Raw genomic sequence first — 72,089 nt, 5'->3', positions numbered from 1 at the left:
TCTGGCCTTGCCTTCATCCAGTCAGCAAAACTTGTATTACCAGAGGAACTAGAACGGAGAGCTGCCCTCTCTGAGTGGATGTATACAGCAAAGCATATTAGAAAGTAATATCTCTCCAAGTACTCCACAAAAAACGAAAGTGCTGCTTCCCTCTTCATCTCATCTGGCTGACGAAGGATACTATTGCGATAAGTGGCAATTGCTTCTCTTAAGTTCTGTATTAGCATTTAAAGCGACACATCAGTGGGTAGTATCCAGTATTCACCGATGATAAAACTTAATAGGCCTTGTAGATAAAGACAATAAAATATCAACAAGGAATTATGGCAATTGTCTGCTCAGCAGCATTTTTATTTCAAACCAGACTTTAAGCTTAGAGCAAGCCTGAATAAATATGGATACTTAGAAAGCCATACCTGCATGGACGCGCACTTGTCAATGACCTTGTCCACTTGTCTTTTCCCTTCGACACCACCCTAAAGGAATGCCACTATTTTATAAGAAAAATGACCAAAGCAGATGTCAAAGAATCAACCAAGTAATAGTACAATACCTCTAGGACCCGAATCAGGCTTCTTATGACCGCATATTCTCCTCTACGAATTGCATCCTCAGAATTGGGAAGATTGTCAGTGACATTAGAAGCATAGTCAGAAACTCTCCCTATTGAGTCATTCCTTGGAATGCCTAAATCATTAGATATAATAATTTAGAAATCATAATAAGTTACATTACATGCAGTTATACATTTATTTTATATGTATGAAGTAGATATAAATTAAATAATATTGAAGGCAATCTAAAAACAGTTTAATGAATATAACAAATAACAAATTTGATGCAAACCAAGTTTTGAACTTAAAAGGAGGTTCCTAGTATATTTTTTATAATCTGGAGGATCATCACCATGCATGTTTTTTTTTCTCCACAAATTTAATTTGAAGGATTCTGTGTCCCACTGTTACTGCTTCATTCTAGACTCTTTAATTTAAGATGCAACTTGATTCATGCTAGACAATTCTACAGAGGAGAAGATAGCTATAGTTCATAAAGTTTTTCTTCTTTTCAAAGACAACCATTACCAAAGTAATCCATGACAAGCTTCTCTCTCTATGTTACTATAGTTCCTAAATGGCTCCTACACACTCAGCCTCGCCCTTAACTCCTAATAATGGTAACCTTTCAAAGAAGAAAATCCCAGAGAGCTTAAAAGCAGTAGTAGAAATCATCATCCTTGAAATAAAACAAACAAGTTTTACTTCATAATAGATAATATATAATGTCCACAAGGTACTTAGGAGAAAAATGATAAGAGGACACATAGCCATATAACAAGTCCATTCAAGTTCATAAATTGTCAGAGGTCCTTTACTCTATCTCGGCAATTTTTATACCTTTTCAAATGCATGAGGATTCTCTTGCATGCAGCAACTATTCAGCTCAGTACTACTAAGGATCAAATATATCTACTAGTGATAAACTGTTAAAAAGCATGCAATCTAATACAGGATGAGAGTGAATCTTGTTCTGAGGAGAGGACTCAACAACTGTTCTCAAGGAAGCATGCTACCATTGACTAAATTAGGGAGTTAACATATCTTATACAAGAAAAAGGGGGAATCAGATAACTCTCTTGTAAAACTCTCTTGAAAGCTGTACTGTCTCTGTACAAATTCAAGGCCAAATTACACTATGGTTTGATTTGATTCATTGCAAAATGAGAAAGATGAGGAATCCCCTTCATTGTTCCAATGCCTAAACAATTTCAATCATAAAAGTTACAAGAACTGGCATAAATAGAAGGAAAATGTGTAGTTTGTTTGAGCTAAAATTACATAAATAAAGAGACAACACTACCAGACGCTCCAATTCTGTTGAGATAAGCCAAAGTAGCAATCACCATGCCAGTAGTTGTTCTTCCTCGTCCCATTTGACAATTAAAAACAACCTCTGTGCTTATGTCAGCTTGAGAAATTTTATTAACCTGGACTCAGAAAGGAAGAAAGAGATAATGTAATATATTATTAGCACAGTGCAATTTTCAGATGTCAATTGATAAGCTTCTCCTTTTATTATACTTACTTAAAAACCAAAATTTTGAATCACCGTGACATCATGTAAAAACACATAAATTAGTAAGCTTCTACCTTTTATTATACTCTTTTAGCTAAAAATTTATTTAGCTATACGAATCCTTTTTCAGCAGTTCAACATGATTTCATTTAAGTCACTAAGCTAAAAAGAGATAAATAGCATCCATTGATTTCCACATCCACTGATTTCAAATCAGTCAACCCAAGAGCAAAACAGAAAGAAAATTCAATCTCTCAAGAGCCCTCCAATATTGCTAATAAAGAAAATTTGCAGTCAAGCCGTATTACCAGAACAAAACTAAGTTATACTAGGGCATAATGTACAGTAAAAAGTTCAACTGGTCAGAAAATATGTGCTTATTACCCTAAGTTATATATGAAGAAAAACTATGGTGTTGATATTTAGTTGTCCAAGTATTAGCAGAAATTTAGTAGGATGTAACAAAGTGGGAGGGTGTCTCAAGAAAAAAAAGACATTAATTATTCAAATAAATAAGCAGAATAAGACTAATAACATGGAACTCACCACAATATCAAAATCCAGCTCCTTTGGTGACTTTTCATCTGTTATAGGCACACGCTCATAGTCAACCGAGTACCCTTCGACTTGCAATTCTTCATAAACCTAAACCAATGAAACACCCAAAAATGAGTTTGAGATAATAAGTCAAAACTTTGGCAGATCAGTCACATTTTCTTATTTTCCAAAACTTATACCTCCAAAGGTGTCTTCACAGAATCACAGGATACTCGTTCCCACTGGTCCACCATCTGACCATCTGGCAGTTCATCAGTGACAAGGATCTTATTTCCATATCTGCTATGTCATAATTCCAAATAAAATTTGCTATCATGCAAGGTAGGGCAATCATTTGTAAAGACAGCAAAAAAACATTTACAAATGATAAAGAAATTGTGCAACCAAAGGACATACCTAGCAGCTTCCAACAGGATATCTTCCTTTAATCGAGCTTCCATTTGCTCAACTCTGTCCCTATTGATTCCCTATACAATATAAGGCTATAATCAAGTTAACAATAAACAAAAAGGCCCTTATCTTGCACATGCGCAATTAATAATATGAGTAGCTACTGTAATTTGAAGTCACAATTTCTAACAAATACTCAGACATAAGTAAACTAAAAACTCTTCACAAAGCTAACATACCGTATATTCAAGGTTGGAGAAGGGCCTTTCCACATCACGTAAAACAAAGGGACGTCCATTAATATACACAACCTATTAAGCATAAAGAATATATATGTAAATATTAGAATAAGCAAATTAGGAAAGAAAAAGAACTCATTAAAAGTCTTACGTAAAACAACATGCACACCACAATCAAGTTCATCATCATAGGGTTTCTAATGAATAATGAATGCACGTATTACATTTCTATTTTATCATCACCAACAACATAACAAATAAGCATCAATATATGTTTTTCTCCTGGCAAAGAAAAAATTTTCCTTTTGTATTTTAAGGATGGGAGCATGGAGTAGATACCTTACGGTTCCAAGTTGATTTACCAAATATATGTAAAAAGAAAATCATTTTTGGTAGGGACTGAAGGCAATTGTTTTGAGATTACATAACCGATGGCTTAAAACTTTGAATTTACCAGTTGACCTAGCATCTATGACAATTTGTGTCAAAAAAATGCGTAAAGAGAATGATTGTTTATTAGACGAAGCAGATTTCCACCATTTCTCTTTCTTTCTCTTTACTTTTATGGTTACTACGTGTGCAATGATTTTCTGTTTTCTACTCATTCCATGTGATTGATTTGATATTATGCTTCATGTTATCTTATCTTCAGTATCATAAGTAGTCCTAGAAATCGAACTTCTACTTTTGTCCCAATTCTTAAAATATTTTCATAAAATAAGTCAAGCAAAGTATCCCAAATGTCAATTATATTTCACAGTCCATACACTTATCCACAAACAGTAATCAACGGATGAGACATCATTTACCGGTTCCTCCCGAAGATTAATCCAAAGAACATGTGCTTTCCCACCCTTTTGGGCTCCAATATGCTTAAGAACATTGTGTATTCCAACAATTGTAGGAATTGCAACACCATGAACACGCAATGAATCCGCCTGTTATTAGCAGATCAAAATATAAAGGCAAAGAAAAAGGGTTAAAAAAGAACATGAATTTTAACAAAATAGATCGTACCATATAATAAGAGTTATCAATTCAAAGTGATAATCACGTAACCAAACCATCATCTGCATCATAAGCGATAATTTAAAGACACATATCACCAATAACAGTTAAAGAACTAAGGGCACAGTATACGGTAAACCATGAAATTTAATAGCACCTATTAGATTACTAAACGAGGTGAAACATAACTCATAATTTATTAGATTACTAAACGAGGTGAAGCATATATCTTGCAGCCCCTCATTTTTATAGATAGGATATCCAAGAAAGCAGTAAATAAACAGATAATAGCAAAGGGCAATGAAAGAAATCCAGCAGAAAAGGCAAGAATTCCAATTAGATGCCAATTCCTAGTAAGCCCCTATACACATATATACATATGTATGTATGTATATGAATATATATCTGTAGCATAAGAACTCTCTAGAAGGGGAAAACAAATAACAGAAGAATTAAGGTAAAGAACCTGACGGTAATTAGGAGCACCATCGATCTGGGGAGATAATCGCTTGTTTTGGCATCCAGGGAAATGGTCGCTCTTGAGAATGGTCTTTTTACCCAACACCGAACCCCCTCTCAGTTTCATCACTTGTTCTAACTCCTTTGGTATCGACATCTTCTCATGCAAACACACTTCAATTCTCCTCAAGATTCAAACTAAACCTTTGTTTTTCCCTCAAAATTCTAAGGAACCCAATCCCAGAAAATAAAGGAAAAATACACTTTTTTTCCCTTGAAAATTCAACGCAAAGAGAATATAATTCAAGATTCTAAAGAACCCAATGCCAGAAAATAAAGGAACATACAGATTTTTACCTTGAGAAGTCAATGCAAAAGGAATGAATTTCACATTAATCCCTCCCAAGATTCCAACTAAACCCTTGTTCTAGACAATTCTAAGGAAACCAATGCCGGAAAACAAATAGTGGAGACAATGCCATGAAAAGGGATTGAGGGAAAGTGGAACAAACAAAACTCACCTCCAATTTCAATCCTTTAGAGGATTGGAACTTGACCCTTTTCCTAAGGAACCAATGACAGAAAAAGAAAAGACAAAAAATAAAAATAAAGGGTCTTTAACTTTGTGAAATGAGATTGAGAGAAGGGAAAATGGAAGGAAAGGAAAGGATTGAAGCTAAAGAGATATTGAAGAGAAAAAATGGAAAATTTCATTGGTCCACTCAAGTTAACAACACCACAAAAATAAGACAGACAAAGGGCAGACCTTTTTTTTTATATATAATTACTATGGCAGATGGTATGCTTTTAGATCTAATTACCACAATATAATATAATAATGGGTTGACATTAAAAAAATTAAAATAATTTCATAACCTTAATAGAAAACAAAATTCAATTAAATTTTAAATCCAAAATAAATTATCAATTAAGCCTCAAATCTCCTACTTTATCAGTGTCACAAACAAAAATAGTCACAAATAATCTAATATTTGTGACGAAACAACATAACCGTCACTAAAAATCTTAATTGTATATATCATTTTCATTTAATCAAACTAATTACTATAAAAATCATTAGTGAATCATCAAGATATTTTTTTTAGCATTTAATTATTACATGTGATGTATAATAAATAATTATTTTTTATTAAATCTAAATAATATATATGTATAAATTCATTGTTAAACTTAAATGTACGAAATTATCTATTGGGTACATTTATCGTTATTGTTGTTTTCTTTTGTTTTATTGCATGTATAGTACAGAATATAACAGCCTGATTTTCAGTGATATCGAAAACAATGGTCTCAAAGTCTCATTTTCAATAGTGAGTCATTAAATACTATTTATTAATATTTACGAATCTATTATAGGGTTTTATTAAATTTTGGTCTGATAATTTTATTGAACGGTTAGTAATTAAGGTATAAGAATTAAATCATAAAAATCGTAAAATTTGCTGACTATTGATTTTTATTAGTTAAAAAGCTTGTTTAGTAATCATTCAAGGATCTGGATGGCAACTAGGCCATTTTTAATTAAGGTTCGACGGTTTGTGCTTATTTTTGTTATAATTTATATGTTAAATTAATGTTAAAATAATAATAATAGTTAAAAGGTAATAAACATAAAAATAAAGGGGGTCATCATCTTTTTCATTGTTAACAAAAAGAACCAAGGGAAGCCAGTTTTTATCTTCAATCATTCATCCATTTCATGTAAGTGATTTCTAGGTTGGTTTTTTTTATAATTTTAATGTTTTTGATATCGTTTTAGCTTAATTTAGTTAATTTTATCATTAAATTGTAAAATTGTTAGAGCTTTGAGATGTTGTCATTGATGGTTTTTTATGCTTTTGATGTTAAATAGCTTAGTTGTAAGCTTAGATTTGATTATAAAAGGATGAAATTGAAAATGGGTTGAAAAATAAAGCTTAAATGTGAAAGATATGCTTATTTCAGTTTTAGGGACTAAATTGAATAACATGCAAAACTTTAGGGAAATTTTGTAAAAAATTAAGTTGTCATGTGCCTTTAATTAGAGGTTTTAAGGTAATTTGAATTGATAATTTGAAATGAATTAATGTATAGATCAATATTTGAACCAACTGATAGATGATAAAGGAAAAAGGAAAATTACATATTAGTCCCTGACAATTTAATCGTTGTTGTTATTACTTGGTAAGTTCATAGGGTATACTTATGTAATTATATGTATTTATTGTGGTTAAATTGTGAATTTATAGTGTTTGAATGTATTTTGCAATGTTTACAAGTTACTACAAAAGGTGAGAAATGCACTAATTTGTAGAGATAAATGTTTTGTTATGTTTATTGAGCTTGAATGAACGTACGATATGATACAATTGGCATTTCAATAGGGTTAGTCGTGTGCTTGTACGAGTTTGTACTTCGGTGCCTCTATACAATACTATGTTGCTCTCTATTATGGTGTAGATACCCGAGTATTTGACCCTTTGTTATTGTTCATCGAGCTATTTTGATTAATTAAAAGAAATGAATGATTCAATTATATGCTTTAGACTTAAATAGATGGACTGAATTGAATGAAATGATAAATTATATTTTGTTATATAATATTATGATAGACTCACCTACCACTTGTGAAATGTAATGTTAAGTTTTGAAAATATTGTGTAAATTGATTGTATTTATGTATTTCTTTTATTCCAAGGTAAGTTATGGTACGTTTTAAACTATGAACTTACTAAGCTTATTTTGTTCTGTTTTCTATTTTTTATAGTTGGCATTTTATGGAATGTGTCTATCGAATCATCCCTAAGGCTCACACTATCCAGCTTCAATCTCGGTAGATTTTCGAATCATTCTTGTAACAGCTCGTTTTCAGTGAAATTGGAACAGTGGTTTCAGGACCATAAATATGAAGTTAAAAAATTTATTTTAATATTATTTTAATATATACAACATGATAATATGATAGTATAAAAATTTTGTTAAGAAATTTTACCGTTTGTATGCTCAATTTGTGAAAAAGAACTAAATCGCGTAAAGTGCGAAAGTGGTGTTCTATTAGCTAAAAGTGTTAAATAGATATAGAACATTAAAGTGGAGGTCCTTAAATGGTAATTTGACCATTAAAGGTGATAGTGGATGTGCGTGGCTTGGCAATTATGAAAATTTTAAAGTTAGGAAAGGGTAATTTGGTAAATAGGTAATTAAAGGTTAAAATTAAATAAAACAAAAAGGGGTCATCTTTTTCATTCATGCATGAGCTGATCTTTCTAGCAAAGAAGAGCTTTGAAAAAGCTTGAAAATTTTTCAAAGAAAGTCCCTTGCATGTAAATGTTATCTTGTCCCATTTTTGTTAATTTTTATGTTTTCGGGATCGTTGTAACTTAACCTAGCTAACTAGAGGACTAATTTGCAAAAATATTGAATATTTTGAGATTTTCCATTGATTAATATGATAATTTTTTGAAGTTTAATGGAAGAAAATGAATCCTTATTGTTAATTAAACAACTTTTGTTAAGTGATTTTTAATGAAATTTTCAATTAGGGGTTAAATTGAGAAATGTGTAAATTGTGTGGTAAATGTGTGAAATTATAAGATATTTGGGCTGCTATATGCATGTATAGAAATCAGCTAGGCTTGGGTATGGATGAAATTGCATGAATTTCATTTTACGAGCCTAGGGACTAAATTGTAAAAAGGTTAAAAGTATAGGGGCAAAATAATATTTTTTTTCAAAACATAAATTTTGGATTGAATTAAATAGAGTGAGGTTTAAATTGGTTAAATTTGATTATATATATCAAGAAAAGCAACATCCGGAATTAAATTGGGGAAAAGACAAAGTAGTGGACTAACCAATCGTTTTATCTTCGTACGAGTTTGAGGTAAGTTCGTGTAATTAAATTGCGTATTTATATGCCTTAATTGAAACATATGTATGTGAATGGTTTAATTATTATGTATAATTATCGAGCACATAACTGATGACATACGAAGAATACCGAGCCCCGTTTGAACCTTAGGAATTCGTAGGATACAAATGACATGTCATTAGGGTTACCGATTTGGTTGTGGTCCTGCATGTGTTGTGGACACACCACAGCTCGTATGAGCTTACCGATTCCAGCTCGTGATAGCTTACCGATATTCAGCTTGGAAGAGCTTACCGTTTATCGCTCGTATAAGCATACAGGTACAAGAATTGAAAGATTTACAGTTTAGTACATCTCGCATGTACTACCCGCGTATCTAACGATATTCTAAGTGGTTCAACGGGCATAGTGTTATTACAAGATTACACAAGTTCAATACAAACTAGTACAGGTATTTACATAGAAATGGTTTATATATGATATACGGATACACGGTATAGAAGGTACATGTACATGGAATTTAATAATTGTTGAATTCATACGTGACTCTCGATTTTATATGAATACATAGCTAACTTGGTTAATGGTTATGTGATAGGCTTTGGCCAAATTGAATTATGTTATGCTTTGAGTTACTTACCTAAATTTGTTGTTAAATGGTAAGTTTAATTTTGTATTATACGAACATACTAAGCTTAATTACTTACTCTGTTTATTTTCCCGTGTTTTATAGTGATTTAGAAGCTCGTTCAGATTGGAAGTTTTCAGAGACCACATCACACTATCAAACTTTATTTTTGTACTTTTGACTTTATATTTTGGGTTAAACGGCATGTATAGGTCATTTTGGCTAACGGTAGCCTATATATCTTGTTGTGTTTTGGCCATTTGTGTTGGCTTGTTTTGTGAATATATTTTGGTTATGCAAATATGTAAATAGCCTTTGTATATGGTGTATATTTTCCATGTGAATACCTTGTTTGTGAATTAGTATTTTGGGTACCAAATGGTTGAAATGGATAAGTGACATATATGTTATGTTTCAGGCACAATGATGCATGTAGGTATTTTGACCATTTAGGTATGTTTGAGATATATAGATCATATGAATATATGTAGTCAATTGAAGTGCTTATGGATATCATGATGGTGTATGATATTTTAACATGTTACAAACTTCATATTGGTTGGTTTTGAATGTCTATTTATGCCATGGTTGTATGCACATTGTTGAGCTTAGGTTGGTACCACTTTGGGTGAGAAATATGACTTGGAAAATGGCCTATTTCTGTCCATACGGGTAGAGACACGGGCGTGTGTCTCTGCTGTGTGTGACACACGGCTAGGTGGCACGGCCGTGTGTCCCCTGATACTTCTATAGAAATCAAGTTGGTAGCTTCACACGGCTTAGCACACGGGCATGTGGATTTTATTTGTGGCACAAGTTAGTATTCCCTCTAGTTTTCACACGGCCTAGCACACTAGTGTGTGAGGCCATTTCAAATAATACACGGTCTGGCATACGTACGTGTGGTCTGGTCGTGTGACCCAAGTTAGTGAGTTACACGGGCTAAGACACGGCTGTGTGGCCCATTTTGAATGCCAACACGACCTGAGACACGAGCGTGTCTCTTGGCCGTGTGAGACACACGATCTGGCCACACGGGTGTATGTCCCCTACACTTTGAAAATTTTCAATGTTTTCCTAAGAATTTCTTGAGTACTCGGTTTAGTCTCGAACCATTTTTAATGTCTATTTGGGGCCTCAAGGGCTCGTATTAGGGACAATATGATTGATTATGAATGGTTTTTTATTTGAATAAGAAATGTATATGAAATGTTTGATTGATTGAGCTATAAGTTCGGTAATGCTCTGTAACCCTGTTTCGGCGTCAGATACGGGTTAAGGGTGTTATATTTATTGGTATCAAAGCTAAGGTTTAGTCGATTCTCGGACTAACGTAGCATATGTGAGTCTAGCTATGCATGCCCTTTTATAACATGTGATAGTGTGATGTCTCCTGACAGTTTAAATCATGTTTTTATATTGTAATGGATTCCAATCAAGCAGACTCCGATAATGTTGAAAGTAACGCGCCGACCTCCATTCATGGAGCAGCATTGTCTGAATCGAGACTCGTATTTGAGGGTCACGGAGGAGTTGCTAAGGAAGCCTTCTTCTATATGATGAACAAGTGGTTCACTGAGTTTGTCTGAACTAATCTAGTTGCTCAGCAACCTCCACCCCCACCTTTTCCCTAACCAATCCCCGTAGCTCCTCAAGTTTTAGAACCCGTACACTTGAGTAAACCACCCATTAATAAAATTCACAGATATGGGGCTGAAGAGTTTAAAGCTGCTGTTAATCACGATCCGGAGAGAGTCGAGTTTTGGCTATATAATATGATTAAAGTTTTTTTATTATCTGCCTTGTACGCCAATAGAATGTGTTAAATGTGTCGTGCCTCTTTTGAAAGATGCTACATACCAATGATGGAGTACATTAATTTCTATAGTACCGAGGGAACGGGTTACATGGGAATTCTTTCAGACAAAATTCAGAAATAAATATATAAGTCAACAGTTCCTCGATCAAAAGCATAAAGAATTTCTAGAGCTGAAACAAGGTCGTATGACCATATCTAAATATGAAATAGAGTTTGTCAGACTGAGCAAGTATGCTCGTGAGTGCATTCCAACCGAAGTGGTTATGTGTAAAAGGTTTGAAGAGGGGTTGAATAAAGACGTTAAGGTTTTATTTGGAATACTTGAACTGAAAGAATTTGTTGTGTTAGTCGACAAAACACACAAAGCTGAGGAGCTTAGTAAAGAAAAGAGAAAAGTTGAATTTAAAGCTATAGATTCAAAAAAGAGATTTACGGGAAAGTCTCAACAGTCAACATCAAAGAAATCTAAAGAACATCACTATCGTCCAAATGTGATAGGCTTTGGCCAAATTGAATTATGTTATGCTTTAAGTTACTTACCTAAATTTGTGGTTCAATGGTAAGTTTAATTCTGTATTATGCGAACTGACTAAGCTTAATTACTTACTCTGTTTATTTTCCCGTATTTTATAGTGATTCGGAAACTCGTTTGGATTGGAAGTTGTCGGAGACTGCATCACACTATCAAACTTTATTTTGGTACTTTTGACTTTATATTTTGGGTTAAACGACATGTATAGGTCATTTTGGCTAATGGTAGCCTACATGTCTTGTTGTGTTTTGGCCATTTGTGTTGGCTTGTTTTGTGAACATATTTTGGTTATGCAAATATGTAAATAGCCTTTGTATATGGTGTATAGTTTCCATATGAATGCCTTGTTTGTGAATTGGTATTTTGGGTACCAAATGGTTGAAATGGATAAGTGACATATGTGTTATGTTTTAAGGACAACGATGCATGTAGGTATTTTGACCATTTAGGTATATTTGAGATACATAGATCGCATGAATATATGTGGTCAATTGAAGTGCTTATGGATATCATGATGGTGTGTGATTTTTTAACATGTTACAAACTTCATATTGGTATGTTTTGAATGCCTATTTTTGCCATGGTTGTATATACATTGTTGAGCTTAGGTTGGTACCACTTTGGGTGAGATATATGGCTTGAAAAATGGCCTATTTTCATCCACACGGGCGTGTGTCTTAAGAGTGTGTCACACATAGCTAGGTTGCACGGTCATGTGTCTTGTGATACTTCTATAGAAATCAAGTCAGTAGCTTCACACGGCCTAGCACACGGGCATGTGGATTTTCTTTGTGGCACAAGTTAGTATACCCTCTAGTTTTCACACGGCCTAACACACGGCATGGCACACGGGTGGGTGAGGCCATTTCGAATAGTACACGGCCTAGCACACGTACGTGTGGTATGGCCGTGTGACCCAAGTCAGTGAGTTACACAGGCTAGGCCACGGGTGTGTGGCCCATTTCGAATGCCAACACGACCTGAGACACGAGAGTGTCTCTTAGCCGTGTGAGACACACGGGCGTGTGTCCCCTATATTTTAAAAAATTTTAATGTTTTCTTAAAAATTTCGTGAGTACTCAGTTTAGTCCCGAACCATTTTTAATGTCTATTTGGGGCCTCGAGGGCTCGTATTAGGGATAATATGATTGATTATGAATGGTTTTTTATTTGAATAAGAAATGTATATGAAATGTTTGATTGATTGATCTATAAGTCTGATAATGCTCCGTAACCTTGTTCTAGCGTCGGATACGGGTTAGGGGTGTTACAATTCTAATTTCGATTATGTGGCATGTTTATAGGCTTGGTTGTGAATAAAAGTTTATGTGTTTCAGTGACGATTTTGGAAATATGATGAAATGGTTCTTTGTAATGTTTGTTTTGAAAGTATATATGGTATTTCTATAAGACTTGAATGGTATGTGTATGTTTAGTTGAAGTGTTCATGTTTTTTAATTAAGAAAGATGATAGTTTTTGGGATGCTTGGATATAATGGTTAAGATATGTATGTTAGTAGGTAGTTACTACGTTTGAAGCCTATATGGTCAAGTTTTGGTATGAGATAAGGTGAAATTAACGAAGTGAGAATTGGTAAGTTATTTTTACATAATTTGTGAATTTGTAACATAGGTTTATATGCATGTCTGAATTGGATGAATGGTGTTGATTGAAATAAGTTTATATAAATGGTTTGAATGTTCCTAAGATCTTTTTGTGATGGTGCCATTGAGGCATATTGGTTAAATGATCATGGGGTTTATATAGTATGTTTTTGGATTTTTTTTGAATAGGTTTATCATTTGGCCAAATTGTGTTTTAAAGTTGTCTTTTTAGGTTGAAATTGAAACATATACCAAATGGCATATTTTTGCATCATACGGCCTGTCCATACGGCCGTGTGTCAACTGGATAATATGAAGATTTAGAAGCACACGGTTCTCGATTGTCGTACGGGCTAGCCACACGCCCGTGTGAGTACTGTAGATTTGTTCATCTAGTTTTCACACGGTCTCAGTTTGTTACATGGTCCAACCACACGGCCATGTGCCTTTTGATGAAATGTTGCAATTTGATCCTTGTTTGTTCTCGGGTCAACTCTAGAGCTCACGTAAACTTATATAAGACTCGGGAAAAGTTTTAAATGGTATTTTATGATTGAATTGATTAAGGTAGTTGATTTTTTTAATATTAATTATTTATTTTTTCGTTTTGTACTGTAGCATCTCGTAACTCGATTCCAGTGATGGGGACGAGTGAGGGGTGTTACCGAGAAATCTCAAAATTTCAACATTACAACTATCTAGGAGGTATTTGTACTATAGGGACTGGATCAAATTAGTCCATTTATTATTAAATGAATCAATTTGGTCCCTATACCATTAAAAAGAATCAAATAAGTCCAAATTGTAATAGAATTAACCTTTACTGTATAAAAAATGTCTAAAATGTAAGTCCCTAAAATTGTTATGTTATAAAAGTAATATTAAGTGAGAATCGTGCATAATGGATTCCTCAGTAAAGTAAAATAGGAATATAAATGATAAAAGAGAAAGTTGATGGATGCTAAAGAAAGTTAACTAAGAAGTATGTTGTGATATATTAATTTAAGAACTAAATCATAAAAAGTGAAAAGTTCTAGGGGCCAAGTATAATTGTTCAAAACATTAAGGTTAAAATGTGTAACGCCCTAGAATTTTTATTTTTGTTCTTGCAAAGGTGTGACACAGTTATGTATCTACTTCAGTGGTTAAGTATTCTGGGTGTGTGAGAGGTCTCAAGTTCAAGTTAGGACTTGGGCAAATTTTAATATTTTTATGAATAAGCCCTATCTTTGATCAGTAGGCTTTTAAGTAAAAGTTGGCAAATAATTAATAGAATGGGTCTGTTGGTTTGGTGGATAAGTGGAGTGTTAATGTGAAGGAGGTCCTGTGTTCAATTTTTTTGTGATGGCGTGGAGATAGTATTTTTGCTCCAATTTCGGCTAAGAGTTGTGTTGGGTAAAAATTCTGAGTAGTTGTGTTTTAGTGGGTTAATAGTGAGTGATTTTAGGAGATAGTAGGGGAGAGGTTATCAGAAAATAATTTGATTATCTTTTTGTTGCAGAAAAAAAGTAGAGTTTCAGTTTTCTCTCCAATTACCTAAACTTTTTCTGACGTTTTTTTCTTCTTTTTCCCTTCTTTGCCCCTTCTTTCCCTACTTGCTGTCGAAATTTCTATTATTTATTCCCCTTCCGTTTCTTTCTTTTTTTCCAATTGATTTAGTTGTTCATCGTTGGTTACGTGTGTTCGGTAAGTAACGGTTTTGTCTATTGTTAATCGTTCTTGGTTAATCTCTGAAAGGGAGATTCCTTTTTGGTGTTTAGAAGTTAATCAAGGGGCTGATGGTTTTGAATCGACGCTGTAATTGTACGAAGTCGTGGTTACTCAAGAGAGGTAAGGGTTTTGTTAGGTTTTTAGTCGAGTTCCTTCCAAAATTGGTTGATTAAAAACAAATTAAGTGATTAATCTAGAGATTTGTTCACCGATTTTTAGGTTTTGGAGGCTTAGAGTGCTTACGCATCAGAAACGATACTAGGTATGTACTCGAAACGCAGAAAATGGGATTTGGCGAAAAGCCGAAATTGCTTGCTGTCGGGAAATAAGAGAAATAAGAGAAAATGATGCAAAAAATTGTAGAGAAATGAAATAAGGGTGTTATAAACTTGGAAATCAACATTCTACACTAAAATAGTTTTGGACAACAGCAGTAGTCTAACTTTGAAAAATCATCAAAAATAGTGGAAATTGAGTTAGAGATTAAATAAAATACGAAATTAAATTTTATTGAGTCTAGTTTTTCATGGAAGAAACAGTGTAAGCAATGAAATTGTAAGTTATGAGATATAATGAATTTTGTGAGACAATGTCAGAATGGGTTTGGGTTCCTCTGTTCTGACTTTGGAAAAATATCGAAAATTATAAAAAATGATTAGGGGCTTAAATTTATATGTTCAAATCCTTAACAAGTCTATCTTCAAGAGAAACAAACGGAAACATCATCCGAATTCTGTACTAAGAGATAAATAATTTTTGGTAAGGAAAGATTGAAGCTGTCAAACAATAGAATCGGGATACATTTGAAGATTTTACTGTACTTATTTGATAAACTATAAAATCTGAAAATTTTATGGTAGCAAGGTATTTGAGTCTAGTTTCGAAAACATCACGCGGATCTTAATTTGGAATTCTGCAGCTCAAGATATAAATAATTTAGTGAAAATGAATCAAGTGGACAGTTTTGAATGAGCATATAAGTAAATAGTGAAAACATATATGAATATTTAGCTAGCATGGGTTACATTAAAAATGGGTCACACGACCAATGCCAATTTGGGCCGAGTAGGCTACACGGGCACACACGGACATGTGGGCCCATTTTTACCGGAATGTTTCTATGGTTGCACGGTTCACCCAAGTCGACTGTGAACCTACTGTAAGGTCAATAACCGCTACTTAAACCCCTAAATGTTTGAAATTAACTGAATGATATTTGTACTGAGCATGTTAATATCTGAACCGAATATATGTACTGAAATTGCATAATTGCATATCATCCATTGTATGTTGCATTGCATTGGGTTGGGGGTTGTTATTCGGAGGAAGTGTACTGAAAGACTTTAAGCCTAATCTACTTGCAGCTCATCTGCAAACTACTATTTTGTACCGCATTTGGTACTACTTGGAATGTAGGGATGGGTGGGTTGATTATATCCCCACATGGAGTGTAGGGTTGGACGAAGATGGTATGTAAAGGCTGGATGGATAGGATTTTGCTACTGCATAACTGTTACTGCTACTAATACTGTGATGGGCTAAGGTCCTACTGCATTTTTGACACTGTACTGAGATGTGCTAAGGCCAAACTGTCACTAATACTGAAAATGACTTAAGCCCAAGACTGTTCAACTGTGCACTGTGAATACTGATTGTTTGTTTGCTTCTGCAAGATTACACACTGAGTTTACGTAAACTCACCCTTTTTGTTTAATGTGCACAGGTAATCCCCAGGCTTAGACAGATCGGTGCGACAGAGGACTCAGCGGTGACCACAGAAATTTTTTGGACTTCATGGTTTCAATTTACGTTTTATGATTTAATTATTATTGATTATTTGGGTTGTAATTTAAGGACCCTCTAGGACTTTGGTTTTAAATTTTGGGTTTTTATTTATTTATTTTACTTTATGGATTTATACTTGCTGATCGTAGGAAATTCAGCTTTCAAAAAGTTAAAGTAGTTTCTAAACGCATGGCCACTTAGACTGTTTTATTAAAGCTTCCGCAATGAGGGATGTTTCAAAACAAATGTTTTAAATGATTAAAGATGACTTCCTAAGTTCTAACAAAGGTTTACTAAAGATAATAACATGGAATATTTTCAACGTAACAACGAGGTTTCAAAAACACTATCGTGTGACATTGCCAGATACGACCGTAACGTCTAGGCTGGGTTTGGGGTGTTACAAAATGTAAATATGGGGAAATTGGAGGACCAAAAGTGTAAATAACCTAAAATTTCTTATAACACAAAATTAGTAATTAGGGGTCGAATTGAATAAGTGGAGAAAGATAAGGGACTAAATTATAATTTTATAAAAAATAAATAGTGATTCAAGGATGGAATTGTAGAGCATGTTGAAGGGAAAAATTTTAATTTCTCAATTTGGATAATTATCAATTATTGAAGTGTAATAATTAAAAAAATTTGGTGTAGAAATCTTACTGGTTAAAATATTTTATTATTAATTTTACTATTATTTTATTTTAAGATATTTTTATATTGATTAATGATTAAGTAAATCTTTCAAGTTCACGCCACCACCGTCCATGGAGAAAATGAGTTTTATTTTCTTTTCAATTTGGCCCTTTCCTTGAAATTAAGAGAGAAATTCTTGAAATTGCATTAATTTTTTTAGTAAAATCAAGCCTCCAACAATCTCAAGAAGGAAGATTGTATGTTCATGTTAGAGTAGAAAGAAAATCAAGCTAAGGCTTGAAATCAAGAGAACAAGGTAAGAATTTCAAGGTTCCATCATGTTTTTAAGTTTAATGTTAAAGTAGAGAATTCTCATGAAAAGTAGAAGAAGTGATTCAAGTGTCAAAGAAAAGAGAAAAACAAGTGATTTAAGGCTAAAGGCTAAAATGTAAACTTTGTGAATGTTATGGTAAATTAGTAAAATAAAATGTCAAAAATTTTATATGTGAAATATAATATTTTAAAAGAAGGTTTAATTGAAGTGAAATATTATAATGAGATAGACATAAAGTGATGTTGAAGTGAGGTTATAATAAATATTGTATGTTCATGAAGCCAAGGACTAAATCGTGAACTTTTTGAAATTTATGATTGAAATAATAAAAGTGAAGAGCCTATAAAATAGACATCTCAATTTGGCCTTTATTCTTTTTTAGCTAAATTTAGCTCTCAACCTTTTAAAAATAGTTGAATTTGACCATCAATTTTTCAAAAAGAGTCAAATTGTTGTTTTTTTAACGAAAATATTAACTAAAACGTACAATTTTTAAACATGATAGCTCGCATGTCAATCCATGTATACTTCATGTTAATTTTTATGAACTTTTGTATATTTTTTAATGAATTTAAAAGTTATTATTTGGTGAGAGCTGGCATTACACGAGGAATAAAAATAACCAAATAATTACAGGGATTAAATCCATAACTTTTTTGCAAAGTATAAAGACTAATAGTATAATTTAACTATTATTCTATATATATTTTAAGATATGAGTGTGGTTTTCTTATAATTATTTATAATCAAAATTAAATAAATATTTTTATTATTGAAATATTAATCTGGGCCTAGTTGGCCCAATTTGTAAATAACCTTATCCAAGGCCCAGCTTTTGGATAGGTTTATATTTTTTTAAGCAAGTCCAATTAATCAAAATTAATTGATACAATCGGATCAATGATCGAACCGATTAGATTATTAATTTTCGATTGATCAATTGGTCTGATTTAATTAAATAAATTATTTACATATTCATTATAAATAAATAAATAAATAATTTCGATTCAATCAGTTCGTATCAATTTGCATATCAACTTGTTCAACCTTTTTTCTCCGTATTCGTGTTTTGAATGATCTAGTCTAGTTCCAACAATCTTGATCATTAGGTGCATTCGCATTATATATAATTAGATTTTATCACACCTACGATGTGGGTTAAAAGAAAATGTTTTCTTTTAAAATTTATTCAATAGTGAATATAAGTAGGGTGCAATCGAGCCAAGTCAAGTCAAGCCAAGCCCGAATACTACCAAGCTCGAGCTCAATCAAACATCTATTTTTAAACTTGAGCTCAGCTTGAGATATAATCAAGCTCCTCGAATTTGAGGTCGATTAAGATCGTTTACCAATTTTTACTCAAGTTTGAACTCAAGCTTGGCTTGATAATTAAGCTTAGGGTTAATAATATAAACTAAGGGTAATAACATGATTTAATAATATAAAAATATGAAAAGCTCGATAAAACTCGCAAGTCATTCAAGTCAAGTATTACTAGCTCTAATCCGACTCAATCATCACCCAATCGAGTTTGAATTTTTTTCAAGTCGAATCTGAGTAGCTTGCAAGCACCAATTTCTCATTTACATCCCTAGTTGGAGTGTAAAGGTGTCCATAGACCTAGCCGAACAGAGAAAAAGCCTAGTTTCAAAAAATTTAAGCCTAAGTCCATTTTCAGGTCAGGCAGGCTTAGTTCACCCAAAAGGCCCATTTCACCTTTCAAAAAAAATATTAAAACTAAATTTTTAATTGACACTTTATATACATTTATAATTAAATTTAAATTTAAAAATATTTCCATTATTTAAATTGAATTTAGGTCGGGTTGGACTAGCTCAAGGTGTGAAAATCCTTATACAAGCTCAACCCTAGTTGAGCCAAACATACTGGGTCGGGTGGACTACTCGGCCCTTGGATAGGTCTAGCGAAGTGATAACAAACTTGTATTTTAATACTATTTTTGAACAAGTGTTTGATTTTTAAACTTATAATTTGCAATTATTTATTTAAAGATGATATAAAAAGATAAAAACATTAATTCCCCGCTGGGGATTTTCAAATTGTTTAATAATTTATTTATTTAAATAATAATTTTATATAATATCATTTCATTATATATTATTATTTAGTATAAATATAATATAAATCTTTTTAATGATTTAATTTTTAATATAAATATAAGTTTAATAATTTTTAATTATAATTAGCATAAATATAAATATAATTATGACTTTTTAATTAATTTAAATAATTTTTTATAGTTTTTTATATATTAATAAATATGTTTTTATTTAATGTATTTATTGCGTTTAAATTCAAAAACACACCCAATTGTTGATTTTAATCTCACTATTATAGAATTCAATCCTTTGTCATTGTTGTTTTTAACTTCACTGAAGGCAATCTCATCAATAATCCAAATGAAGCCTTAATATATTGACCCTCATTTTATGGGCATGAGTTCGAACCCTGCCAAGGCCAAATGTTTACATTTTCTTGGTGGATAAGGCATTCTCACTCAGTGAACCCGTCGAGTATAATACCTCCATAATTGAGGGATTTGTTGACTCCCCAAACAATATTTTGAATACTTCTCTCAAAGATAGTCTAACCTCCTCTCAACAAATTTAATATTTCTAACTATTTATTTTATATAAAAAAACTTTTAATTTTTTAATAAATATTAATATTGAATCAATTTGAAAATTTACATACATGATAAGTACAATTACATTGACAAATTCAACGGATTGATCGTTAAAACATTAATCGCACAAAAATATACAAAAAGATGTAAACTACTTTAATTTTACACCGATGTAAGGATCTGTTTGGATAGTACAAAGTAATTGATTAAAAATGTAATTTCTAATTACAAAGAATTGTAATTCCCTAGACGTGTTTGGCTGACAGTGTGTGATTCCCATGTCATGTTTGGCAGTACAAATTGTAATTACATAATTACATCATTTATATTTTTAAAAATATTAATTACTATAAAAAATATTAATGAGATAGAAATAAATTTTAAACAACTAACAAAAATTAAATTCAAATCATCGTATGTAAGGTGTTAGTCTAAAAAAAGTTGATAATATGATTACTAATAAAAATAACAAGAAAAATAAACATCATATGCAATTTTATCTAATTGTTCTAGTACATATTTGTTAGGCTATTCCATCTTTAATATTTAACATATGCGTATTACCATCATTTGTTGGTCCTTGATCAAGTTCATCATCATCAGAATTTGAATCTACATCATTAAAATTATCAAGATCTACTTCTTTCATGTACTCTTGAAGTATGAATCATCTCAATTCCACTAATGATTGAAGTTATGAAATATGCAACATGTTAGTACAATCTAACATTGTTTTTTTTACGATATACTAAGGTGATGTTGTTAACATGATAAATATGTTTTTAGAGTTGCGAATGTCTTCTCAACCACATTTCAAAGCCTTAAATGTCTTAAATTAAAGAGTTTGCAAGTTGTTTATGGTGCTTATGTTTGTCGTCATTCTTTCAAATAGAATCACACCCCTATGATATGGTCCATGAAAATATTTGGGTTCACAGTCCAAATAGTATGTAGCTTTTATTATAAATATATATATAAACTTAATTTGGAGAAAAACTTATATTAAGTTATATCCCTTTCTATAATACGTAAATTAAGTCATAAATAATATAAAATTTTAAATATATAACCTTTATAAAAAAAGTATTATAAATTATCTAATAACTTTTATAACACTTTTTATAAATAATATATTTTTTTCATAACTTAATAAAATTATTTTTATAAATAAGTTATGATAAAAAAAACCTATAATATTTTTTTATGAATAAATATATCACTTTATAATATATAGCACAGAGACATAAAAAAATTGCATCCATACTTCTTGGCCATAAATTTTTTATAAATAAATATATTATAATACTTTTATAGCATATAAATTATTTTTTATAATAAATTTTTAGGCCATACCTTTTAGGATTTAAATAATATATATATATATATATTTGTTATAACTTTATAAAAATACAAAATCTTTTTATAATATATATTTTTAGGATTTATAATATAATAAAATTTTGGTCATAACCATACCAAACACTCATACGCGTTCATGCTTATAATATAATTTTTCTAATTTGTACAAAACTATTTTTTAAAAATTAAATTTGGGTGTAATTACTTGCATAATTACTTCATTTCTCATCCTCTCTCCTAAGAATTGGAAAGTGTAATTGAAGCACTCGAATTACACCTAATTGGGTGAGATTCACCAATTACAATGGTTACTCAAATATGCTACTCTTATCTAATTACAAACAATTACACCCAAATTCAATTATTCTAAATCCAATTACTAACTAAAATTAAAACCAATGAATTTCTCCTATTCATTTAAAATCTCAATTATCAACACAAACTATCATCTAGTACTATAAAAATCCAAAGACCCAATAACTTTTTGTGTGGTGTGCCTCACATTTATCGGAAAGTTTGCAAACACTTAAGACAACAATCAACGAATAGTCGAAGAAGGGCCAAAACAGGTTTGGCGTCGTGACGAGCATGTAGGGCTTGTCGGGATGGCACGATGTAAACTCCATGCAAATGTGACATCGATGTCGTGATGAGGAAAGCCGGCACGTCACGACGTGTTCTCCTATTTGGCAACAACATTTTAGACTTCAAGCAAGACTGCTTCTCCCGATTAGATTCTGATTATTCTATGGATATTTTAATATGATTAGAACTCTAATCTAACCCTATTTAAAGGGGTCATTGTATCCTTGCTTTGACATGCTAACCAGTAAGGGTTTTTCTTTGAGAACAACAAGATGTAGTCGCATATGAGTTTTGGCGAGAGTTTTTTGGTAACTAAGGAAAGAAAATTATTCATGAGTTAGGACTTTGTTTTCGAGATTGGGGTAATATACGCTTAGTACATTTAGATTTATTTTCTCCATATTGTACTCTCGTTTGTTTACTCATTTAGTGAAAAGTCAATACATCCTTTGCTCGTGATTTTTCCTTCTTTAAGGGTTTGTTGTGTAAAATATTTGTATTCATTTCTCTCCAATTTTTATCATCTCATTTTTTAATTATATAATACCAAACATTTTTTCTAGTTTCCCAAAGAACAATCATATCTACTTTTCAGCTCACGAACCAACTTTCTTATTAATACACTACACATCTTAATAACTTCATAGCCTATAATGGAACGAAAAGGAATTACCAATTAACAAGCACCTCAAATTAATGTCAACACTGCAATGACACCCTCAAAATCTTGAAGCTGCGCACTCACACATGAACAAAAAATCTCTAGTCCATTCCCACTCATATATACATTAATAATGCTGCTCCCCACCCAACTTGAGAATCTATTTATTTATTTATTAGGTTTAGTATCCACTCATAATGAGATGCAGACTAGTTTTCTTTAGATTCATGTTTGTCGTTAGGAACACATTGTTTTATTTTCGTGGAGAGTGACTGTTTTGTTTTTCATGTTGGTGGGATGCGGTCTATTTTGCAATGACATATTCATATATATATATTTGTTGTTAGTACATGTCAATTGCAACGTCAATAGCAACTTTAACAATAGCTGACAGTATGATCAAATTTATCTTATTTGTTCACATGTTAAAGTAAGATTTCTTGGTTATTTGTTTATATATTTTTTAGGATTTTGTATAACTAATTTTAATATTATAATCGAAGAAGAAATTAGATAGAACAATGTTACTTTTCAAGATTGGACAAACCAAAATATACTGAAGTTTACTTAGTGAAATTGGATTCTAGCTCTCTATATAGAAGCCTTGTTAAAACATCCAACACACCCTGTCAAAACATCTTACTGGCCGGGAGAGATTGTATTGACGCTAGTACCGGCGCAAAGCTCTCCTTTGGCATGCTTACTGTTGTTAGTTGTTTCGTTTATTCATGATGCTTCTTACTTGTTATAATTTGTGTTGTTATTAATGAAACTTCTAACTTATGAAGATGTTCCTCTAGTTGCAACTGCCTTGAGTTACTTTGGATTTTTTACCAAAAAAGGGAAGAATAAGTTGAGCCTGAGGAAGAGCTAGAACATGATGTTGCTTATGCTAGTGTTGCCAAATGGTGAGTTGTAGGACTTAAATAATTTATTCTATGTGCTTGAAGATAGTGGATTAGCTCTTTGGGCAAAGCCCTTAAGATGTAGGTGTCTTTATGTTAGTTTCATTTGTTGTTCTTCACTAGCAGAGGCGAATCTAGGGGGGTTGGCAGGGGCCCGACCCCCCTTAAAATAGAAAATTATTATTTAGGCCCTTTAGAAATTTAAAAAATTTTAAATTAGTAAAGGTAAAATTATAGTTTGGCCCCCTTAATGTTATAAAAATTTGATTTAATCCTTTAAGAATTATAAAGATATCGACTATTAAAAATTAAAATTTCATTTTGACCCCCTAAAAAAATTTCCTAATTTCACCCCTATTCACTAGTCACTTGGTCTAGCTGCAATTATCCCAATATCAAGTCACATATCAGCTCATATTTTCTCATATATCTAGATATAGATATACATGATACGATCCTTTAAATAATTAAATATATAACAATATATTTGTTTTCGATATATAATTATGTTGAGGCAGTTTTTAAGTAGAGATAAGGAGCACTGCCCATTGGCTTAACTAAAAAACTTACCATGTTTGAGTTGACAATTTTGGCAACAAAAAGCTTTGGGTTTTGATTTAGCTGATACTTTGGGCGACTGCAAGCCCAGCTTTGATATCCAAACTGCATATAGTAACATATCTTGGAGATCGTTTAGATTTGGATCAAGGCAATCAACTTCCCAAGTTTGGTGGGATCGAATAGAATTAGGTGAACTTTGGAAATATATCTTGAAGATTAAATATTTACCTAAGCTCATTGGAAATCTTCTTTATTCTTGTTATCTTATTAGTTATATGGGGAGATTCATTGTAATTGATAGATTATGTTAGCAAGTGTCGGTTCCTTATAAATTTAGGAGACTTGTATAAGTGATGCATTGAATAGAGGACACTTACTCTTGTTCTTATGAACATTTTTTTTGAGTGCATTGGGTGAAATATCAAGTGTGTTACTTGACTAATGTCCTAAGTTCACAGGGGTAAATTTAGAGAACAGTTGTCTAGATCTTAAGTACAAAAGTGAGAAGCTTAATCTGGTGAAGGGTAAAGGTTGTAATCACTTGTTATACGGGTTGTTAAGATAGTGGATTATCTCTCTAAGCAATGTCCTGTAGACTTTGGGAAAACAAATTGCATAGACATATCATGTGTTCTTTATTTTCCGATCTTATTTACTCAGTGTCTGAAAGCAGTTGACACTAATCTTCAACACGGACACTACTTGAATTTTACTCACAAATATCATTTTAGAACTTTCAAATTATATTTAATCCTACTATGAATTTAGATAATTTGTGATGATATTTGAATTATTTTTCTTTTAATGTGTGTGTCTAAATTAGACACTATACAGTGATGTCTATAGATCTCCTTGTTCCTAATCTTTCTAATGAATATACTGAAGAAAGAAAGGAAAAAAAAGGTGGATTCGGAAAAGCATTATGTTTAGGGATGCACATAATTTTTCTTTTAATTTCTGATCTTCTCAAAAATATTTCTGAATTTACATAAAATTTCTGACCTTTCCAGAAATATGGAGAGAGAGCATAATTATTCCAAAAATGTAATGGCAATAACAGTATTTAACACAGATAAGCACTCTTCAGCATCCTTGCTCAGTGTTTTATATGTATGACTTGACAACTCTGATAATCCACATTGTTTAATTCCATGGCCATAATGGAAGCTTGGGTCTTGTCTGGCTCTCACCACTCACCACTTTCATGAAGATGCCCTATCATCACCTATGACTTACCTAAAAGAAGCAATAAACAAGCATTTGAATTGGTGACAAAAACAACCAAACAAGTTGGTTGCTAGTGATTATGAATTGGATGATTCATTTAACTTTCCATATTATGAAAAAAAAAAACTCGAATATATTGGTCTCTCTAATAAAATTTAAGTAATTTACTTCCTATTGATTTTGAAAATAAGCAATTAAGAATAATTAATCACGGCGTTAATTGTTTTTTTTCAATTTTACATAAATTTTATAGGTATAATAAAAAATTTAGCCCTCGATATTTATAATTTTACATAAATTCAACAAATTTAGCCTTAAAATTTACACATTTGCAAAAAACATTGCGGGTTAAATTTGTTAAATCATTACCAAATTTATAGAATGTGTAAATTATGAGAACTAAATTTGTTATTACACCATCAAATTTATGGGAAATTGACGAATAATATTAACGCCGTAATTAATTGTCCTTAATTGCTCATTTTTAAAATTGACAATGATTAAATTGCTTCAGTTTTTTGAAAGGGGCTAATTTGTTCAATTTTAAAATTGAGAGTGACTGAAAAGTTTTTACCAAAAAAAAAAGTTGGCAAAGTTGATTGCTTGGATGCCATAATTCCAATAAAATCAGTCATATATATATCTATATATATCCCCCATGGAGGAAGCATAGTAGTAAACAAATCATTCATTTATATATACACAGAGAGAGAGAGAGATAGGCCATATATTGCTGAAGATCATGAACTGCTGTGGACGATGGAGCTTTGTTATTGCAATGGTAGCTGTCAACTTTGCACTTGCTATAACAAATGCCCTTTTCAAAATGATTCTCAATGAAGGAATGAATGGTGTAATCATCTTAATATATCGTCACACGATTTCGGTGATTTGTTTAACACCGATCGCCTTCTTTCGAGAAAGGTAAATACGTTTCATATATTTGAAAGATTATATCTTGTGATGGGAACTTACTATAATAGCTTTCTTGCAGAAGAAGTAGACCAAAGCTCACACCTAGTATCATGTGCCACCTCTTCTTTAATGCTCTTATAGGTTTAGTTTTGACACAGTATTTTTTCCTTCTTGGACTTCAATATACTTCACCAACATTCACATGTGCATTCCTAAATATAGTCCCTGCAATCACCTTGGTTTTGGCTCTACCGTTCGGGTAAGTGTATACATATCGCTCTAACCCGATCGAGTTTAAATTAACCAAACCGAACGTAACTCTGTTTATATTTCAGGCTCGAGAAAGTGAACATCGGAAATAGGGCCGGGAAAGCAAAGGTTGTTGGCACATTGGTTTGTATTAGTGGAGCTATGGTATTGACACTTTACAAAGGAAGAACATTGGTGGGATCATCCAATTCAAGTGACAATAATACAACGGTAGTAGCAACTAAGAAGAAAGACCGATGGGGCATCGGTCCGATATTCCCGATGGCAAGCGCCGTATGTTTTTCGTCGTGGTTCCTACTTCAATCGAGGATCGGAAAAGTGTACCCTTGCAAATATTCAAGCACTGCCTTTATGTCTTTGTTTAGTGCATTTCAATCAACCATATTAGGGTTGATAACAGAGAGGGAGTTTACTAAATGGATTTTGAAGGATGAACTTGAAGTAACAACAGTCATAATTGCAGTAAGTACCCTCCTCACCGAATCCCTTTATATATTATTTGATACCCGAGGTTAACGAAAGTTATATAATTTAATACTTAAAGGTAACAATGTTAAATTTTTAGTGTTTAATTCGGATTTTAGAATTGATTTGATGCAAGTTAATTGCTAATATTAGATTTGAATTTCTCATGATTTTGTTTAATTTTGCGATTAATGTATCAATACAATCCGATTGATATGATTTAATTCGCATTTTAGAGTTAATTCAATGAAAATTAGCTGTTGATATCATTAGCTAATTATGAATTTTCATCAAATCAGCTCTAAAACTCGAAGCAAACACTAAAGAACTAATACTGTTACCTTTAGGTACAAAAATATATAACTTTTGTCAAATACAAATACTAAATTGGATCAAAATGTAACACAAATACCATATTAGAAAAAATATCGAACTCAAATACTAAATTATGTATTAAGTCTTATCAAATTGAATTATATCCGCAATCGCGATAAATTTTTTTTTTAATGTTGTTCAAAATAGGGAATAGTGGCATCAGGATTATGCTATGTTGGAATGTCATGGTGTGTGGAACATAAGGGTCCAGTCTTCACTTCAGCTTTCAGTCCATTGGTGCAAATATTTGTAGCAATGTTTGATTTCTCCTTTTTACATGGAAAAATCTACTTGGGGAGGTTATTTATTTTAGCCCCTCTTGGTGAATTTTCTCAAATATTTATTATGTCATAAATTTTTCTACTTTTCATAAATTTAGAATTTAGTCTTTACATTTTCATTTTTAGGAATTTAGTTTTTTACTTTTTATATTTTAAATTTCAGGTCCAACTGTTGACACTGTTGAAGTTATTTTGTTAAATTCAGCTTCTAACGCCATTTTTTAGTTGTATTGCTACCAAGTGAGTTTTTTTTTTAAAATTTCAAAATGTCACACTAAAATGTTTAGCAGTGTTAACAATTATATCTGAATTTTGAAATCTGAAAAGGACTAAATTTTTAAAAATAAAAGTACATGAATTAAATTCTAAATTTATAAAAAATTGGGAAAACTATAACACATTTTTAACCTCTACTATATTGCATTTTCTAACCATGCTTTATGCAAATGAGCAGTGTCATTGGATCAATCTTAATTGTAATTGGTTTATATATACTGCTATGGGGAAGAAACTCTGAGGCACAAGAAATGAAGCAACCCCAAGAAGGAGAAGAAAAAGACTGTAATGTAAGGTCACAAGTCTAACAAAAATCTCTGGTTTTAGATTAGATGCATAGTAACTTTCTTCTGTTGAGTTCAGTATCTACCAATCAATCGGGCACCAATTTAATTAGGTAATGACTAAAATATTCATATTTTACAAAGTGAGTTATGGGTCAAATTCTATTACTAGACCTTATACTTTGCATAAGTTGCAGTCCTTGTATTTTTAGAATATGAAAATTTTAGTCCTGACCAAATGATAGTTATTAAATTCATTAAGTTAAGTTGTGTTATTTTTAAATTTTGATGTGTCAAACATATTATCGCATGTGTAATGTCTTGTTTATTTTGTTATTTTCACATATTACTTATAAAAAATCAGTTAATAGATTTAACGACTATCGTTTGTATTAAGACTGAAATTTTGAAATTCAAAAAATATAGCTTCACGCATAATACGGGACTAAATGACATAATTTAACCAAATAGATTTAACTGCTACTATTGGGTTAGGACTAAAATTTCAAAATACGAAATATATAGGGACTAAAATTGATCAAATTAAAGTACATGTATTAAATACATAACTTACTCAATGTACAAAGTCTGATAGCAAAATTTGACCTAATTATATTATTTTAAAGCTGTTTTTACCATTTTATATCTTTTATATAGAAAAATAGACATATAAATACACAAAATTTAAACCCAAACCTCTATAATTTTTAACATTTATATTTTACCATTTAACCAAAATCTCATTTATTAATCATATCAGTTTCTTTATAAAAATATTTATTACATATTCTGTTTTTCAAACTTAATCTATGCTTCATAATTTATATAACACATATTATTAATTTATCAAAATTAAAGAATGTGTGGAACAGCCCTACTTTTGGATATGTTGGGGTTTTGCTGATTGTAATGGGTTAATTTTTTAATTTTAATGGTAGGAATTTAATAGAAAAATTTTAGCAGTTAAATTTTAAAAATAAACAGATTAAACTCTTAAAAGTAAAAGTAAAAGAGTTAAATTCCAGATGTACGAAAAGTAGGGGTTAGCAAAACTCGATTCAACTTGAAAAAATCGAATTTTGAGTTAATCAAATCTGAGTTATTTGGTTTTTTCCGAGTCAACTCGAATAAGTAGTTCGAGTTGAGTTAAAATTTTCAATTTGAATAACTTAAATTGGAATAATTTAAATAACAGATTGGTATAAATACCCATTTGGTCCCTTTCAATTTTGAAAATGAACAACTTGGTCTCTCTCTCATCAACAATTACAAAATAAATTCAAAATATTTATAAAAATTCCAAAATTTATATTTTTAAAATTTATAAAATTTAAAAATATTAAAAAATCTAAAGAATATAGAAAAATTAAAAAAATCTAAAATAATAATTTTTGAGACCTAAATAAGCAAATTAATTATTCAAATTTATCATAAAGTCCCTTTTTTTTCTCTTATTTTGTTTTGAAAGAGTTTTCAAAAATATATGATTTCAAATTTACGTACTCCAATATGAAATTAGTTATATTGTAAAAAAAAGAATTAAAATTTGACATATTTACTATTTTTAATTTAATAATTCGACTCAAACTTTATTTTACTGAACTCGATTCAAAAAAATTTCAAATTAAATTAATATGATATATAGGGTACATAATTGTACTTTTTTTCACCTAGCAATATAACACCCTTTCTTCCTTTTCTATAGGGCCCATCCCCAGTTCCTAATATTTCGACTGCTTAGTGGTTTTCGTCTTTTTATTGATAAGTAGATGCCAACGCACCTAACATTATAATTTAATTAAAAGCTAAATTCTACAAACACTCGTTTAATTATAAAAAAAAAGTTTCATTTTAAGCCTCCAAAATAAAAATTTTACAAATTAAGTAGTCACATTACATAATTTGATTATTTTGGTTACTCTGTTAAAATCACAAATGATAGTTAATAAATCAATATAATAACGAAATTAGTCCTAAACTTTTATATATTATTTTAAAAAATTAAGTTTATAAATATTCTCGATTTGATTCTAATTCTAGAAAATTCAAAAAAAATATAAAAAGACGTAAATATTTTTCAAAAATATAACAATAAATTTAAATTTTATATTAAATTTAATATTAAATAAAAACAAATATATTGATATTAAATTTATAAATAAAAAAAACCTCCACCACTCCGCGCATATAATTTGGTCATAATTTCATTAGGTATTATGCCATGAAAATTTCTTAGGATATGTTTGGTTCAGTGTATTACCTAATACAATACAGGCCGAATACGCGCGTATTACATGACGCCTCTAATCCGGCGTTTGGTTCGCTGTAATAGGCATTACGGGCGTAAACCAATCCCGACCTAATCCCCTTTTTCGCTGCTTTTGTAATCCCTTCCCAAATCCCTGTAATACCTATTACGTCCGCCTTCCGTCCCCTGCTCTCTGTTTTACCCTCCCTCCCTACCCGACCCTCTCCTATTCTGTCCTCAAAATTTCTCCTTCCATCTCCCACCGTTTTTGTTTATTATTCTGTCCACATCGTTTCTTCAGTCTCTGTCTCCTCCCATTTCCTCCCAACCCTATCTGCAACTCTCTACTGCTCTTCAATATTTTCACAAAATTGGAAATACCTGATAGCTGAATCCAGTGAATCCTTTGAAAGTGAAGCGTTTTTCGGGTCATCACCTCTAATCCAATATCGGGTGAGTTTTATTTCGGACCGAAATTAATCTGCCAATTCTTTTGTTCGACAATCTTTTATCAAATATTTTTGCATGGTTATGAATCTTTAGTCTTCAGTAGTTTCTGTTGAAATTGCTATTTTATTTTATGAAATTGTTGCTGATTTCATTGGAATTATTGTATAATTGCACTTGTGGCTTTTTATTCTTCAGTAGTTTAATGCTGATTTCATGGTTATGAATCTTTTACTCTTTTGTAGTTTTAGTTAACGAAAGTTTTTCTGGGTTTAATATCCCTTGCCTGGTTCACTCGGTTTCGAAGAACAGGATGCTAAAACCTTTGCTTCCTGGGTATGATTTTCAGTGATCATTTCCCTTGTTTTAATTGAACCTAAAGCTTAATCAAGTTGGTTCGTGCGATAATTGTTTTGTATGCAGGGTATTGATTATTTGAAGTATGATAACTGTCACCATGATGGATCAAAGCCAATTGAAAGGTGGTGTAGTTGTCTTCTTTGTTTTGATTTGCAGCCATATTATATGCTTATATATTGCTTTAATTTTTCGTGTAGATATCTTGTTATGTCTAAAGCTTTGAAGAAGGCTGGCCGCCCCATATTCTTTTCTCTGTGTGAATGGTACTGTCTAAATCACAGTTTGATTTAAGCTTTTAATTTAAGTAACGATTTTCTGATTCTTTTTTTTTTTTTTTACTTTGCCATGTGTTTGATTTTTTGTTTCTTAGGGGAGAAATGCACCCTGCTGAATGGGGTTTCCATGTAGGAAATAGCTGGAGGACAACTTGTGACATAACTGATACATGGGAAAGGTAAAGATTTGTTAACGTATTTGGAGGATGTTAGAGTCGGCCTAGAGTATAACTTACGATATTTTGTTGCCTGGCAGTATGATTTCGAGAGCTGATCAAAATGAATTGTATGCTCAATATGCAAGGCCCGGTGGTTGGAATGGTTAGAGTTTTCTTCTAGTTCTGCAATTTTTTTTGAACCATATTAAATGTTTTGTGATTACAATTCTTGTTATATCGATAGATCCGGACATGCTTGAGATCGGGAATGGAGGGATGACGAAAGATGAATATATAGTACATTTCAGCTTATGGGCTATTTCCAAGGTATTACAATTGATATTCACCTTTTTTATGCTTGTTGATATGCATGATGTTGCATATCTGGTCTGAAAAACATGAATGCTATTGCAGGCTCCTCTTCTTCTCGGCTGCGACATAAGGAATATGACACAAGAGACTATAGAGATCATTTCAAACAAAGAGGTCATTGCTGTTAACCAAGGTACATAATTAGAAGTACAGTTCTTCAAAAACGCTTTAATGCATCAATAGTTATCGAACTTTTTTAACTTAATGCGATCTTCTGCATTAGATTCTTATGGTATTCAAGCTAGGAAGGCTAGGATGCACGGTGATGAAGAGGTGAAACCTATGCAACAACCCCTTTTGCTTAACCATATGATCATATAACATGCTCGGATTGGTCACTTACCTTTTCGGTGCCTTGTAACAGATTTGGGTTGCGCCACTTTCCAGCTATAGGACAGTAGTTGTCATTCTCAATAGGGGTTCAGTTCGCTATTCTGTAACCGCGTTCTGGGAGGATATGGGACTAGACCCCAACACTGTAGTTGAAGCTAGGGACCTTTGGGAGGTACTCAAATTATAGCTACAAGCTTTATAGTATATCCTACTGTCATTTTCCATTGCTTTAGTTCACTTATTCATGCACATATATGAATCTCTTGCAGCATAAAACACTGAAGAACCGATTTGTGGGCAATATTACAACAATGTTGAACCCTCATTCATGCAAAATGTATGTGTTGAAACCAATTTCTTGAACTTAGTGATTCTTGAATTGGGTCACTTTCTTTTCTTTTTTTCTTTTGGATTAGCATTTTGGAATTAGGAATTAGTTCTTTAATAATATTTGATGAAGAAAGCTTTCCTCTTTAATGTAGTTGGATTAGCACTTGTAATTAGTTTCTTAATAATATGAATGAAGTAAGCTTTTTTACTCCAATGTCAGATGTGGTTGCTGTACTCTTGCAGATTTTTTTCATATTTATTCATTAGATTCAAGTCATTGAAGATGATAAAAACAGAAATGAATTGGACTTAATTACTACAAATCCAGGTCTCCAAATTGTATTATATATTATGGTTTGAGTAAATTCATATAAGAATATTAATTATTAAGAATTTTATTAAATTATATATTTTAATTAAAATATATTTAATAATAATTATGTTTAAATATGATTAAATTATTTATTATTGATATTAATCTTATTAAAATTTAAATAAAATAATTTACCAAAACAAATTTCTGCTAATTATTAAGAATTTTATTAAATTATATATTTTAATTAAAATATATTTAATAATAATTATGTTTAAATATGATTAAATTATTTATTATTGATATTAATCTTATTAAAATTTAAATAAAATAATTTACCAAAACAAATTTCTGCTAATTATTAAGAATTTTATTAAATTATATATTTTAATTAAAATATATTAAATAATAATTATGTTTAAATATGATTAAATTATTTATTTTTGATAATAAATAATCTTATTAAAATTTAAATAACAATAACAATAATCATTTACCAAAACAAATTTATGCTAAGGGTATTCTGGTCATTTTAGTTTTCTCCATTATGCTATTACACCTCTATTACATTCAACCAAACACAGTTTTACTATTACGCCTCTTCCATTACATTTAACCAAACAGTTGATTTGCTATTACACCTCTATTCCATTACACCTCTAATCCAATCCAATACACCTCTAATCCAATACAGCGAACCAAACGTGCTCTTATTGTTTTGCAAACTCGGTATGTATGCCCTTTTCAGTTCTGTTGTTTCCAATGAAGAGAAATTGCAAACCAAAGCCTCCAATGGCCAGGGGTTTTTTTATTTATTTGATATTAATATTAATATAAAATTTTATTTTACTATTATATTTTTTGAAAATATTTATGTGTTCTTATATATTTTTTAAATTTTTTAAAATTTAGAAAAAATTGAGAATATTTGTAAATTTTGAGTTTTTTTTTAAATTATGACTGTGTATAATCTACCCTTAACAAAATGTCCTATCTCATTTATAGACTTGCAACAAAGGTCTTTGATTTAAAAAAAAAAAAATAGACATTCTCATCAAATATTTCCAAAGTCTACCTCATATCCTACAATCTTACTCAGAAAGTTATTGTCTTGTTCTTTTGTCCATATTCATTCTAGGAAAGCTTGATCTACATGCTCTTCGATGTTACTTTATTGGGTATTCTTCCACAGAAAAAGGGCACAAATGTTTTCATCCTCGACTCACAAAACATCGAGGAGGATGAAAGACATGGGAGAAACAAGATGATACTCGGATCATTGCAGACATACATTCTCTGAGGAAAATCAGCATCTCTCGACGACTCGACCGGTGCAGATACAATTTCCTATTAGAGCAACTATTCAAAACCTAAAAACACCATATATTGCTAGCCAGCATTGGTTAATACCCAAGAACAACTTCAATGCCTATAAAAGACACTATACCACCAGCTAACATCAATCGACCCATTAATGGTGAACCAGTTCAGCCAAATGTTAATGATCTACACATTGTTCTTAGAAAAAGGAACCAAAACCTACACAAAACATCCACTATACCTTTTAATGACCTACCAAAACTTATTTGCAAGCCATAAAAACTTTATTGGCAATCTCCACCCAATTCCCATACCAATAAATTTAGGCAAGATTAATAGCCAAAGGATCTTGGAAAGATACATCTCAAAGCTGTACAAAAAGTTTGCAGTATTTATAGGATAATCTTGGAAGAAGAATCTTGTTCAAGAAAAGAGGAAGCATGACTCTAAAAGCTTTATACTGATGTAAACTATGATAGAACATTAGTTGACAGGAGGTTAACTTTATTGTACATTCATAGGTGACAATCTAATGGCAAGGTCAAGTGTGGAGCCAAAATTCAGGTCAACGGCACTTAGAATATGTGAATTACTTCGATTGAAAATAATTCTTAATGATTTTGAAGATAAAATGGCAAGGTCCGATGCAATTGTATAGTGACAACACAAATCAACAACCAACATTGTAATGACCTAGTGCAACATGATACAACCATGCATGTTTAAGTAAATAGACATTCATCAAGAAGAAACTCAACAGTGAACTTTTTCGTACCCTATTTGTTTCAACAAAAGATAAAGTAGCAATGTGTTTCAAGACATTATCAACAAGCTTGGAAAAAATTGTACATAAGAGGCCGGATCAATTCTCTAAAGTAATGACACCAATCCATTAGCATAAATAGCCTATGTTATGTAACACTCATGTTGACATATTGAGTATGTATACGAAAGTACAATCCTTCAAATATATGAAGTAAGCATAGCCATACTAGACACTTATATCCAATACTCAGCTATTGATCAAAGCAACAAACTAAACACAAAATCATGCATTACAATGGAATTAACCAAAAATCAATTCAACGCGCATAACAATTGGCAAAAATTGGTCTAGAAAACTTTTATATATAGAAGATTCAAACATACAACTCAAAGAAAGTTTTTACTCAAAAGCAGATAAATAATAATAATACCAAGAAACCTCAACAACTACTGTCACAGCTTTAATGCATTAAAACAGTAATCAACCAAATCAAGCACTGAAAGGAACTTCTAATCAAACAAACTGAATCCCATATCGTCATCACTCTCTTCCTCTGGTTCTTCCTGCAAAATTACACAAAAAAATAGTATAAGAGAACAAATGGCAACAAAAGAAATTCATCAATTTATCATTTGTAGTTTTCAGTCCAGACCTTCTTCTTTTCCTCAGCAGGAGGTGGAGCAGCGGCACCACCACCACCGCCAGCAGCAACAGGTGCAGCTGCGGCAACTGGAGCACCAGCACCAGCAGCACCAACATTGGTTATAAGATCCTCAATGTTGCACTTTTCGAAAAGCTTTGCAAACAAGCTTGGCCAATAAGATTCAACCGAAACATTTGCAGCTTTAACAATTGTTGCAATTTTCTCAGCCTATTAACAAAGTTAAAGAAAACTAACAAAAACCCATCTTCCCCAAAACTACGGCTAATTCATTCAATAACAAATAATCAAAATCACCAGATTTCCCCCCTCTTTTCTTTGTTCATACAAAAAGCATAAAGGATACGGTGATGGGAATTCCATCATCATAGAGAATCAAAGCAGCGTAAGAACAAGCAGCTTCACCAGCCGTAGACATCGTTTCAAACTGTTAACATTAAAATAAATACATAAAAGAGACTAAAACACAATCCATATAAAGATTAATATTAACATCGATACAATGACAGATTGTTACCTGAGAGAAAAATCTGGGAAATAGGCAAAATCTGAGCAGCCGCTCTTCAAAGTTCTGAACAGACTGTTGCTAGGGTTTCATATTCGGCATTGAAAAAGGGATTTTAAAGAAATAAAATAGAGTGAATTGGGCTTTAACGGCCTTATGAACCAAAGAGTCCTATATCTAAAATGAGGCCTCCAAACCATTTTTCTTCTTGCTATTAGATTTTTATGGTAAAAAGAGCATTTTAGTCCTTCTCAATTTTTAAATTTAGAAAATTAATCCCTGACAATTTTGAAAGTGAGCAATCAAGGATAATTAATTATCATGGGCCGCAGTTCAAATCCCATGACCAAAGCACAAAGGGCGTCTCATGGAGGTGTACATATTTAATAAGGCTCATTTGACCCACTTGAACTTGTCTGATTCGAAAAACAAGTGACAAAGCCATCTACTTGAAGTCTTGGTGGCTCAGCGAAGCACTTATGGAAAATTAGAGCTACATTGATAAATAGGGAAAGAAATCTTAGAAGATTTGTAATCTGTTAATATTTGATTTTGTAATCTTAAGGATTGTGTAAATCCCTTAATTGTAAATATGCTTCGATCTCGTTCATTGATATAAAGCTAGTTGTACCGTTGGATTTGGGAGAGCTCAACTATAAATAGAGGGTTCCCCTCATTTGTAATCATCTATTGTATTCTATTCTTTAGTAGTGAATACTAATTAAGAGCATCTACTTAAACACTTGGCGTGTTTTGCTTTTTCTGTGGCTATTCTGTTCTTTCAAGCTTTCTTTTGTCTTTGCGTTGCTTCCACTTTATAATTTGGTGCCTTAGATAATTTCTAAAAGAATTCTCACTTTGCAAGAGTTAGGCTAACTTATGTTCATTTGAAGCAAAAAAATCGTCTAAGGCCGCAAAGATTACGAGACAAAATGCCTAGCCCTGTGACATAATCACAGTGTTAATATGTTTTGTCAATTGAAAATAATTTTGATTGGTTTAATAACAAATTTAGCCTTCAATGTTTATATATTTTGTTAATTTGGTCTTGATTCTAAAAAATTCAACAAATTTAGTCTCAACAGTTACACATTTACAAAAATATTCAAGGCTAAATTTGTTAAATTATGATCAAATTGATAGAATGTATAAATTATAAGAGCTAAATTTGTTATTATAAATAGTCAAATTTATGTGAATTTGACGAAAAACATTAATGTTGTGACTAATTGTCTTTATTTGCTTACTTTTAAAATTGACAAAGATTAAATTGCTTTGATTTTTTAAAAGGACAAATTTGCCCAATATTAAAATTCAGAGAGACTGGAGAATTTTTTTTTATCAATTTTTGACATACCAAAAGAATTTTTTTCATTATTATTAAAAAAGTAATAGATATGTTGTGAGTGGTTTTCTTATATGCAAGTAATTTTTTTAAGAGAATAACTGCAATTATTATTATTTTATTATTTTATCTTAGTTTATCCTAAAAATTCAAAACCAACTAATAAGAATATGAAATGTGGCTTGTTCATCATTTTGATATTTTCTTAAGGTAAATTAAGATAAAGATAATAATTTAAATATGAAAGTGAACTAAATAAAATTAGATGGTAAATTAGAAAAACACATATAATTTAAATATTTTGAACATGTTTGATCATCTATAATAAAAAGTAAATAGTAGAATTTTTTTCATGAAAAAAATGTTGAAAATTATATAATTTTTCGACCTTTTTTATTATTTTAACATTATCTTTTAAACAGTTTACATTTAAATTGTAACAGTTTGTCCAATGAAGTCTCTGTATTAGGTTACTGTTTATTGTGTTATGGTGTTAAGCGTAGCTCTGAGAAAGTAAGGTGTTAGTTTTGTCTAAGTATAGTATTTTGTGTATGTGCCAATTGGTAAATAATGTGTTTAGCGAATAGTGCAATTTGCTGAGATCTTTGGGTTGGCAGATTATTCTGTTGAGTTATGCCAAAGTTTAGGTGAATTCGTTAAGTTTGTAATTAATAGGTTAGTTTATTATTTTTATAAGACTATTTAGTTAGCCAAGTAAGAACTGGTTAGAATGGAATTAAGATAGTGTAGTTGATAAGACTTAAATGATGATAAGTGCACTTAATCACGAAAATCAAGCGTGTTAGTGAAATAATCTAATCCTTCCACTAAACCTTGTCTTTGTGCTTAGGTATATAAGAATATCAGTGTCTTCACTGAAAAATTTTGTGTTTTTTTTTTTTGCATCCATCTTCTTCTTGAATTTCTCTACATTCTCTGAAAAGCTTAAGTCTAGAAACCTGTCTGAATTTGGGTTTGCTGTATTCAACCAACTTTTACGTTTGCTTTAGTTCTCTGGTAAATATTGATGAACCTTAGGTTATTCTCATAGTTATTTACGTATTTTTAACTCTGCATGCATAAATATCATATTAGTATGTAAGGAAGAAAAGCTTCTTGATTCTGGGTTAAATGTTAATGTTTCTTACATGCATGTTTGGGTTCAATGGTGTAATGATTTGATAAGCTTAATTATTTGTATTTTAACTCAAGACACTGTAGAAAGTTTGAGGGATAAAGGAAAAGGTTTTGCTATATAGACTTTGTTATATTTCTAGTGAGTTTCTTCATACTTCCATGTGTGTGGTATTCATGTTTTATATTGGTGTAAGGTAAATACTTATGCTCTATAAAGGTGAAGTGTGTATATGAAAAATGGTTGTTCAGAGTTGTCAGTCTAGGTTTGTAATATATGTGTTAAAGAGTAAGAATCATTCTTCATACTTAAACCACTACCCTATGCTTCTAACAAGAATGATATGGATTGAAACATGGAAATGATGTTAAGGAAATACTCATGGCGATGCCTTCAATGGAATGTACATTGAACTGGCAGATCGTGATACATGAAAATGGTTGTGTAGCCTCTAGTAAGATAAATGTATGTTGCAAATCAAATTGGAAAATCATTACGAATAATACAAACAAAAGAATATGAATGAAAAATATGATATGAATATAACTAAAGGCTTGGGTACGTGGTTGGTATGAAGAAGGTTTATATGTATGGTCATATGGGCGTAATGTATGAACCAAATGGATAGTAAATTGACGAATAGACTGTCTATGTATGGTACTCGCCATCTTGCGAACTATGTGATTGTGTTCAACTCTTTGATGTGATTTCCTTGAAGTATTAATGGTTATTGATAAGACTTATTTGTTTGAACTTACCTTGTTTTCCTTTTCCTTCTCAAGCTTACTGTTGTAAGAAGACATTCGTTAAACTACGCTAAAGGACATCTGTTGCTGTGAGACTTCTATTATGTTGTACTTTGTATAACTTAAGAGAGGTAATGTCTGATTGTAATTTGAGAAGAAATTGTACTTGAAACCTATGTTGATAAACTATGTTTTAATGAAACTTCATTTGAGATATGAAATGATTTTCGAGTGTTATATTTCATACGATGAAAATTATGTTATTAAAACTTATATGTCACATGACTTATACTATGTTTTATTATTTATTTAAATGTTTAATACAAAACCCCCAATTTTATAGAGTACACGACAAAAACAATTTTAAAAATAAATGATTTCTCTGAAGTGACATGTCATACTTGGACCCTCCTAAAAGGTTAAGTTTGGTGTGTTACATAAATTTTTAAAAATTATATTTATCAAAAAATTTAATTATATTTCGTACTTAATTTAAGACTATACCAATCATATTTTATAACTTAAATTGAATACTTAATTTTTTTCAATATTTAAATTTTCCAATTTATCAAACAACAACTTACTAAAATAATAATATATTTATTTTGATGAATTAGTTTTTTTAGGCTTAATAACAAATTTGGCCACTAACGTTTACATGTTGTCAAAATGACCCAAATTGTATTTTTGAGCCTTTTTTTGCCACCAACTTTTTTATTCTAACAGCTTTTTCTAACAAAATTAATAAAAGTACCATTAAAAAAATTACTAGAGATTATGTGGAATATTTTTAATGAGATGTAATTTATTTCTTAGGTAACCTAATAAGATAGATACGTTTATTTTCTTTAATTTAAGGGTTCTTTTTTTAACTTCATGAATTATTTATTTTATTATTTTCCACACATAATTATTTTATTGGATTATCTAAGTAATAAATTACATCTCACTAAAAATATTCCACATATGAAATTTCACATTATCCCGTTAACCTTTTTAACTATATTCTTATTGTCGAAACCATCTTTTTGAAAAACAAAATTTTTAGGTGTCGTCTTAAAAAATGAAAATTGGGAGTCGCCACCAATCTTTTATTGAGGTGTGATTGGATCACCTAAAAAAACGGTTTTGGTCTACGAGTTTTAGAAAAACGGATCCGGGAGTCGGTTACGTATGAGGAAGGATTAGCACCCTCATTACGCCCAAAAATTGGTACCTAGTTAATTAATTAATGTCTTAAGGTCGAAAATTTTAAAAATATAATCTTTAAAAACTTAAAACGTTGCATATTAAGACCCTTTTCAATTCAGAGAAGCAAAAATGCCACACTCAATACGTTAGGGCACAACATTCTAATTTCCCCCAAAATGAATTAGGTCAGAATATTTATACAATAAAACTTTAAAAGAACATCCACTCATCCAAGATTTAAGAAATCACACCCAATACGTTAGGGCACGATCCCTTTAGAATCCCAAACTCGGAATATTTCCTTTACTTTAAAAGAAAATCCACTTATCCAAGATTTAAGAAATCACACCCAATACGTTAGGGCACAATTCCTTTAGAATCTCAAACTCGGAATATTTCCTTCATGATTTTTTTTAAAAAAAATCTTCATTTCGAGAAATCAATGCGTCACATCCAATACGTTAGGACACAACGTGTTGAATTCCCAATAATGAGTTTATTTTGATTTAAAGAATATCCATTTTGAAAGAGTTTGATTTTTTTTTTAAATCGAGAAAAAAATGTAATGTTATGCTACATTAAATATATAATGCAATAATAAATACTACGATAGCATAGAAATGAGGCAAGTATATGAACAAATGAATAGCTAATGACATATAATATATCAAATAAATGTGCAATATAAATATAATAAATGAAATTACAAAGAATTGAAGACATACATATGAATTTTCATGTAAAACTTTAATTTATAAAATTTATAATGTACTTATGAAAACATAAAAAATATTAAATGATGTCATCATTATTAAAATCCAAAAATATTTATATATATATGTGAATAAAACTTTAGTTTTAAAAATATAAATGCGAATAAAAATAAGCATATACATATATATTTTTAAAATGATTACAAAAAAAAGAAAATAATAATAATAATAACAATTAAATTGTTAAAATTAATTAAGTAAATAATAAGAAAAACCAAATTGAATAGCAATTGAAAATTTTTGGGACAAATTTGCAAATAAATGAAACCCTAGGGACTTATTCGAACACGCGAATTACATAAAAGGGCTGGAAGGGAAATTTTCCCTTCTCCTCTAAAACGACGTCATTCACCCTAGGACGAAATTGAAAACAATAATAAATTAATGGGTAAATTAATAAAATAAAAATTTAATTGCAGAAAACCTTAAAAAGTGGAGGGGCTAAAAGCGCAATTTTCCCCTCCGCTAAAAAACACGCGGATCCTAGGCCGGGTCGGGTCAGAGTCGGGTCGGCCTCCCCAAAACGACGCCGTTTTGGGCGTCTGGGGGCTTTCCAAAACGACACCATTTTGGTGCCCTATAAATATCCCTAATTCTAAAAAAAAATCATTTTGAAACCCTTTCTAAAAAAAAACAACAAAAAAAACTTTTAAATACTCTCAGCCCCTCTGTCCTCTGACCTAGATCCGGTCATCGGCCGGTGAATGGCCACCGATCCGGCCGCTGATCACCGGCGCCAGCACCGCCGTCTGCGGTGGCCGGAAATATGAAAATCTCCCTTTCGGCCCTTCAAACCTCTCCAAACGCAAATCGGGGCTCAAAATTCCCAAAATCCAGCGGAATATGCGGCGAAATCACGATAACCTTTTGGTTTCCGGCCACCGATCATCGGCGTGGCTCCCTCGACGCTTTGGCGCCGCTTCGAAGTTAAAGAAAGGTGATTTCTTTCATTTTTATTTTTTTTCACAAATAAAGAATAAAATAAAACACAGAAGATCGAAAGAAAACGAATTAAAAAAATAATAATAAATGTAAACCTTTGGACTGATTTTGCTCTGTATTGTATTCTTTGTAAAATTGTTCTTTCTTATTGATTTCCGATTTCTGACCGGGATCCCTATTACAGTGTTACAATGGCTATTTTATAGCCGAATGAAAAAATAAAAAAGGAGAAACAATATCTGTTTCCTTTTGATTTGATTTTCAAATCTTTGATTTCCTTTTCCATATATTGTTTGTTTCTATTTTTGTGCAGGTGAAAATCGGGGAAGATCCGGAGGATTCGGCTTGGATCGGTTGCGGCGCTGTTGAAGATCAGAAACCCTAGGGTTTCATCCATTTTGGGCCATTGAAATTTGGGCCTCCATTGTTTTAAATTGGGCCATGTATTCTGGGCTCTCTTTTTTTGTTCCGGACATGTAAAAATAATGGACTTTTTATAATTTTGGGCCGGGTAAAATTTAGGTATCACAGCTGTCCCTCTTTGCTCGTTATTGTGTAACAGTGACGAAGCAAAGACTTTACAGATGCCTAATTTTGCCCGGTCATGCTGGTCTTTAGTACTCTTCTTCTTCGGGTAGCCTCATTCCTTCCTACTGCATCTTCAGAAGTATAGGAAATCGTGCTTCAATCTACTCCACTGTAACTTCAGGGAGATAAGATTGGATGCGACCTGCTCCACTACTGCTTAGGGAGACAAGGCTTGGTGGCTAAATCTGCTTCCCACTATCTTGGAAAGATAAGATTTGCCGTCTTCGATCTGCTCCACTACTGCTTAGGGAGATAAGATCTATAATCTTCAACTTACTCCGCTGCTGCTCAGGGAGACAAGGCTTGGTGGCTTAAATCTGCTTCCCACTATCTTGGAAAGATAAAATTCGCCGTCTTCGATCTACTCCACTACTGCTTAGGGAGATAAGATCTATAATCTTCAACCTACTCCGCTGCTGCTCAGGGAGACAAGGCTTGGTGGCTTAAATATGCTTTCCACTATCTTGGAAAGATAAGATTCGCCGTCTTCGATCTGCTCCACTACTGTTTAGGGAGATAAGATCTATAATCTTCAACCTACTCTGCTGCTGCTCAGGGAGACAAGGCTTGGTGGCTTAAATCTGCTTCCCACTATCTTGGAAAGATAAGATTCGCCGTCTTCGATCTGCTCCACTACTGCTTAGGGAGATAAGATCTATAATCTTCAACCTACTCCGCTGCTGCTCAGGGAGACAAGGCTTGGTGGCTTAAATCTGCTTCCCACTATCTTGGAAAGATAAGATTCGTCGTCTTCGATCTGCTCCACTACTGCTTAGGAAGATAAGATCTACAATCTTCAACCTTCTCCACTGCTGCTCAAGGAGACAAGGCTTGATGGCTTAAATCTGCTTCCCACTATCTTGGAAAGATAAGATTCGTTGTCTTCGATCTGCTCCACTACTGCTTAGGGAGATAAGATCTACAATCTTCAACCTTCTCCACTGCTGCTCAGGGAGACAAGGCTTGGTGGCTTAAATCTGCTTCCCACTATCTTGGAAAGATAAGATTCGCCGTCTTCGATCTGTTCCGCTACTACTTAGGGAGATAAGATCTGAAATCTTTAGTCTGCCTCACTCCAACTTCAGGAGGATAAGACTCGATCTGTTATCTTCACTGATTTGTCCTCTGGGGAACATGACATGTGTAATGAACCTAATTATGCCTAATGATTTAGGATGGCATGATCAAAATGTATCAAATGCTCCTAACTAGACACGTGTGAATGGTGTTTGCATGAATGCAAAATTTTATTTTTTTCGATAATGATCCCGCTTTATAACTGACATGCTACAACGCCTTCTTACTTGACTGGTTTTTCTGAAGAAACATTTAGCCAGGTTGCCCCACTGTAAACCTTAAAGTTTAATACATTTGGGCACAAAAAATTCATACCATCGTTTTCCCACCGTAACCCAAGGGTATATGGCTTTTCTTCAATCCTCTCCTTTCACAATTCAAGGGTACAGATTATGGAATTTGTTTTCTCCGCTCTCAGGGTATCCTATGAAATATTTATACCCAAATGAGGAACTTTCTATCCATAGGGGACTTCTTCCTACCCCATCAAAACCTCTTGCTGTCTCATTCGTTATTTAGACAACCGACTCAGTTTTAATTTAAACTTTTTCCTTCTTTGGCTCCTTATCTTTTGACCTCGGGGTGTTCTAAACAAAAGTCCTGTTTTAGGTTACTAAATTATTTAGAAATTCTCAGAGTAATATACCAAACTTCTTTTGTAAAATTTAATTAGTCCATCAATCATTATTCTAATGCAACATGCTTGCGCAAAGATCAAAAAAACTGAGTAAGAGATGAATTAATTCAGGAATTTATTGACAGTAAGTGTCTTGAAAAGAAAAAAATATTCAAGAACAGGAAAGAATGAAGTATTTACAAGAACCAACAAACTTGGTACAAATAATATGAAGACTAGGTGCTTTGGATATCGCCGCTTGAACTTCTCCACACAAGCCAAGAACCATTCTGACTTTAACATGTGTTTAGGGGATCTACAGTACTTTGTTAATACCCCCAAGACATCGTACATCCCTTTATTGTTGACTTTAGCAAGGTCACCCTATGCCCCAATCTGACAATGTTTGAGCCGCCCTTTCCCGGGTTTTTAACTCAAACCCCATTTGGTCTCAAGGCACCTTTTTCGGGTTTTCACCTTAGCCTCTCCTCTTTTTTTTTTGAAATCAGAGCGCCCTTTACGAGTTTTCACTTTGATTTCTCCCTTTCTTCAAGTGAAATATTTCTTAACCGAGTCTGAATTTACAGAATTCGGAAGATTTTTGCCATCTATTTCATTCAAAATCAAAGCGCCTCCAGAAAAAACCTTCTTCACAACATAAGGTCCTTCCCAGTTTGGCATCCATTTCCCTCTGAAATCCTTTTGTAAAGGGAGGATCTTTTTCAGAACCAAATCCTCTTCATGAAATTCTCTGGGACAAACCTTCTTATTGTAAGCTCGCATCATTCGCTTCTGATACATTTGGCCATGACGAATGGCTTTCAATCTTTTTTCTTCAATCAGGTTCAGTTGATCGTACCGAGATTGGATCCATTTGGATTCATCCAATTTTAACTCAGCCAACACCCGAAGAGAAGGAATTTCAACCTCAATGGGTAACACTGCCTCTATTCCATAAACCAAAGAGAAATGTGTTGCCCCAGTAGAAGTCCTGACAGATGTTCGGTAAGCCAGAAGAGCGAAAGGTAACTTCTCATGCCAATCTTTGTAAGTTTCGGCCATTTTCGCCACGATTTTCTTGATATTTTTATTCACTGCTTCCACTGCACCATTCATTTTCGGGCGATACGGTAATGAATTATGGTGTCTAATGTTGAACTGATCGCAGACTTCCGCTATTGTGCTGTTATTTAGATTCAACGCATTGTCAGATATGATCCTTTCAGGCATTCCTTATCGACATATAATCTCCTTCTTCAAAAACTTGCTGACTGCTGACTTCGTGACATTGGCATATGAGGCCGCCTCTACCCACTTAGTAAAGTAGTCAATAACCACAAAAATGAAACGATGTCCATTAGAATCCTTCGGTGATATTGGTCCAATGACGTCCATACCCCACATGGAGAAAGGCCATGGAGAAGTCATAACATGAAGAGGAGAAGGAGGCGCGTGCAATTTATCTCCATAAATTTGGCATTTATGACATTTCTTGGCATAATTGATGCAATTTCCTTCCATGGTGGACCAGTAATACCCGAATCTCATAATCTGTCTAGCCATGGTGAATCCATTAGCATGTGTTCCACAAATACCCTCATGGACTTCTTCTAAAATTTCCTTAGCCTCTACAGCGTCCACGCATCTCAACAGTACTCGATCCTTTCCCCTTTTGTATAGGATCTCTCCATCCAAGACATAGTCAATAGCTATCCTCCTCAATGTCCTCTTATCATTCTCCGTTGCCTGATCTGGATATTCGCGATTCTTCACATATTGCAATATATCTTGGTACCAGAGAGGATTATCATTCTCCGCTTCCTCAATGCTGTAATAGTGGGCTGGGATTTCATAAATACTAATTTGAATAGGCTTCATGTCCTCTAACTGATTTACTTTAATCATGGAAGCTAAAGTAGCAAGAGCATCAGCCATCTGATTTTCTTCTCGTGGGAGATAACAGAAGGTAATGTTGTCAAACCCTTCGATCAATCCCAAAACCAATCTCCGGTAACGGATCAATTTAGGATCCCTCGTCTCCCATTCCCCTCTTAGCTGGTATATTACCAATGCTGAGTCTCCGTACACTTCTAATGTCTTAATTTTCCATTCTATGGCTGCCTATATACCCATGATGCAAGCTTCATACTCAGCCATGTTATTGGTGCAATCAAAGTTTAATTTACTGGTGAAAGGATGATAGTCTCCATTTGGAGACACCAAGACTGCCCCAATCCCGTTGCCTAATGCATTCGATGCTCCGTCAAAGCTTAATCTCCAAGAATGATTCTCTTGGTGATCCTCTTTAGCATTAGCCACATACATCAAATCTTCATTCGGGAAATCAAAGTCTAGAGGCTCATAATCTTCTAGAGCCCTGCTAGCCAAGAAATCTGCTATTGCACTTCCCTTGATGGCCTTCTGACTTACATATACGATATCAAACTCAGAGAGCAAGATTTGCCATCTAGCCATTCTTCCATTCAATGCTGTTGACTCCATCATATACTTTAAAGGATCTAATTTTGAAATTAGCCAAGTCGTATGATAGAGTAAATATTGCCTCAACCTCTTGGTCGTCCAAATCAAGGCGCAACACAATTTTTCGATACACGAATATCTCATCTCACAATCAGTGAATTTCTTACTGAGATAGTAAATTGCCTTTTCTCTCTTTCCAGTCGCATCATGTTGACCTAGAACGCATCCCATGGAGTTGTTGAACACTGTTAAATACAAAATCAAGGGTCTATTCGGGCTGGGTGGTGACAGAACTGGGGTATTGGATAGGTATTGCTTTATCTTTTTAAAGGCTTTTTGACATTCTTCATTCCAAACATCAAGATTATGTTTCTTCAAAAGGCGAAATATGGGATCACATTTTTCGATCAACTGTGAAATGAACCGAGCAATGTAATTCAGTCTTCCCAAGAAACCTCGAACTTCTTTCTGGGTACGTGGTGGCGATAAATCTCGTATTGCTTTGACTTTGTCTGGGTCGATCTCAATTCCCTTTTCGCTAACTACGAAGCCTAATAGCTTTCCTGATCTAGCTCCAAAAGTACACTTTGTCGGATTAAGCTTGAGTTGGAACTTCCTTAATCTTAAGAACAATCTTCTCAGGACCTGCACATGTTCCTCCTCTGTTCTAGATTTGGCAATCATATCATCAACATACACCTCGATTTCTTTGTGCATCATGTCATGGAACAAAGTCGCCATGGCCTTCTGATATGTTGCTCCCGCGTTCTTTAACCCAAATGGCATCACCTTATAGCAAAACGTTCCCCATAAAGTAATGAACGTAGTCTTTCTCATATCTTCTGGATGCATTTTTATCTGATTATATCCTGAGAACCCATCCATAAAAGAAAACAACGAAAATTTCGCCGTATTATCCACCAGCGTATCAATATGTGGCAATGGGAAGTTGTCCTTTGGGCTTGCTTTGTTCAAATCCTTGTAATCGACGCACATTCGTACTTTTCCATCTTTCTTAGGGATTGGGACGATATTAGCTACCCACTCAGAATATTTGACTTCCTGTAAAAAACTAGCATTAAACTGTTTCTTAACCTCCTCTTTTATTCTGAGCACAATATCAGGCCTCATTCTTCTGAGCTTCCATTGAACTGGTTTGCAATCCTCTTTTATAGGTAAGTGATGCACTACAATGTCAGCACTCAATCCCGGCATATCCTGGTATGACCATGCAAAGACATCTTTGAATTCATGAAGTAATCCAATGAGGTCTCGTCTTGTTTTTGTGAGGATTTCAGTTCCAATTTTCACCTCTTTCCTTTCTTCCAAGCTCACAACTTCTACTGTCTTTTTGTGAGGTAGGATTTGCTTTTCCTCTTGTTCCACCATCCTCAATAAATCCAAAGATGGACCACCCTCTTCATCACCTTCAAAGTTGTGCGATCCCTCTAAACACACGTCTCGTTCAAAAGGGCACTCTGAGCTCGTAGCAGTATCGTTCACGTCATTGATACACAGAGACCTATTATGGTTACAAAAGAATGTGTGAATTTATGTACAATTTATTTATGTAATGAAAGAATATATTTTAGGCGTATGAAAGAATGAAAGAATATTTACTCGAAATAATTGCAAAGATGTATTTTATTAAAATAATAATTTCTAAACATAAGCCTATTTTCACAAAAGAATTCTTGTTATTTATAGGCTAAAACAACAAGTTTGTTCTGAATATTACTCTGAGACAGTTCTAAAGACTTTAGGTATTTCTTCCGCAGTCCAATTGTCTAGAACACTCCCAGGCTCATAAGGACGAATGTCTAGCCAACTTCTCTCTTCATTCCCAAGCTCAAGAATGGCGTTAATGTACATATTTCCCAATGTCTCTTCGATGCTTTCCTCAACCGATTTCTTTCTCTCCTGATGAATGATCTCTCCGGATACGAAGGTTTTGGATATGTGGGGAATTATCATTGGCTCCCACTTAGCTTCCTCCCCCTTCAAACGCGCCCTTCTTCTTTCCTGCATTTTTTCTATCTCCTTCCTTATTTGTCTTCTATCTGGCTTGTATCCTAAGCCAAAATGATATTGCTTTTCTTTCAGTATTGGAGCCTCAGTCTTCCCTTGCAGATATCTCCCCAGCCCTCTTCCGGGTAAAGCTCATTTTCCTACCAACAATTGTAAACCTATCTCTGTGGTTTTGGATAATTTTGGAGCCATAATTTTGCTCCCTTCAGGAACAAATGCCGCATTTACAAACTCCAAATATCGAAATAAGCATTCAACTGACTCATCATTGGTCTCCACGTACGGCATCTCATTGGATACAGTTGCTATTATATCCTCTTCGACTTTTATTGTCACTAGCCGACCATCTGACAATAACTTCAACATCTGATGTAATGATGACGGAACTGCCCCTGTCGAATGCATCCATGGTCTTCCTAATAAGCAGTTATAGGAAGGTTTGATGTCCATCACAATAAAATCTACCTCATAAACTGTTGGACCAATCAGTAAGGGTACCTCAATTCTTCCTATGACCTTCCTTTCTGTACCGTCAAATGCCCTCACTACATTTTGACACGTTTTCATGTGCGAACTGTCTATAGGTAGCCTATTAAGTGTGAATAACGGCAATACATTCAAAGCTGATCCGTTGTCAATCAGTACTCCTGGCAAGATACGCCCCTTGCATCGTGTAGTGATATGCAAAGCTTTGGTAGATCCCATGCCCCCCGAAGGTATTTCATCATCATTGAAAAATATGAAATTATCAGCACTGATATTATTGACCAACCGATCTAGCTTACTGACAGAAATATCCTTGGACACATAGGTCTCATTTAGCATCTTCATCAACATATTTCGATGCACTTCAGAATTCAAGAGTAAGGACAGTACAGATATGCGGGCCGGTTGTTTATGCAACTGCTCAACGACATTATACTCGTTATGTTTTAAAAATTTGAGGAATTCACTGGCTCAACTACTTTCCCTTTTTGCTCCCCTATTATAGCCTCTTTCATAGACTCTGGATTGGTACTCACACACTGGCTCTTTGCCGCCTCACTTCCTGGGACAGTCGTATTGCACTCGTAATTCCATGGGACCTTTTTACTGTCTTGGTAAGGAAAGGCTGCAGGTTTCTTTATTATGATTTTTGGTATTGCTGGTACTCTCACCTCATCCTTCTTGGGTCGCGAGATAATAACCACAGGCTGCACTATTCTTGGAACCTTCGAAGCCTCTGATGTGCAAATGCTCCCCTCCTCCTTAACTTCTTTATAAAATTCTATCTCCTTGTTATCCATCAAGTCTTGAACCAATGCTCTAAATTCTGCACATTCCTAGATTTTATGTCCCTCCTCGTGATGGAACTCACAGTAATTTTCCACCCCTTCGACACTTCTCTCTGAACTCGGGGTAATCAATCCCCTTTTCACCATATTTTCCCAGATCCACCTTAAAGGAATTTTCACTTCTGATATGTCTTCCTTGATTTTTCTACCCATGCTCCCACCTATCATGTTCACTCCATTGTGATCAGGTAATGGATTTTCTGTATTGGGTGAATCATCCAATTTTACCACGCCCTTGCTTATAAGCCTTTCTACCAGCTTCTTGAATACCGTACAATGTTCTATAGAATGCCCCACAATTCCCGCGTGATAATCGCACTGTGCGTTTGCATCGTACCACTTGGGATATAGAGGTTGCAGGGGTTTTAAATGGTGATGGGCAACCGCGTGTGCATTGAATAGATTCTGATATAGCTCCCTACACGACATTGGGATTGGCGTAAATTGAAGTTTCTCTGTGTTTTGTCTTATGTCAGATCTCTACTTTGATGATCCCTGCTGGTTAACAGTCGTCTTTCTCGATTGACTTACTGTAACTGTCTTCGAACACGAACTTGTGTTGTTGACCTCGTTCTCTTTCCTCTTCGAAACTGGCCTTCTACTACTTTCCCCAGCATCTATTTTCCCACTTCTGATGGCATTTTCTATCATTTCCCCGAACATAATTATGTTAGAAAAGCTTTTAGAAGCACTTCCTAACAGATGCGTAATAAATGGGGCCTTCAATGTATTAACGAAAAGCATCGTCATTGCTCTTTCTAGAAGAGATGGCTGAACTTGGATAGCAACTTCTCTCCATCTCTGTGCGTACTGCCTAAAACTTTCACCAGGCTTCTTTTCCATGTTCTGCAGAGTAATTCTATCAGGTACCATGTCAGTCACATGGTTGTACTGTTTTAAGAATACCTGTGCTAGATCTCTCCATGAATTAATATGGGTACGGCTTAGTTGATTGTACCATTTGGATGCAGCCCCTGCGAGGCTATCCTGAAAGCAATGTATCAGCAACTTGTCATTATTAACATATCCAGTCATCCTTCTGCAGAACATAGTAATATGAGCTTCGGGGCTACTAGTCCCGTTGTATTTCTCAAATTCTGGCATTTTGAACTTGTGAGGAAGTACCAGACCTGGAACCAAGCTCAATTCTCTAGCAACAATTCCATGGTAGCTCTCAGTACCTTCTATCGCTCTAAGTTTTTCTTCTAGCCATTTATACTTTTCCTCGAGCTGTTTCGGCAATTCATCATTCATTTTCTCGATTGTCTCATCGAAGTCTGGGATAACATGATTAGCAAGATTGTCTCTAGCTCGAAAGTTTATCGATGTTTCAGTACCGTCCTGAGGTTTGATAGTAACAGAGGATTTGCGCGGATATATCCCCGCTTGTTGAGAAGTAAGTCCTGAGGAATAAACAGGTTCCTCGTTGTCTCATTCTTCATTGTTGAGCACCAAACCCTTTCCTTTGTCAACTCCTCTAGCCAATAACTGAGTCAACTTAGCCATCATACTCCCTTGAGATTCCATTATTTTTTCCATCATCTTTTGTTGAATCTTCTCTAATTGCTCATTCATTTGCTCTTGCATTTCTTTCTAGAACTGTTCTAGCCTTTGGTCCATGTCCCTAGTTTTGGATCGAGTTCCGTAGCAGTGTTTGGTAGCTTGATTGGTTTCCAGATTAACTTATGAGTAATTTAGATTAATTAGAATCCCTTAATGTATTTATTAATGCATATGAAACAATGCAATGCATGAAATGAATGCAGAAAAAGGCGTCAATTTGAATTCAATTCCATATAAGAAAACTTTACTAGAAATTAAATTCCTTTACATAAAATGAATTACAAATACGACCTTGCCCTAGTACCCAGAACTTTAATCTTTCTAAGTAACAAAGCCAATTCTTGCCCACGATCTGACTCTAATTCATACTTCACACTCAGCGTGTCAGCTTGTACTGCTAAAGTCTGTATATGGTCAGCTACTTCTCAAATCTAGACTACAGCTTCCTCAATAAGATGATCTCTACTTCTAACTTGATTTTGAAAATGGTGAAGCTGTTTATTACTATGACTCTCGTTTGCTTTTAAGTGCTTGATCTGGATCTTATAATTTTGCAGCTCCATCTCTCACTCTTCAATTCTTTTCTCCATTTCTTCAATCTTGCTCAAGCTAGCTTTTAACTCTATCGTAGAATTTCGGCTTCGATACTGACGAAAGGATCTTTCCAATACAATCACCCTATCCTTTAACTCCCCATTTTCCTTTTGGCTTTCTGACAAACTCTTCTTTAAGGCCTCATTTCGCCTTTGCATCTCTTGAAATCTCTGTTCCCACTTATCGGCCTTGTCCTTTTCTCCTTAGATTTCTACTCGCCACTGTTCTGATGTCTTTCCCAGCCCAGCAGTTCTTATTGACAAGCGTAGTTTTTTATAATCCGTCTTTAGACTGCCCAGTTTCTCATCAGCTTTGTTCTTTTCTTTCTTCAACCTCTCATTCTCAAGCTTCTAAACGTCTATGTCCAATCTCAAGTTCGTCTTTTTCGCCTCCATTTGCTCTATTCTTTTCTCCAAATCCGCATTCTTCCTCTCAAAATCTTGTTTTACCATTTCCAACTCAGAAGGAATGACTCGTAAATGCTCTTCTATTGATTGGCTTTCTTCCGGATTTAACTTAGGTGTATTATCATTTATCCTTCTAGCCCACCATTGATGATACCCAGGAGTTGTCATTGGACCCACAGCTAGCCTCTTCATTTGGCGAGTTTGTTTCCACGCACTAACCATCTCTTGAATCTTCTTTCTGTAACCATCATCCTTGTACGAAAATTCACAATCAGCTAACCCTTGGGTCACAGGTATAATTGCCTTGACCTATATTGCCTTAGCACCAATAATGGGGCATATCCAGTAGCTCCCCAAACCCCTAGCAAAGGAACTCAATCAAAACTACCACACCTATACATGATCTCATCTGGAAGTAACCAAGGAGCTCTCCACTCAATGTCCTCCTCTCGAAGATTTTGAAGAATTGCTATCCACTTTTCCTTCGAAATGTCGTCTCTCCTGGGCGTAGCGACTATCTCCTTTAGTGGTGAATAATTTTCAGAGAAAACCCGATACGACACTTTATCCACCTTCCAAAAGTGACTGTGAAACCACGCGAGTAGAAGTTGTGCACATCCAATAAATCTACCTTCACCCGTCTTCTGGCATGCACTCAATGACCTGAAAGTCTCTGCCAAGATTGCTGGAATCGGTGTAACTTTCTTATCGAGCCGGTCGAATAAATCAGTGACTGTTTCATCTACATATCCCAAGGCTTTAGGGAAGACAACCAAGCCATATATACTTAAAGCAAAAACATCTAACCTTTTCCTGACATCTGGGTGTGTGAGGATCGCATCTTTCAAGCCCCTCCAAGGAATGCACTTACTGTCTCCCTTTTGCTTAATTCGTGCGACAACCCACTGCTTGCTCATTCCTGTTACACTCATCAGCTTTTTGGAAAAGGTTGGCACATTTACCGCTCTCGAATAGACCCTGTCCACTTGAAACTTTGAACAACAAAGTAAAGCCATATGCTCCTCTATTGTAGGCACTAAATCGACCTTCCCGAATGTAAAGCAACTGTAGGCAGGATTCCAGAATTGGGCGAGGGCTTGAAACAAACGTTTGTCTACCTTCACATCAAGCAAATAAAGCAAATCCCCATAATTATCATAAAAGAGCTATCTAACCTCATCGCTCCACTGACCCTAGATTTCCTTCAATTCTTGTAAATTGTTTTGAGTTGCATTGATATGCGTAAAGTCCCATAACTCCGGTACATGCCCCTCAGCCAAACTATCACCCTTTTCTTGCTGCATTGTTTCAGACCAAGTTCGAACAGCCGCATTGTCCTCCACTTTTTCAAGAAACCCGCTTTCCATGATAAGTCTTCTATCTAGCAACTAAATTTGAATTGACGCCTTTTATGATGAAATGAAATATCATGTCATGCAAATAAAACACCAAAAGTCAGTATCATATAACAACATAAAATATAATCAAGAAATAATAAAACATCTGATCGGATATCTACTAGAGTTCGGTATAGTTCTACCTAGGGTGAATTCCTAAGGTTCACTATATGTGGTTTGGCTTCTAGAGTAAAGGTACCTGAACCAGCAGATTCCTCAATCCTCACCCATTATAGGCTCATATGGACCGAGTTCAGTTCAGGGGAATACATTTCCCTATGGCTGCACGGAGATGAAAAATCTCACGAAGACATAGGTACGGATGTATCCCGAAAGCAATCCACTACCCTACACGGAGGTAAAAACCTCACGAAGGCATAGTTTCTCACTCCCACTTAAAAGGGTAACATTGTTCAACTCATGAAATGTATAATGCAATCAATGTTTGAACAAGAAGATAATGAATGCAAAAGGATGTCATGAGTTTTTTAAAAAATATTTTCTCGACCATAAGACAAAAATTCATCAACTTTGTGGCTCGACTCTCTTAAAAAAATGTTCCCCAGTGGAGTCGCCAAGCTGTCGAAACCATCTTTTTGAAAAACAAAATTTTTAGGTGTCGTCTTAAAAAATGAAAATTGGGAGTCGCCACCAATATTTTATTGAGGTGTGAATGGATCACCTAAAAAAACGGTTTTGGTCTACGAGTTTTAGAAAAACGGATCCAGGAGTCGGTTACGTATGAGGAAGGATTAACACCCTCATTACGCCCAAAAATTGGTACCTAGTTAATTAATTAATGTCTTAAGGTCGAAAATTTTAAAAATATAATCTTTAAAAACTTAAAACGTTGCATATTAAGACCCTTTTCAATTCAGAGAAGCAAAAATGCCACACCCAATACGTTAGGGCACAACATTCTAATTTCCCCCAAAATGAATAGGTCAGAATATTTATACAATAAAACTTTAAAAGAACATCCACTCATCCAAGATTTAAGAAATCACACCCAATACATTAGGGCACAATCCCTTTAGAATCCCAAACTCGGAATATTTCCTTTACTTTAAAAGAAAATCCACTTATCCAAGATTTAAGAAATCACACCCAATACGTTAGGGCACAATTCCTTTAGAATCTCAAACTCGGAATATTTCCTTCATGATTTTTTTTAAAAAATCTTCATTTCGAGAAATCAATGCGTCACATCCAATATGTTAGGACACAACGTGTTGAATTCTCAATAATGAGTTTATTTTGATTTAAAGAATATCCATTTTGAAAGAGTTTGATTTTTTTTTTTAAAAATCGAGAAAAAAAATGTAATGTTATGCTACATTAAATATATAATGCAATAATAAATACTACGATAGCATAGAAATGAGGCAAGTATATGAACAAATGAATAACTAATGACATATAATATATCAAATAAATGTGCAATATAAATATAATAAATGAAATTACAAAGAATTGAAGACATACATATGAATTTTCATGTAAAACTTTAATTTATAAAATTTATAATGTACTTATGAAAACATAAAAAATATTAAATGATGTCATCATTATTAAAATCCAAAAATATTTATATATATATGTGAATAAAACTTTAGTTTTAAAAATATAAATGCGAATAAAAAAAGCATATACATATATATTTTTTAAAATGATTACAAAAAAAAGAAAATAATAATAATAAAAAACAATTAAATTGTTAAAATTAATTAAGAAAGTAATAAGAAAAACCAAATTGAATAGCAATTGAAAAATTTTGGGGCAAATTTGCGAATAAATGAAACCCTAGGGACTTATTCGAACACGCGAATTACATAGAGGGGCTGGAAGGGAAATTTTCCCTTCTCCTCTAAAACAACGTCATTCACCCTAGGACGAAATTGAAAACAATAATAAATTAACGGGTAAATTAATAAAATAAAAATTTAATTGCAGAAAACCTTAAAAAGCGGAGGGGCTAAAAGCGCAATTTTCCCCTCCGATAAAAAACACGCTGATCCTAGCCGGGTCGTGTCAGAGTCGGGTCGGCCTCCCCAAAACGACGCCGTTTTGGGCGTCTGGGGGCTTTCCAAAACGACACCGTTTTGGTGCCCTATAAATATCCCTAATTCTAAAAAAAATCATTTTGAAACCCTTTCTAAAAAAAACAACAAAAAAAACTTTTAAACACTCTCAGCCCCTCTGTCCTCTGACCTAGATCTGGTCATCGGCCGGTGAATGGCCACCGATCACCGGCGCCAGCACCGCCGTCTGCGGTGGCCGAAAATATGAAAATCTCCCTTTCGGCCCTTCAAACCTCTCCAAACACAAATCGGGGCTCAAAATTCCCAAAATCCAGCGGAATATGCGGCGAAATCACGAAAACCTTTATGTTTCCGGCTACCGATCATCGGCGTGGCTCCCTCGACGCTTTGGCGCCGCTTCGAAGTTAAAGAAAGGTGATTTCTTTCCTTTTTATTTTTTTTCAAAAATAAAGAATAAAATAAAACACAGAAGATCGAAAGAAAACGAATTAAAAAATAATAATAAATGTAAACCTTTGGACTGATTTTGCTCTGTATTGTATTCTTTGTAAAATTGTTCTTTCTTATTGATTTCCGATTTCCGACCGGGATCCCTATTACAGTGTTACAATGGCTATTTTATAGCCGAATGAAAAAATAAAAAAGGAGAAACAATATCTGTTTCCTTTTGATTTGATTTTCAAATCTTTGATTTCCTTTTCCATATATTGTTTGTTTCTATTTTTGTGCAGGTGAAAATCGGGGAAGATCCGGAGGATTCGGCTTGGCTCGGTTGCGGCGCTGTTGAAGATCAGAAACCCTAGGGTTTCATCCGTTTTGGGCATTGAAATTTGGGCCTCCATTGTTTTAAATTGGGCCATGTATTCTGGGCTCCCTTTTTTTGTTCCGAACATGTAAAAATAATGGACTTTTTATTATTTTGGGCCGGGTAAAATTTAGGTATCACACTTATCATATCTGTTAAAAAAGCAATTTGAAAAGAATGACAAAAGTTGATGGCTAAAAAATGTTCAAAAATACAGTTAGGACTATTTTGATAAAAACATGTAAACGTTAGTGGCCAAATTTGTCATTAAACTTTTTTTTATTGAGTTGACTAGGTTTGTATCGCTAGATTAAATCGAAATTTTTTTATTAAGGTTAAGTACATTTATAGTGTATTTAAAATAGCAAAAGCATTATTTCCTCCAAATACAAAGACAACAGAGAAATTGATTAAATCAATAATTTCAGAAAATATTTTTTATTTTCAAATTTTAAAAAAAATCTTTTAAAAAAATCTGAGAATCCCATTTTGTAAATAAAAAAATTATTGTTAACAATGAAAACATATTTAATAACTATTTTTTTAATAAAAAAATAAAAAATTATATTTAAATGGATTCTATTGAGGGTACCAAATTAAAAAAAAAATCTCTATGATTGGAGATCAATCAGAATCTATTGGTCCCCTCCTGTCCTTGACCTACCCAATACTTCAGTTGGGATTTCAACATCTCCAAACTTAAAACCTTTTAAAACTATTATTCATGCTTCACTTTTCTATTCTTCACTTACCCTTTGGTATATATTTTTCTTTGGTCAAAATTAGGGTGTCCATCATCAGTAGTAGTGATTAACCTCTTCGTCATGGGAGTTCTCTAAAGAGATAAACGACTAGTCATAAAATGTTCTCTATTCCCATGGGTGAAGATTGAACGGGTAAACTACAGAAACAACTACTTTTATTTGCCTCAGATTACATTTTAGTTACTTATATTTGATATGTTACATTTTAATCACTTACGTTATCGTTAAACCCGTTACCTCCCTAAGGGCAGTCCTTCGTGGCAATCCAAATAGGTTTTAAATGACAACTTGGATTATCCAGTTGTTGGGATGAAAATATGTTTTTAATTAAATAAATTTAATTTGTACTGTCACGTAGGACCGCCATTAAGGAGGCCATAACAGAGCTTAACAGTAGAGTGACCACTTCGTAACAAAACGATAACGTAAGTGACTAAAACGCATCATTTCAAACACAAGTGACTAACATGTAATCCGGGGCAAACAAAAGTGACTATTTTTGTAGTTTACCCAATATTAAACACCTAACCTCATAGTTAAAAAATGAAGTAAGCAACCATCACACCACACCTCGTAATTACCCTTAATATATTCATCATGCTCAAGATTGACTTGTCTAACACTTCAATATATAGGAAAGAAAAGTTCCATATTAAGAAATAAAATAGTTTGAAGGATCAAGTTTTTGGTCTCATTTGCATAGATAGAATCTTGTCAAGTTGACTAATAACTATTTAATAATAATACAAATAATAGTAAACTTTATTTAAATTTAACATAATTATATTTAATTTTTAATTTTTTTTACTGTCATAACAAATAGTTTTATAATACAAACTTAATACTCATAAAACTTTATACTAAAAACCCTATATTTAAATTTTTTTCAATTTATCATCATTTAGTACAATAATAATTCCAACTCAACATATTTCTTGTACCGAAAATGATGATCATCTATAACGCATATATGACGATTTTGTGGTACAAGCTCAGAAAAGTGGGGCGTCCATAAATGAATGCCACAAGATTTTGGATTTCGGTTTCGCACCGACGATTTCAATAATTTTATCCATTTTGAAATTCTCATATGTTTCTATATTTGCTTTATATCATATTTTAATTTATATGTGATATTAAAGATTACTTTTAAAATGGTTATATATTGGAGTATTTAGTCCATCCTTTTTAGTTTAATTACTTTCAACAATAACTTTTTTTTTTATTTTTCAATAAATAAGTTGAAACCCCACTGAAACTATTAAGTCTTCTGTGATCTGGGATTTTTGAGTTCATAAAGACAATTTGTCTATACACTTTGAAACTGCTCATGTACCTTCTATGACGGGTAATTAGATTCATTTGTATATTGATGGGGCTGTTAAGATAGATGTAGGGCTTGTTGCTACTAGGGGAGTGATGTACAAGCTAGATGGGGAATGAATCTTTGGATTGATGCTGAATTCTGAGGTATTTTAGATGATCTAGCTTTCATCCAAAGAAGATGATATAATAAAGTTGTTATCCATATGGGTAGTCTAGAAGTCGTCAAAGCTCTTCAAAATATTTACTTGACTGACTCATCTTATAAACCATAGAACATTAGCAAATAAAGCATATTCCAAGAGAGAGATATGAATGGTTACAGAGAGGAGTACAGATGTACAGGTGTTTGAAGACACCCCTGAAGAGCTATTAGTTGTTCATGACAAATTATTCAATTATGTTAGTTTGATATAGGCAATTTATTTATTAAAAAATATGTTATATTTAACTATCAATCGTTTAAATAAATTAAATTAATTTTTAATCAAAATATTAAAATTTTAAATATGACAGTTTTCATTGATTTTTTTTTAATATTTCATGGCATAAAACCACCCCCCCCCCATTCCATCCCTACCCAAATTTCTATAAAACCAAGACCATGAAGAAGAAGCTTTATATTATTTATTAGCAGCTGAGAGAAAATAGAGAAGAAGACCTAATATGGGCAATTGCGTTTTCAAACCATTCGATGAAGCTGAAGAAACAATAAAAGTGGCAACACCCAACGGCGGCATCATGGAGCTTTCGCCACCCATCTCCGCCGCCTGCATAACAAAACAGTTCCCAGGCATGGCCATTTACCGCCGCACCCCTCACACTTTGCTCTCTCAGCAGCCTTTGTTTAACAACGAAAAGCTCCGTGCAGGCCAGCTCTACTATCTCCTCCCCCTCAACAACAACAACAACAACAACAACGATCTTGTATCCACTTCTTCGTCTCCGTATCGTATGTCGTTCGATCATCAGCAGAGGGTACTGTTGAAGAGAACCGACACGGAGGAGGCGGCGACACCCAGAGTGTGGAAAGTGAAGCTAGTGATAAGTCCGGACAAGTTGGCGGAGATCATGGCGCAGGAGGCTCGAACGGAGGCGTTGATAGAGAGTGTGAGGGCGGTGGCTAAGTGTGGGGATGGGGTGTCATCGTCGTCGGTGGCTAAGTCTGATCAGTGGTGTGTGTCTTGTGGTGGGAAAGGATCGTTGAGAAATCATGCTCAAGATAGATCGTGACCTCGTTATTACTGTACAAATTAAAGGGATAATATTTTTATGTTTAATTAAATTTGGGGTATTTATTTTATGTGTAATTATGTAATTTTCAAAAATTATATAAGGGGATTAATGTCAAGTTTAGCCCTTGAAGTTTAATCAAATTTGCAATATTTTATAGGCTGTGTAAAAAGCCCTCAAACATTTTCAAAAAATAAAAATAAAAGAAGCAATTAAGCCCCTCCTTTTTTTTTCACTCAATTGAGCACTTAAATTTTCAAAATGCATCAAAAAGGCTCTCAAACTTCTTCAAACAAAGCAACTGAGCCTCTATTTTGTTCACTCAATTGGGTACTTGAACTTTCAAAATGCATCAAAAAGACCCTCAATTTTTTTTCAAAAAAGCAATTAAACCCCTTCTCTTATTAAAAATTAGAAAATAATTTATAAAATTATTAAATTTTAGAAAAATTATTAAATTTTAATAAAAATATAGAAAAATTAGAATTTTTTTATAAAAATTGTAACAAATTAAAAAATTATAAAATTTTATAAAAATCATAAAAAATTAACGACCCCTGGTAATTTTCAATTAAAGTTATCACGTGTTGCAACACCACGTGACATGTCGTAAAAAATGACAAAAAAAATAAAAATCAATAAAAGTTATAGAAAAATTATAAAATTCATCTTTTGGTACGATAAAAAATTTACAAAATTTATATTTCTTTACATTTTGTATAATTTTCTTACGACTTTATAAAATTTTACATTTTTTCTAATTTTTAATATTTTAATATTTTAATTAAAATTTAACAATATTTATAACTTTTATTGATTTTATTTTTTATATTTTTTTCTAATTTTTAATAAAAGCATGAGCTTAATTGCTTTTTTTTAAAGTTTGAGGGTCTTTTTGATGCATTTTGAAAGTTCAAGTACCCAATTGAGTACAAAAAAAGGTAGGAGCTTAATTGCTTTTTTTGAAAAGGTTTGAGGGCATTTTTGATGCATTTTGAAAGTTTAAGTACCCAAATGAGTAAAAAAAAGCAAGAACTTAATTGCTTTTTTTTTTTTAATTTGAGGGCTTTTTGAAGCTTAAACCTATTTTATATGTACTAAAAACTGATCCTTAAAATCCAGAGCTGATGGGTCATTATCCAATCAAAATTATTTCATACTAACTTTTGTAATAATAAAATTTGTATATTAGTTATATAAATGGTGAATGTCACATTTAGTCCCTAAAGTTTAATCGAATGAACAATATATGTACTAAAAATGTGTAATTTAACATATGTAGTATAATTCCGTGTTACAATATTCCCCATGTTTAAATTAGTTGTTTAATTTTGGGTAAACTATCAAAATAGTCACTTTTGTTTGCCTTAGGTTACATTTTAGTCACTTATGTTTGAAATGTTACGTTTTAGTCACTTACGTTATCGTGTTGTAACATTATAGTCACTGAGTCGTTAATTGTCGACAATGGTGTAACGGTAAGTTGATGTGGCACGTTAAATCATCATTTCAAACGAAAATTTTAGATTAAATTCTACAATTGGTCCCTATATTTTTTTCATTTTCAACAAATTAAATTTTTTTTTATGTTCTTCTAACTTTTTTTTCCATTCTCTTATGCTTCTCCCTCTATTTTCCTCCCTTCTTCATTTCTTTTAACATAGTTTTTCTATGCTTTCCATTTGTAACTAGTCCACAAGCTCGCCTCACTCGAAAAAAATTAAATTGTTCAAAAAAATAAAACATAGAAAAACTACGTTGAAAGAAATGGAGAAGGGAGAAAAATAAAGGGAGAAGCATAAGAGAATGGAAAAGAAAGAAAGTTAAAAAAACATAAAAGAAAAAAATTAAATTACTCCAAACGAAAAAATATGGGGACCGATTGTTAACATGATGATTTAACGTGATGATTTAACGTGCCACATCAATTTACTGTTACACCGTTAACAGAAACTAACGGCTCAGTGACTAAAATGTTACACGTGATAACATAAGTGACTAAAACGTAACATTTCAAACATAAGTGGCTAAAATGTAACCTGAGCTAAATAAAAGTGACTATTTTGGTAGTTTACCCTTTAATTTTTTTTGTGTGTTTGTTTGAAGAGTGTTGAGGAAAACCAGTTCTTTTGGGAGGAGTTTTAGAAGTGTTGTTTGTCAAGTAGTCAATCCGGTCTTCTAACAATCGAATGAATTGTCTTGAAATGAGAATTTTATCTCCATGCTCTACTGAAAGCCAACGACTGTAAACAGCTACGCTAAAGGCCTAGATGGAATGTCATGTCAAGATAACAAATAAAAGTAATAAATGGATGGCATTTATTCTATCCATGTTAAGGTGTGACCCCCACAATATGAGCTCACAGGGTCTTGACTTCACGAGATCGTGAGCTTGCGAGGTCCTAACTTTATAGGTATTTCTAACTCGCAAGGAGATTCCAATTTATGACGTTGACTATCGAGATTAGTAGCTTACAATAAATTACTTATTTGAAGCAAATTGAAATATAAAGTCAAGTAACTTAGGTACTAAATTGAACTTTGAGATCAAATTTAGATACCGAATTGAAAAAAAGAGCCCAAAGAATAACACCTTTGATATTTGAGGCCCTAATCAAGATCTTGTCCGATCCAATGGTGACTGCGGCCTTATTGAAGATAGAGATAAATGCACCAGCTGGTATTCTATTCATAAAAAAAATGATAAATGCACCAGCTGGTATTCTATTCATAAAAAAAATTCAGTGAAAAATATTATTAAAAAAGTTAGTGAGTCCAACCCCTGAATGTTATTAATTAAGGGTATTAAAAAATCAAGAATTTAAAATAAAAAATTAGGGGCATTATTAAAAAATTAAAGAATTTATAGAATTATTAAAAATCAAGAGCTAAAAATTTCAAGTTGATTAATTTTGATAGAAAATACTTACGATTTTAATGACTAAATTGAAATTTTTAAATAAAAAATAGGACTTAATTTTTAACTTTTTAAGTATATGAATTAAATTTCAAATTTTGTAAAAATATAGGACCTAATAATATATTTTAACCTTTAAAACTGGTTAAAACCCACTAAGACTATATTTATTGTTTTTTAATTAAATTTGAATTAATTTAATAAAAGAAGTTAGTATATTGAGAGGGTATGTGAGCTTGGGTTGATAACTCATCTTCCTCTCCCAATTATATAAAAGAAAAAAAAAGGTATAATGTCAAAAATGGCTCCTAACGTGCTGTCTGGTCACTTTGACCTTTTATGCATTTTATAGAGTACTTTAACACTTAATTTTTGGGGGGGTCAAATTGATCTATTTTTAACAGATATGCTGATGTGGTCGTTAGTTGACTAACTATCAATATTAACCGCTGACATGGCGGTTCAAATGTAATTAAATGCTGATGTGGTACTATTTTGTTTTATATATCACGTTAGCAAATGATTTTAAAATCATCATCATCATCGCTGTTCCTCATCATCATTATCCCTGTTCCACTTGAAAAGCCTCCTTAATCATTTTCTGGGTTTTTGAAACCTATTCTTAAAATTACTAAAATTATTTTAAAATCATCATCATCACCGTTGTTTCTTCTTCTCCATTGTTCATCTTCGTCGTCGTCTCCATTGTGAAGCTTTCAAACCTCGACGGAGCTACTCTCGTGAGCTAGTACTCCATTCGAAAAAGTTAGATCGATGATCTAAAACCCAAACCCATATCATCCCCATTCTCATCTTAAAAACTCAAACCTAAACCCAATAATCTAAAACACAAAGAAAGAGCAAAAGAATAAAAAATCCGTATCTTATTCCATGAAACTTTTTTTCTTCCTTCTTATTGTAATAGTCATTGATATTAAATCTTTATTCTCTCGTATCTAAACCCAAAAGAAAATGCCAAAAAGGAACCCACAGATAAATATATATACAACAAAGATAGAAGAAACAAATAGTAGAAACCAAGAAAATTGCTTCGAAAATGGAAGCGATTTTGAAAAGCAAATCGTCAATGAAAGAAAAGTGATGAATGTTTAGTCTCTTCCTGTAACAGCCCAATTTTCAGTAATGTTAGAACAGTGATTTGAGATCACTAAATCCGATGAAAAATTTAGAAATTTTATTAATTAATAATTATAAGTTAAGTGTGATTTTAGCAATATTTCTAAAATTAGTGAATTTTGTGATTTAAAAGAAATTATTAGATAAATTGGGTCGAAAACGAGGTATCGAGACCTCGATATATAAATTAGTGTCATTAGGGTAGTATTAAAGTTTCGTTAAGAAATTTTAATGTTCCGATGGTTAATTGATTAAAAATGATAAAATTGAAAAAAAATATGCCCAAGACTCCATTTCGGTAAATTGGACTCGTAAATATTTTTGATAAATATTTATGAAGTTAGTTGTGTAGTTAATTAGGTTTTAATTAAGTGAATTTGTCTAAATTGAGGTTAATTATAAAAAAGAATTAAATTGTAATAGAGATAAAAGTTCAATTATAGATTAAAGAAAAGTTAAAAGGACTAAATAGGTAATTATGCCATCAGCCTAAATTGAGGCGGCACAACCAAAGAAATATCTGAGATATTTTAATTAATATATATTATATTTATTTACTTAATAAATAATTATTATATTAATTATATTATTATATTATATTAATTATATTATTATATTATTATATTATTATATATATAAAACAAAAGAAATAAAAGATAGAAAAAGAGAATAGAAACACAATAGCAAAACGAAAACACGGGAGGAAGGAAAAAAAAAGAAAAAGGGAAGGAAAGAAGGAAAATTTGGGGTTTCAACATTCAAAGTTAATTTGGTAAGTTAATTTAACTCCTTTTCTTGTAATTTTTGAGTTTTTATGAAACTAGAACAAAATACTATTAAGTATGTGCTGAAATTTTGAAAGATAGTAGATTTTTAGACATGAGTTATGTTGAATTAATTGATGAATTAGGGGTTAAATTGATTGAATTTCAAGTTAGAAGTTAGTAAAGGGTTGATTTATAAAATAAAACATAAGTTTTGAATAGTATGGACTAAATTGAGAGAATTTTGAAATTAGGGATTTATGGTGAAATTGAAGAGTTAAAATGAGTTTATAGTAAGAATTAAGAGAGAATATGGAGTTAGATTGGGAAAATAAAATTAGTATTGATAAGGGATTAAATTAGAATTTAAGTAAATTTAGGTATAAATGGAAATATTTTGATGTAATTTTGTATTAATGATTTTTAATTGTTTAATTATGTAGCTAATGTCGTGCAAGAGTCATTATCCGAGAAAGGAAAGGAGAAGGTGGACAAGGAGTGATTCTAGAAAATTTCGGTTAATATTACCATAATTCGAATTTAATTATTAATTGTTAAATTTTAAATTAATATACATGATAAGCAAATTGAGGTAAGTATCATGATTGAATTTAATGAAAAATACGTATTGGTATTGAATTTATTAATAGCAATTGTTGAATTTTGAATAATATGTTTAGTAAATAAAAATAAGGTGAATATCGATATTGAATTAAATGATATTGAATTATATGTGAATTGAATGGAAATTACTAGTGATATGATTTGAACTAAAAGAATGAATGTGGTATTGAATCGCATATTAGATTGAGAAATTGATTTGAATTGTGAACATGAGAAATTGTGAATTGAATGAAATTGAAATGAAGTATGAATATATATGAGCATTTGATGGTACATTGATTGGAAAGTGGAAAAATGTATTGGTATTGAATTGTATATTGATTAGAAAGTGAAAAGTGAATTTGAAATGAATTGTGATTGAATCGAAAGTGAATTTGAAATAGAAAAAAAAAATTATTTGAATACCCTATTAACTAGTTGGGCTGAGTCGGTTATAGTTGGCATGCCATAGGATTGGAAGAGTTCAGGGATACTTCGACCTCGAGTCGATGAGACACTGGGTGTCACCATATTTCTTCGGATAGATTCGATGAGGTATTGGGTACCAACTTTCTTCGGCTTTGCCGATGAGACACTGGGTGTCAACTATTGCTTCAAACTATCCGATGAGACACTGGGTGCCATTCTGGTGTGTTTGGTTGGATCCGTGTATCTGGAAAAGTCCGAGTCAAGTTAATAGGGGTAAATGAATAATAATGATAATATAAATTTTATTGAATGATCTTGAATATGAATTGAAATAAGATATTAAATTGAGATATGGAAATGAAATGTATGAACCATGGGTTCAAGAAATAGATAATGGTATAGTTCATGAAATGGTTTTGGTAGTATGAGATGATGTAAAAATCTAAGTGAAGAAAAGCAAATTGAAATAGATATTGTTGAGAAATGAGAAGTGAAAATAAAATGATTTGAAATAGTGAAATAATATGTGAATTTAATCGAATACAAGTTATTGAAATTTATTTATGGATTTAATGTATAAATTGAGTGTTAAAAGATTATAAGTGTAAATTGATTATAAATGAACGAATCGAATTAAAAGATAGTTATTATTGTTGTTGTTGAAACAAGTTGATTTAATGTATTAAATGTTTATTGAAAGATTAATGGTATAAATTGAATTAAGAAATAGTGTATGAGTTAATTTGAATGCATTTTTATAAAATTAGTTATTATTATTATTGAAACATATTGGTCTAAATGTTTAATTTGATTATTAAAAGATATAAAGTATAAATTGAATATCAATAGAAATGATAATGAATGAGTTGATAAATTGATTGAATTTGTATGAATTGGAATGAGTTATTAGAATGAGATGTTGAAAAATCCAATAAAATTTAGATAGTGAAATAAGGTATGAATACAATTAAATATAAGATTGAAATATTGCTGATTGTTATTAATGATCAAGTTCATTTAAAGTATGAGATAATTAATGAATAATTGTAGGTATAAATTGAATGTATATAATTTATCGATGAATGTTATAAATTTGAATTATGGTAATACCACTGAGTATTCCCATACTCAGCGTACGGTTGTTTCCATGCGCAGGTTAGTAGAAAACCAATGTTTGGTCCAGCATCCAGAGCAATCCCGACCTCAGAGAAATTTTAGTGATGTACTTTTCTTTTGATAACGTGGCATGTACCTAAGTGATGTATAGGTTTAAGTATAAGAGTTTTGTGCTTGTGGTTGTAGAATGATGTTTAAATTGGTTATAAGTATGAAATGGAACTAATATGACATATTTGATACAAGTATGCTATATATGCTATTTATTTGTGAACTAGTTATAAGTTATCCGATATATCCGGTAATGCTCCGTAACCCTGTTCTGGCGACGGTTTAGGGTTAAGGGATGTTACACTTTCACTTAAAAGTTGACCCTAAAACGTACTTCCACCTCTGATAGAGGATTGCGCGTGGACCAAGATCGAGTCGTCAAGTCACGGAAAACTCCTACGGAAGCTCTAAACAATCAGATCTGAAACGAAACAGAAAATTAAAAGATTAGAACTTTGAATTTCCAGATCTGAAATAAAATCCCCAAATCAGCAAATAGTCAAATTGAGAATAGAAATAAGTGTTAATAAGGGTTCTTGAAACCCTTAAGGAGGTTGCGATTCTGCCCAATTGAACACCAAGATAGTTTTCCCCAAATTTCGGCAATCTAATTTCACCCAAAAAGAGTATGGATGAATCGACAAGAACCCTAGAAATTGGGGATTTTTGGTTGATTCTTTAAAATAGAAAAAAGGCTGGAAACATAATAAGAACAGCAAATAAATTAGATAAAGATTCGGCACAAGCAGAAATAAAGAAAGAATTGACAGCAAGAAATTAAAAGATAAGTCCTGAGAAGCCTTAAAATCCCGAAAGATCTCACAACTCCCTTCAAACGGCTCTAATCTCCCCTCCAAAGAATATCAATGGCAAGAAGAAGGCTGGAGATGGCTCCCACAATCAAAAGATTGTTAAAACAACTTCTAAAGAAAACCCAAGAGAGAATTCTTGGAGAAAAACTCAAAGAGAATTTTGCAGTTAGACAAATCTGAAATTTTTGATATATTTGAGAAGTTAATAACAAGGTGGCTGGCCAAGCCTTTATATAGGCCTCTCAAGTGTTTTCCTAATCTAATTAGAAAACTAAAAATAAAAAAACTCCTAATTACTTTAATATTTAAATGGAAATTTGGTCAAGGGCTTTTAATTGGGCCTCTTGGACTGAATATTTACACAAAAATTTAACTAAGTATTAAAAAAAATAAAACTTTACGAATTGGACCACTTTGACAATTTGGCCTGATTTTCAATTAAGTATGGGTGGGCTTCTTGATTTGAGCCCATCACTTTCTTGAGCTTGGGTTGGGCCTTTGTGACTCGTATCATTCCCCCCTTCCTCAAAAAGATTCATCCTCGAATCTGAAAAATAAAGTGGACTCGACTTTTCTCGATCGAACGGGACTAATGGCAATTGAGTCCACTGAAAAGAATAGCCATGAGATAGTAAATAGCAACGCAAACAAGCTTGTAGTCTAGTCATAAGCATAACAAAACAGGTATAACGCATGCGAATGGACAGATTCAGATTACCATGCAAACAATCTAATTTACTCGCCACTGCTTCGTCAAATATTTGAAACAAAGATGGACATGTTTTAAGGCATTCAGTCGTCTCAAATTGTTTCCACAAACCATGAATAAATTGCGAGTAATAAATCAAATGGTAAACATAATCGTCACAAGTAGGTATTTGAAAAGATTCACACGGTTCACAGAGTTGCACAATCATACCATGTATTAATCGACGGTCTATAGATTCACTCACACATGCATTATCAAAAACAAGAATCTTTTTATCAACCATCAAAACAGATAGATCATCAATAAATAAAATAGGACAGTCAAGCACATTTCGCTCTAAGTGTTTTACAAAAATTAAATCATCAATACGATCTTTGTCACTATCCGAGGAGTACAGAAGTGTTTCAAAAGTTTCAAGCATCTTACCTTTATTAGCAAAAAAATAAGGGTCGATTTTACCTTTTCCATTTAATACAAACCTCCGCTCATCGGGGGCATAGTGTAGTCGAAGCTCCGCTGTTGAGTTAACCTTTGTCAAATGGAACTCAAACTTCATGTACAACCATATAAACTGTTTAAGGCACGAATATAAATTGAAAACAAATTTGGCAAATTTCGTTACCTTATTCACCAAAACAGATTTGCACCAATTCGAGAATTTTACATAAGGCAAATCAGGAGAATAACAACTCATGCTTCCTTTCGTAATGACTTTATCAACCACAATCGAAGAGTAACAATTCATCAGAACAAAATGAAGGGATCTTTTAAAAACTAAGTCACCAAAAATAATTTTCAAATCTGCATGGGACTCAGTGGCTAAAATTTCCTTACCTCGCTTACCTTCGGGCTCATATAGTGTGATTTCATCTTCAACCTTATCTATGTTGATCATATGAAAGCGTCTTTCATCGAAAAGGTATTGAAGTTGAAAGTTATCTTTTGGTATTTCGGGAACCTGAAAAGTAGCAACACAAGAAAAATTCATATCTTGGTTAGTGGAAACATTCCTCACTACCCTTTCCTCATCTTTTTCTTTTGTTTCTTCAATTTCTTTTTCAATTTTCTTGTCTGTTTCACATTCCTTTCCACTCTCAATCTCTTTTTGCTCTTCTTCATTCTCTTTTTCTTTTTTGATTTCTTTTTGTGTCTTCCTTTCATTACAAGATAGAGATGTTACAAATGAATCAGAATGGAAAGGCTCTCGTTGGGTATGTACGGAATAACTTGCATACGAACAATGATCCCTTTGGAAAACTTCACTCTCGAAACTTGCTTTGCATCGTCTTGAATTCCTCGTTGAATAGGAGTCATAATAGGAATCTCTTCTCGAATATTCGTTGGATGTTCGTCATCTTGGCACTCTCATTTCTGCCCTTTCGCTTGAATTAAGTTGTCCTCGTTGGGCTCTTTGCTCCACCCGCATCTCATTGATAGTAGCACTTAATTTTCGAAGTATGGCAGCCCTTTCATCTAACTGTTGTTGGATCATTTTAAGTTTATCATGGACATCATTATGGTCATTATCACCTTGACCAATCCTAGACATTTTCAAAAATCTGCAAAATAAACACTCAACACTCAAAAAGGAAAGTTAGCAAACCTCACCGTTAATCACTCAAAAAGAAAAATAAAATTCTCAATGAGGTAGAATTTAGTCTTGTGAGTTCTTTAGTACAGTCTATATCAACCAATTAGAAAGTGTATGAACCGAAACAACCAAAGAGTCCTAATTTGCACTAGGATGCCAAAAACTGACGAGACACCAATTGATTCGTGTTGCACCGAGGAAGAATTGTGCACACGTTTAAATCCAACTAACACAAGAAACAAGAAGGTGTTAGATATTGTTAAGGGAGAAAAAAAAGCAAACAAATGAAAACCTATAGCTAAGAATCAATAAAAATTGCTAAAATTGAAAAACCTGAAAAACTGCGAAATAACTTGACAACTTCGTTCGAGGTGTTTCCAATCTCCAAAAATCATGAAATTAAATCTGGAATGTCCTTAAATATTTAATTTTTGATCTGGAAAGTTTGGGCACCAAACTCAACCCGCTGAATATTTTTTTTAATTTTTATTGGATTTTGTATTTTTCAATTTTTTTGCCTTTTTCGACTGAATTTTTTGCAGGAAATATTTTTTTTATATTCAATCACAATGCCAAAAATATGTATGAAAAATTTCAGATCAATCGGACAACGTTTACCCACTCAAATGATTTTTTTCGAAAACTTTTTTTGGGTAAAACTGCTATTTGTAGTTTAAAAAAATAGAGATCAGTTTAGAAACTAACCAAGAACACCCAACATGCCCAAAATCTGATACCAAATGATAGAGGGTTGCGCGCGGACCAAGATCGACTAGTCAAGTCACGGGAAACTCCTACGAAAGCTCTAAACAATCAGATCTGAAACAAAATAGAAAATTAAAAGATTAGAACTTTGAATTTCTAGATCTGAAATAAAATCCCCAAATCAGCAAAGAGTCAAATTGAGAATAGAAATAAGTGTTAATAAGGGTTCTTGAAACCCTAAAGGAGGTTGCGATTCTGCCCAATTGAACACCAAGATAGTTTTCCCCAAATTTCGGCAATCTAATTTCACCCAAAAAGAGTATGG

At 32.7% G+C, this 72,089-nt stretch overlaps 5 protein-coding genes and 1 long non-coding RNA gene across 6 annotated transcripts in view; 4 read left to right on the top strand and 2 right to left on the bottom strand.

Moving 5' to 3' along the window:
* LOC107916664 (paladin) overlaps positions 1-5,477 on the bottom strand; it is an 11,137-nt gene extending 5,660 nt beyond the window's left edge. Inside the window, 10 exon segments of the mRNA XM_016845992.2 lie at positions 1-215; positions 417-476; positions 554-687; positions 1,858-1,984; positions 2,620-2,718; positions 2,811-2,910; positions 3,028-3,098; positions 3,261-3,332; positions 4,070-4,198; positions 4,735-5,477. The exon segment at positions 1-215 is cut by the window's left edge and continues 21 nt beyond it. Of these exon segments, the coding sequence (XP_016701481.2) occupies positions 1-215; positions 417-476; positions 554-687; positions 1,858-1,984; positions 2,620-2,718; positions 2,811-2,910; positions 3,028-3,098; positions 3,261-3,332; positions 4,070-4,198; positions 4,735-4,884 (1,157 nt within the window). The 5' untranslated portion in view covers positions 4,885-5,477.
* Positions 5,478-26,275: 20,798 nt separating this feature from the next.
* LOC107916658 (WAT1-related protein At3g30340) lies at positions 26,276-28,719 on the top strand. The gene is made up of 5 exons (XM_016845979.2): positions 26,276-26,516; positions 26,587-26,766; positions 26,843-27,239; positions 27,765-27,916; positions 28,353-28,719. The coding sequence occupies exons 1-5, from the start codon at positions 26,335-26,337 to the stop codon at positions 28,480-28,482; spliced, it is 1,041 nt and encodes a 346-aa protein (XP_016701468.1). The 5' UTR covers positions 26,276-26,334; the 3' UTR covers positions 28,483-28,719.
* Positions 28,720-31,429: 2,710 nt separating this feature from the next.
* On the top strand, positions 31,430-33,195 carry LOC107953470 (alpha-galactosidase 1-like; the record flags this gene model as incomplete). The annotated part of the gene is made up of 10 exons (XM_041099220.1): positions 31,430-31,489; positions 31,577-31,635; positions 31,711-31,776; positions 31,884-31,967; positions 32,045-32,109; positions 32,191-32,273; positions 32,361-32,451; positions 32,542-32,591; positions 32,683-32,823; positions 32,921-33,195. Coding segments are annotated over 10 exons (792 nt in total), but the record flags the coding sequence as incomplete, so codon positions are not given.
* A 2,517-nt stretch (positions 33,196-35,712) lies between these two features.
* LOC107916651 (60S acidic ribosomal protein P1) lies at positions 35,713-36,719 on the bottom strand. The gene is made up of 4 exons (XM_016845974.2): positions 36,559-36,719; positions 36,388-36,468; positions 36,033-36,251; positions 35,713-35,943 (listed from the first exon to the last, which is right to left on the bottom strand). Exons 2-4 carry the CDS (start codon positions 36,457-36,459, stop codon positions 35,890-35,892), a joined length of 345 nt encoding a protein of 114 aa, XP_016701463.1. The 5' UTR covers positions 36,460-36,468; positions 36,559-36,719; the 3' UTR covers positions 35,713-35,889.
* A 22,850-nt stretch (positions 36,720-59,569) lies between these two features.
* LOC107916642 (uncharacterized) lies at positions 59,570-61,048 on the top strand. Its single transcript, XM_016845962.2, has one exon. It carries the CDS (start codon positions 60,364-60,366, stop codon positions 60,928-60,930), a length of 567 nt encoding a protein of 188 aa, XP_016701451.1. The 5' UTR covers positions 59,570-60,363; the 3' UTR covers positions 60,931-61,048.
* A 4,608-nt stretch (positions 61,049-65,656) lies between these two features.
* On the top strand, positions 65,657-68,113 carry LOC107918925 (uncharacterized). Its single transcript, XR_001690307.1, has 3 exons — positions 65,657-65,756; positions 66,192-66,265; positions 67,936-68,113. It is a non-coding gene; the product is annotated as an uncharacterized lncRNA (long non-coding RNA).
* Positions 68,114-72,089: the final 3,976 nt, after the last annotated feature.

The sequence above is a fragment of the Gossypium hirsutum genome, chromosome D08, assembly GCF_007990345.1.
Source record: "Gossypium hirsutum isolate 1008001.06 chromosome D08, Gossypium_hirsutum_v2.1, whole genome shotgun sequence".
NCBI lineage: Eukaryota > Viridiplantae > Streptophyta > Magnoliopsida > Malvales > Malvaceae > Gossypium > Gossypium hirsutum.
Note: the sequence above shows the minus strand (reverse complement) of the source record. Positions and strands in the feature narration are given on the sequence as shown.

Coding starts and splice junctions, on each gene's coding strand:
- LOC107916658 (XM_016845979.2), top strand. CDS start 26,335: ATGAACTGCTGTGGACGATGGAGCTTTGTTATTGCAATGGTAGCTGTC. Junction 26,767..26,842: donor GTTTTGGCTCTACCGTTCGG/GTAAGTGTATAC, acceptor TTTATATTTCAG/GCTCGAGAAAGTGAACATCG. Junction 27,917..28,352: donor GGAAAAATCTACTTGGGGAG/GTTATTTATTTT, acceptor GCAAATGAGCAG/TGTCATTGGATCAATCTTAA.
- LOC107916651 (XM_016845974.2), bottom strand. CDS start 36,459: ATGTCTACGGCTGGTGAAGCTGCTTGTTCTTACGCTGCTTTGATTCTC. Junction 36,252..36,387: donor ATGATGGAATTCCCATCACC/GTATCCTTTATG, acceptor CTTTGTTAATAG/GCTGAGAAAATTGCAACAAT. Junction 35,944..36,032: donor CTGCTGAGGAAAAGAAGAAG/GTCTGGACTGAA, acceptor GTAATTTTGCAG/GAAGAACCAGAGGAAGAGAG.
- LOC107916642 (XM_016845962.2), top strand. CDS start 60,364: ATGGGCAATTGCGTTTTCAAACCATTCGATGAAGCTGAAGAAACAATA.